Below are 53,207 nucleotides of genomic sequence, written 5' to 3'. Positions count from 1 at the left end.
TGTTTTTTTCAAAAATAGGTATAACATTTAATGAGCATCTTTCTTGTTGATCCTTAGATATGGTAAACCCAAGGTATGTTACTTTCTCCTTGACTGGAATATTGCATATAGAGGGTATTACACAGTCTTTAACAGCAAACAGTTCACACTTATTAAGGTATAGGCAAAGACCAGATGCTTTGGAAAATATATTTATCACATCGACTGCTCTAGGAATCTGGTCAGCATCTTTCAAAAAGAGGGTTGTGTCATATGCAAGTTTACTTATGATAATATCTCTGTCAGCAATAGAGATCCATTTTATATTGCTGGATTCAACAGAACTTGTAAGAAGTTGGATTGCAAGCAGGAAGAGGCAAAGCGAAATTGGGCAACCTTGCCTAATCCCTCTTTTCAAATCAAATCTAGGAGAAGTGCCATGATTTAATTTAATTGAACTGTCCCCATTCATATAAAGAGTTTTAATAGTACTACAAAATTATTTCCCAAAACCAAATTTCTCAAGGGAGAGAAATATAAACTCATGTTCCACTGTATCAAAGGCTTTATAAAAGTCTAAGAAGACAATAAAACAGTCTTTGAAGATTAAATCAGAATAGTCAATAAGGTCTAACTCCAGTCGGATATTATTAGATATAGAGTGGGGCAAAAAAGTATTTAGTCAGCCACCAATTGTGCAAGTTCTCCCACTTAAAAAGATGAGAGAGGCCTGTAATTTTCATCATAGGTACACATCAACTATGACAGACAAAATGAGGGAAAAAAATCCAGAAAATCACATTGTAGGATTTTTAATGAATTTATTTGCAAATTATGGTGGAAAATAAGTATTTGTTCACCTACAAACAAGCAAGATTTCTGGCTCTCACAGACCTGTAACTTCTTCTTTAAAAGGCTCATCTGTCCTCCACTCGTTACCTGTATTAATGGCACCTGTTTGAACTTGTTATTATATAAAAGACACCTGTCCACAACCTCAAACAGTCACACTCCAAACTCCACTATGGCCAAGACCAAAGAGCTGTCAAAGGACACCAGAAACAAAATTGTAGACCTGCACCAGGCTGGGAAGACTGAATCTGCAATAGGTAAGCAGCTTGGTTTGAAGAAATCAACTGTGGGAGCAATTATTAGCAAATGGAAGACATGCAAGACCACTGATAATCTCCCTCGATCTGGGGCTCCACGCAAGATCACCCCCCCCCCCCCCCCCCCCCCCCCCCCCCCCCCCCGTGGGGTCAAAATGATCACAAGAACAGTGAGCAAACATCCCAGAACCACACGGGGGGACCTAGTGAATGACCTGCAGAGAGCTGGGACCAAAGTAACAAAGCCTACCATCAGTAACACACTACGCCGCCAGGGACTCAAATCCTGCAGTGCCAGACGTGTCCCCCTGCTTAAGCCAGTACATGTCCAGACCCGTCTGAAGTTTGCCAGAGAGCATTTGGATGATCCAGAAGAAGATTGGGAGAATGTCACAGTATGTCTATTCCTCATGAAGCCAGATTGGGTCTCTCCTATAATTGAGTCCAATACTGCCTTCATTCTTTTTGCAAATATAGAGGCTAATATTTTGTAGTCATTATTGGGCAGACAGATTGGACGCCAATTTTCGAGTAGAAGCAAGTCTTTCTTGGGCTTAGGTATCAATGTAATCAGACCTTGAGTCAAACTGGGAGGGAGAGCATCATTTTTAATGCTTTCAGAAAACACCAACAGAAATGGGGCCAACTGTTGAGAAAAAGCTTAGTAAAACTCAGCAGATATACCATCAGTCCCAGGAGACTTATTATTTTTAACGTGCTCAATAGAATAAATGATCTCTTCAACTATAATAGGGTCATCACACTGTTCCCTCTCAGCCTCCCCAATTGATTTCACATCCCCCAGAGAGTCAAAAAAAGAGTTGAGGAAACCTCACAATACATAGAACTATATAAATTCCTGTAGAAGTTGCAACTAAAGTTAGACATTAATTTGGGATCATCTGTGATGAGACCATTAATATTTAATTGTTGAATTGTATTATTTTTAGAGTGGTATTTTTCTAACCTGAAAAAATCTGATGAATTTTGTTCACCCTCCTCTAGTCACTTCTTCCTAGATCTGACAAAGGCTCCCTCTGCTTTCAGATTATACATACTGTATCATCCAACTTCTTTTGCAGCTCAAACAGAGCAGACTTGTCCTCCTCTGAGAGACTTTGAACAGGCTTTTGAACAAGAGAGGTGATCTTTGTAATTACACCTTCTTCTTCAGCTCTCCTTGTCTTGACAAAAAAAATCCCATATTTTCTTAAATATTTTCCAACCTCATATTTAAAAAGCTCCCAGTTATTACTGTATGAGTTGTCACTTATAGCTTCGTTCCAAAAGTGTGTAATTAAATTGTTTATCTCCATCTTGACCAACTCGTGTTTTAATATAGAGCTATTCAGCTTCCAGTAGGATGTTCTGCCAAGGCTATTATCAGAGATAAAAAGTTGAATGTCTATATAAATAGCTCTATGATCAGTAAGGGGAGTGGCAAGGATGTTAACAGAAATACCCTGTTAATCAAAACATTTAGACACCAGTCTGGAGCTTGCCTTATTACTCCATGTGAAAGACTTGTCATTAGGAAACTTTACTCTCCAAATATCTATAATATCAAACCTTTCCATAAACTGCCTCAAACTTGTATTCATAGAAGTGGACTGTACAAGTTAGCTGGCCCTGCTGACATACGTGTTGACGTATCACCACGCAGGCTACGTTTTCTACTGCATCGCTTGCAAAACTGCTTTTGTGACTTTTGGCTAATTCATATTCAAGATAACTTACTGATTAATTACAAACATATTTGATTAATTTGGTTGTCATATCCAAATTAATCCTAGAGGGTCACCATTAAGGGTTGGATATAGAGAACCTCTTGAATTCCTTATATTAGCAGTTGATTGTGTCCCACTTGTTGTTGATTCTTCACAAAAAAATATAGTTTTATATCTTTATGTTTGAAGCCTGAAATGTGGCAAAAGGTCGCAAAGTTCAAGGGGGCCGAATACTTTCGCAAGGCACTGTAGGTAGAAATATTGTCCTGTAGCTAATTGACCTTGGAATCTGTGATTTATTACCAGAAATATCATAACATCATGATTTTCAAGCATGTTTGGTGCCTGCGTTTGTGCATATTATCTGCAAAAGCTGTGTCCCCCCCACTCTACAGTTATAATACAAGTGCCCCTAAGCAAGGCAGTTATGTCGATTATGGCAGGCCCCCGCATATCTCTGATTCAGGGGGGTTGGGTTAAATGCAGAAGACACATTTCAATTGAATGCATTCAGTTGTACAACTGACTAGGTATCCCCCTTTTCCTAAATGTGAGTTTTTGCAGTTCCAACATAATCCGAAGGATGGCATCCTAAAATCCCAATCCTTATCTGTTGCACGTAACTGGAAATGTTTTTCATTCAAAACATAAATTTGTGGTTTATGCTGCCACCATTTGTGCGCAGCATGACAAGCTCACATTAGTTAGCAGCAAGAGGCTTTAAAAAAATTGCCAATCAAACATTAGACATGGTTTATGAAAACATTGCAACAAAATGATAAATACTTTTACAAAGAAATGTTCTTCATGGAAAATTACAATATAGCTATGCACTTGTAATTGGTACTTGCTAATAGATTTAGAAATATACACTGCTCAAAAAAATTAAGGGAACACTTAAACAACACAATGTAACTCCAAGTCAATCACACTTCTGTGAAATCAAACTGTCCACTTAGGAAGCAACACTGATTGACAATAAATTACACATGCTGTGCAAATGGAATAGACAACAGGTGGAAATTATAGGCAATTAGCAAGACACCCCCAATAAAGGAGTGGTTCTGCAGGTGGTGACCACAGACCACTTCTCAGTTCCTATGCTTCCTGGCTGATGTTTTGGTCACTTTCGAATGCTGGCGGTGCTTTCACTATGTGGTAGCATGAGACGGAGTCTACAATCCACACAAGTGGCTCAGGTAGTGCAGCTCATCCAGGATGGGACATCAATGCGAGCTGTGGCAAGAAGGTTTGCTGTGTCTGTCAGCGTAGTGTCCAGAGCATGGAGGTGCTACCAGGAGACAGGCCAGTACATCAGGAGACGTGGAGGAGGCCGTAGGAGGGCAACAACCCAGCAGCAGGACCGCTACCTCCGCCTTTGTGCAAGGAGGAGCACTGCCAGAGCCCTGCAAAATGACCTCCAGCAGGCCACAAATGTGCATGTGTCTGCTCAAACGGTCAGAAACAGACTCCATGAGGGTGGTATGAGGGCCCGACATCCACAGGTGGGGGTTGTGCTTACAGCCCAACACCGTGCAGGACGTTTGGCACTTGTCAGAGAACACCAAGATTGGCAAATTTGCCACTGGCGCCCTGTGCTCTTCACAGATGAAAGCAGGTTCACACTGAGCACGTGACAGACGTTACAGAGTCTGGAGACGCCGTGGAAAACGTTCTGCTGCCTGCAACATCCTCCAGCATGACCGGTTTGGCGGTGGGTCAGTCATGGTGTGGGGTGGCATTTCTTTGGGGGCCCGCACAGCCCTCCATGTGCTTGCCAGAGGTAGCCTGACTGCCATTAGGTACCGAGATGAGATCCTCAGACCCCTTGTGAGACCATATGCTGGTGCGGTTGGCCCTGGGTTCCTCCTAATGCAAGACAATGCTAGACCTCATGTGGTTGGAGTGTGTCAGCAGTTCCTGCAAGAGGAAGGCATTGACGCTATGGACTGGCCCGCCCGTTCCCCAGACCTGAATCCAATTGAGCACATTTGGGACATCATGTCTCGCTCCATGCACCACAGACTGTTCAGGAGTTGGCGGATGCTTTAGTCCAGGTCTGGGAGGAGATCCTTCAGGAGACCATCCGCCACCTCATCAGGAGCATGCCCAGGCGTTGTAGGGAGGTCATACAGGCACGTGGAGGCCACACACACTGCCAAGCCTCATTTTGACTTGTTTTAAGGACATTACATCAAAGTTGTATCAGCCTGTAGTGTGGTTTTCCACTTTAATTTTGAGTGTGACTCCAAATCCAGACCTCCATGGGTTGATAAATTTGATTTCCATTGATAATTTTTGTGTGATTTTGTTGTCAGCACATTCAACCATGCAAAGAAAAAAGTATTTAATAAGAATATTTCATTCATTCAGATCTAGGATGTGTTATTTTAGTATTCCCTTTATTTTGAGCAGTGTATATTATTAACACCATATTCCATGGGTTTACTGACCACAATCCATTGAATTAATATTAAGTGTTAATTATTAGGCGTCAGGAGAGCACAGCGCATCAATCAATCAATCAAATTTACTTATAAAGCCCTTCTTACATCAGCTGATGTCACAAAGTGATGTACAGAAACCCAGCCTAAAATCCCAAACAGCAAGCAATGCAGGTGTAGAAGCACGGTGGCTAGGAAAAACTCTAGAAACCTAGAGAGGAACCAGGCTATGAGGGGTGGCCAATCCTCTTCTGTCTGTGCCGGGTGGAGATTATAACAGAACATGGCCAAGATGTTCAAATGTTCAAAAATGACCAGCAGGGTCAAATAATAATAATCACAGTGGTTGTAGAGGGTGCAACAGGTCAGCACCTCAGGAGTAAATGTCAGCTGGCTTTTCATAGCCGATCATACAGCGTATCTCTACCGCTCCTGCTGTCTCTAGAAAGTTGAAAACAGCAGGTCTGGGACAGGTAGCACGTCCGGTGAACAGGTCAGGGTTCCATAGCCGCAGGCAGAACAGTTGAAACTGGAGCAGCAGCACGGCCAGGTATACTGGGGACAGCAAGGAGTCATTAGGCCAGGTAGTCCTGAGTCATGGTCCTAGGGCTCAGGTCCTCCGAGAGAGAAAGAAAGAGATAGAAAGAAAGAATTAGAGAGAGCATACTAAATTCACAGAAGACACCGGATAAGACAGGAGAATTGAGATTTCCTCATAGTGCGGATATTAATGGTGCCATGTGCAACACCATTCCCGCCCCCACTACAGTAGTATGGTATGGTATAAATAATCCGCAAAGTAAAACAGTTCTTAAATATATAGCCTACATCTTTATCACATAAAATGTGAATTTGGAGTAAAATATAAATACAAATAGACAGTTCAGTGTACTAAACTCAGCAAAAAAAGAAACATCAACTGCGTGACATGTGCAACACCATTCCCGCCCCCATATTTCATTTAGATAATTAAATTTCTAAATTTCTAAAAACCAATTGATTTTAACACAATTGTTGTGTGTGGGATGACATTTTATGAAATAACAAAAAAAAGTGTAAACTTCAACCATTTATTTCCCTTCATAATTTATACGTCTTCATCCACATATCATCTCCATGCTCCATGCTAAAGTAGAGAAAAACGCCGCGGTATGATCAATTCTAGGTCTACTGAGTATGATGACTGGCTAAAGATCTCTGCTGATCGACTACTTTCTTATTTTCTTTACAATAATTACCAACGCTATGGACGTCACAACAGAGGATGACGTAAAAACTCGTTTTGGCGCTCCTGGCTGATGAAACGTCGGGTACCACGTTTGAAACCTAAATCAAATCCATAACATTCACAAATACACTCATCCAGTGTCAACTCCTGATAATGGCAACTCTGTGCAGTGCAGTGATCACCAATAAAACCATATTTTGTACTTACTCCAGAAAGCTCAGCACACATTTAGCTAACACAAAACGGATTGGACATTGCAAAATGTGGCAAAGAAAGAGTTTGTTGCATTTTTAATGGTTTATTGTGGTCAGACAGGCTGGAAGTAGCCCGGGTTGACTTTTCCAGATGTTTACACCTGTCAATGTCACCTGGAATTACATATGAAAACCTTCCCAAGTATGGTCAGCAGAGGGTGCTATAACCCTGATCCGTGGAGGCCTTGGCAACATCTTAATGTCACATTCATTTCACACTACAGTAGAATATATGGTATTAATAATCCGCAAAGTAAAAAATTTCTTAAATATATAGCCTACATCTTTATCACATAAAATGTGAATTTGGAGTCAAATATAAATACGAATAGACAGTTCAGTGTACTAAACTCAGCAAAAAAAGATACATATTTAACAAAGGGGGGTCAAAATCAAAAGTAACAGTTAGTATCTGGTGTGGCCACCAGCTGCATTAGGTACTGCAGTGCATCTCCTCCTCATGGACTACACCAGATTTGCCAGTTCTTGCTGTGAGATGTTACCGCACTCTTCCACCAAGGCACCTGCAAGTTCCCGGACATTTCTGGGGGGAATGGCCCTAGCCCTCACCCTCTGATCCAAAAGGTCCCAGACGTGCTCAATGGGATTGAGATCCGGGCTTTTCGCTGGCCATGGCAGAACACTGACATTCCTGTCTTGCAGGAAATTACGCACAGAACGAGCAGTATGGCTGGTGGCATTGTCATGCTGAAGGGTCATGTCAGGATGAGCCTGCAGGAAGGGTACCACATGAGGGAGGAGGATGTCTCCCTGTAACGCACAGCGTTGAGATTGCCTGCAATGACAAGCTCAGTCCGATGATGCCGTGACACACCACCCCAGACCATGACAGACCCTCTACCTCCAAATCGATCCCGCTCCAGAGTACAGGCCTCGCTCATTCCTTCGATGATAAACACGACTCCGACCATCACCCTGTGTGAGACAAAACCGCAACTCATCAGTGAAGAGGACTTTTTACCAGTCCTGTCTGGTCCAGCGACGGTGGGTTTGTGCCCATAGGCAATGTTGTTGCCGGTGATGTCTAGTGAGGACCTGCCTTACAACAGTTCTACAAGCCCTCAGTCCAGCCTCTTTCAGCCTATTGTGGACAGTCTGAGCACTGATGGAGGGATTGTGCGTTCCTGGTATAACTCGGGGGGTTGTTGTTGCCATCCTGTACCTGTCCCGCAGGTGTGATGTTCGGATGTACCGATCCTGTGCAGGTGTTGTTACACGTGGTCTGCCACTGCGAGGACGATCAGCTGTACACCCTGTCTCCCTGTAGTGCTGTCTTAGGCGTCTCACAGTACGGACATTGCAATTTATTGCCCTGGCCACATCTGCAGTCGTTATGCCTCCTTGCCTCATGGGCATCTTTCTTTTGGTATCAGTAGAAAGGCATCTTTAGTGTCCTAAGTTTTCATAACTGTGACCTTTAATTGCCTACCGTCTATAAGCTGTTAGTGTCTTAACGACCGTTCCACAGGTGCATGTTCATTAATTGTTTATGGTTCATTGAACAAGCATGGGATACAGTGTTGAAACCCTTTACAATGAAGATCTGTGAAGTTATTTGGAAGACAGGGTCCTGAAAAAGGGACGTTTCTTTTTTTTGCTGAGTTTATATTCTGTTTTAATTACAGGCCTCTAGAAACATCACTACAAAAACTTCAGCACATTTTCAAAATACTATTCTTTGCCCATGTAAGCAGCATAATGTACAGCATAGTGACAGACAAACATTCTTTACAAATCTAAGGAAAAATACAAAAGGAAAAATGAAATCAGAAATAGTTTTGGTTTATGCTTTGAAGATCAAAACTGTTCATTCCTTATTCAAATGCTGTACAGGCAAGCAAGACTATGTGGAAAGTTGGGACACTGACACAACCCCTGTCAGGATTCTGCTCTTGTCGATGACTTGTCCAGTTTCATGTATGGGGGTCTTATTGAACTGATTGATACTAGGGCTGCGACGTCATGGAATTTTTGATGACGGTTATTGGTCAGCCAAATTACCGCGGTCATCATTATGACCTTTCAAATAGCAACAACAAAAAAATACAGTTACGATGGTTATTTTATTTTCATGACGGTCTTCATCCATAACGGTTGGTTAAAGTGTTGTATGGTAATTGTGCCAGCCCTAGTTGTAACTATACAAAAGAAAAGACTGATTGAAATAGAGAGTGAATCAGTTTGTCTTCAGGCACTCTTCACAGTCCCATCATTGAGGGAAGACAGTTGTACCTGTGGGAGGGGACCACATTCAATCAGTGTGGATTGATTGATACTGTAAACGGCTAATAATAGTAAGTAAAGTTTAGTTAACCTCAATAATTACTAAACCCCACCAACATTACACTCTCTAATGCAATGCCAGTTTCATACTTTTTGGGCTACCTTAACCATCTCCTGTGTCACAGTCCGGGACTTTCCAGTCCATCTTGCGGCCTTTCTCGTAGAGTCCCTTCAGAACTTTGCGGACTTCGTTGTTTCCTCCTCCACGACTCAGTTCCAGGTACTTATTGTAGAGAGAAAGCGCGGTGCGTGCATCCTCGATACTGTCATGGGTCTCACCCTGGATGTTAAGGTCTGGAGAAGCAAGTAGCAGTTTTACCATTTCACACAATTTTGTGTTGCACGGAGAAATTTGGAAAATGGCAGACTAAGAAGTCATTTTTATATGAACAAAACAGTGGTTGAGGAATATAAACTCTTACCCAGGAAGTACCAGGCGAGAAAGCGCAGAGAGATCATCCTCTTACGAGGCATATGGAACAGGTAGACTGTGTCAACAACCTGATCCTTCAGCACCTGAGCCAGGAAACATAAAAACACAGATGAGCTCCCAAACTCCCTTCACTGAAATGACCCCCGTCTACTGTTTCTAGCTAACCAATAGGGCAGGATTACTGGACACAGATTAAGATTGGTTCTGGACTAAAAAGCCATTTTAAAGGACATTTTCCATTGAGCATTCTTTTTAGTCCGAGGCTTAATCTGTGTCTGGGAAACCGGCCCATAATCATTACTAAAACTGCAGCCAGGGGTATAGAAACAGATCAATTTGGTTCAATCTCACAATCCGATATATTAAGAATACAAATTTACCAGCAAATTTATAACCCGGAAGTCCTTTTGTAAACCATGGCCAACAAAGCGCACTCCGGTGTCAATGAGGAAGCGCAGCTTCAGGTAAGTTGACTTCAGAGTGGTCAAGTGCTTGGAGGAAATCTTAGCATCTAGGTCCCCTGGTTTGATGCCTGAGTACTGGGTCAGATAGTCCACCACCTGCACCAACAAAATAGTGAAGTAGATTCAACTTTAAGAACTAAGATGAGTTGAATTTAGGTATCTTTGTTTAAGAAGCTGTATTGTTTGTGGTTATATAACATCCGATTTTACTGCAAAGCAATAATTATATATATTATTGCCAGGTCGAGAGGTCGAGAGGGGCTGCATTACCTGCTCCTGAGTGGAGATGTAGTCATCGATGAATGGTACTCCATCGTTGGGACCCTGACCGCGCACACAGGTGATCCGTGCCACAGACATCTGACTGGGCTTAATGGTAGACTTGGTGCCGTCACTGCGTAGCTCTGCCTCCTCCTACATACCCAAATACATGGATTTGATCCATAGGGGGGAATTTAAAAAGTGGATCTCCAAGCAGAGATGTTGATTATTAGCATCATTTTTATGCTGCTAGGGTGAAGCTGCCCCTCCTATACACCTATTTAATGATTACGGTTAGGATCTGGGTAGGAAAAACTTATCCAAAACTGTACCTTAGAGGAACCTTCTAGATACATAGTTGATCTAGCACTCTGACATATACACCAAATCTAGCAATCAGACTTCTGCCAGACTGACCTGGTTGAGGGTGACAAACTCAGCGTCCAGCCCCACGAGGTCTCCGGCCTGGGGCATCTCACTGACCATGAGGGGGATGAACGTGGCGTGGCTCTTCCTCTGCTTCCTCGCCAGTGATGCCTCTGTCAGCAGCACACTGGCCTCGATGGGGTTTTTAACTGGGAAAGACAGACAGAAATCAAGTGTTGGAGTGGGGGTGTTATCAAACAGGTAATAAGTGCAGTCATACACAGTACCACAAACACAACCCATCTTCACAGAGGAGGTCAAGGTTATGTTGCGTACTGGTTTGGGCTGACACCAAGACAAATATCCTGTTCGTGTTATGTATACTGAACAAAATTATAAACGCAACTTGCAACAATTTCAAAGATTTTTACTGAGTTACAGTTCATAAGGAAATCAGTCAATTGAAATACATTCATTAGGCCCTAATCTATGGATTTCACATGACTGGGAATACAGATATGCATCTGTTGGTCACAGATACCTTGAAATAAGTGGGCCTCACAATGGGTCTCACTCACGATCTCGTCACGGTATTTATGTGCATTCAAATGGGTATCGATAGAATGCAATTGTGTTTATGCCTGCCCATACCATAACCCCACAGCCACCATGGGGCACTCTGTTCAAAATGTTGACATCGGCCAACTGCCCGCCCATACGACGCCATACATGTAGTCTGCGGTTGTGAGGCCGGTTGGACATACTGCCATTGAGTGGATTGCTTACTGCGTAGGTCGTATTTGGAGTGGTAGTTTCTCTTGGCGTAATACAAGATGGCAGGCACCTTCCAGTTCACATCAAACTGTGCTGCTTCCGCCTGAAACACACAAACAAAAACACTTATTTTAGACTCCTGTTATATTTGAGGAATTATTAAGATATTTGATATGTTGATTCAGTGAGTAATCAAAGATGACCTTGTCAATTGGCTCAATCAGGAAATCATTGAATAGATACCACTGCTGGTGTGTTACCCCCTTAAACCGCAACATGAACAAAATTAAATTAGTCAAATATGGTTTTCACATTATTATTATCAGCATATACAGTGCCTTGTGAAAGTATTCGGCCCCCTTGAACTTTGCGACCTTTTGCCACATTTCAGGCTTCAAACATAAAGATATAAAACTGTATTTTTTTGTGACGAATCAACAACAAGTGGGACACAATCATGAAGTGGAACGACATTTATTGGATATTTCAAACTTTTTTAACAAATCAAAAACTGAAAAATTGGACGTGCAAAATTATTCAGCCCCCTTAAGTTAATACTTTGTAGCGCCACCTTTTGCTGCGATTACAGCTGTAAGTCGCTTAGGGTATGTCTCTATCAGTTTTGCACATCGAGAGACTGACATTTTTCCCCATTCCTCCTTGCAAAACAGCTCGAGCTCAGTGAGGTTGGATGGAGAGCATTTGTGAACAGCAGTTTTCAGTTCTTTCCACAGATTCTCGATTGGATTCAGGTCTGGACTTTGACTTGGCCATTCTAACACCTGGATATGTTTATTTTTGAACCATTCCATTGTAGATTTTGCTTTATGTTTTGGATCATTGTCTTGTTGGAAGACAAATCTCCGTCCCAGTCTCAGGTCTTTTGCAGACTCCATCAGGTTTTCTTCCAGAATGGTCCTGTATTTGGCTCCATCCATCTTCTCATCAATTTTAACCATCTTCCCCGCCCCGCTGAAGAAAAGCAGGCCCAAACCATGATGCTGCCACCACCATATTTGACAGTGGGGATGGTGTGTTCAGGGTGATGGGCTGTGTTGCTTTTATGCCAAACATAACGTTTTGCATTGTTGCCAAAAAGTTCAATTTTGGTTTCATCTGACCAGAGCACCTTCTTCCACATGTTTGGTGTGTCTCCCAGGTGGCTTGTGGCAAACTTTAAATGACACTTTTTATGGATATCTTTAAGAAATGGCTTTCTTCTTGCCACTCTTCCATAAAGGCCAGATTTGTGCAATATACGACTGATTGTTGTCCTATGGACAGAGTCTCCCACCTCAGCTGTAGATCTCTGCATTTCATTCAGAGTGATCATGGGCCTCTTGGCTGCATCTCTGATCAGTCTTCTCCTTTTATGAGCTGAAAGTTTAGAGGGACGGCCAGGTCTTGGTAGATTTGCAGTGGTCTGATACTCCTTCCATTTCAATATTATCGCTTGCACAGTGCTCCTTGGGATGTTTAAAGCTTGGGAAATCTTTTTGTATCCAAATCCGGCTTTAAACTTCTTCACAACAGTATCTCGGACCTGCCTGGTGTGTTCCTTGTTCTTCATGATGCTCTCTGCGCCTTTAACGGACCTCTGAGACTATCACAGTGCAGGTGCATTTATACGGAGACTTGATTACACACAGGTGGATTGTATTTATCATCATTAGTCATTTAGGTCAACATTGGATCATTCAGAGATCCTCACTGAACTTCTGGAGAGAGTTTGCTGCACTGAAAGTAAAGGGGCTGAATAACGCCCAATTTTTCAGTTTTTGATTTGTTAAAAAGGTTTGAAATATCCAATAAATGTCGTTCCACTTCATGATTGTGTCCCACTTGTTGTTGATTCTTCACAAAAAAATACAGTTTTATATCTTCATGTTTGAAGCCTGAAATGTGGCAAAAGGTCGCAAAGTTCAAGGGGGCCGAATACTTTCGCAAGGCACTGTATACAATGAGTGTACAAAACATTAAGAATACCTTCCTAATATTGAGATAAACACCCCCCCCCCCCCCCCTTTGCCCTCAGAACAGACTAAATTTGTCAGGGCATGGAATCTACAAGGAGTCGATAGCGTTTCACAGGGATGCTGGCCCATGTTGACCCCAATGCTTCCCACAGTTGTGTCAATGTTGGCTGGTTGATGTCCTTTAAGTGGTGGATCATTCTTGATACACACAGGAAACTGTTGAGCATGGAAAACCCAGCAGCATTGCAGTTCTTGACACAAACCGGTGCGCCTGGCATCCTACTACCATACCCCTTTCAAAAGAAACTTAAATATTTTGTCTTGCCCATTCACCCTCTACATCTTTCTTTTTTATTTAACCTTTATTTAACTAGGCAAGTCAGTTAATATCAAATTCTTATTTACAATGACAGCCTACCCCGGCCAAACGTGGACAATGCTGGGCCAATTAAGCGCCGCCCTATGGGACTCCCAATCCCGGCCGGATGTGACGACACACACACACACACAATCAGTCTCAAAGCTTAAAAATCCTTCTTTAATGTCTCCTCCCCATCATCTACACTGATTGAAGTGGATTTAACAAGTGACATCAATAAGGGATTATAGCATTCACCTGGATTCACTTGGTCAATCTGTCATGGAAAGAGAAGGTCTTCTCAATGTTTTGTATACCAAGTGTAGCTTTCCATTCTGTTGATGTTCTTACTTTGGCTCTAACAGATCTATCCATCCACTTACCTCTTTTCTGACGTGATAAGTCTCTCCCACTTTGATGTGTGCTACCAGATTTCCCCCAGTTCGAGCGTCCAGTACATGAGGCACAGTAACCACCAAGTCATAGAGAGACGCTCCTTCAGCCTCCTCAGTAGAGCTCAGCTAAACGATTGGTTAAAGAAAAAGCATTTTCATACATACAGTACTAACACAGTTCATTCTATTAAACTGAAACCAGTACGGAAAAACAAAAACAAGCTAGAAGGAGCCAAATGGAAAAACCATCTTGGAAAATTATTTGGTGAGTGAACCTATGAATGTGAAGTAAAAGTAGTTGTTGGCTGTTCTGTGTCTCTCACCTAGGGTTGCACAATTCCATGAACTTTCAATCAATTCCCTGAATTTTGAAACCCTTCTCTCACCTCTTCTTCCTCTGGCCAACTGCTTATCTCCAGGCCCTGGCTTTTGCTGATGGACATCTTCAGAGTGAGAGGGATCCAGATGTGACGCAGGTCCTCCACTCTGGTGTCAAAGGTCAGGCCCTCCGTATTGACCAGCCCCTCCCTAAACAACATGGAGGTTATCAAAAGTGCATTGAGGAAAATTTAAATTTCAGTTTACTCCCTGAATTTCCCCGATGCCGGGTAACATTTCAAAAAACAATGATCATCTGACATTTTGTTTAACAAGCTTTCCCATCAATATTTCCATGAGAGTATGAACTCTCAGCCAAATATTTGGAAAGGTTCATCATTCGTACTCTAAGCACCACTCTGTTGGTTGTGGTGGTGGAGGTTCTTTGGGCTTATGGGGTTCCATTTCCTCTTTCTTCTTGGCCTTGATGAAAGCGTACTGTGGAGAGAGAGGAACAGCCTGATTCACTGTAATAACTTTGTGGCTAAATATTACCGACACTGGAAACACAAACAACACCATCGGGATAATAGAAGTACTAAATCTCTAATGTGCTCCTGTAAATATATGGCCATCATGTCATTGTAAATATCAATCGCAGTCTGTATTCAGCATTTGCCATTGTAGGAGGAAAAACTCAAGCGGTCGATCATGGTTTGGATTTAAGAGCTCACCTCTGCCTGAGCCTTCCAGAACTCAGCTTCTTTGACACTGTTCACCTCACAGTTAATGACCAGCACATCAGGAAGGCAGCGGATGTTCCGTGTCTGCACCTAGAGATAGATGGATACAGGAAAAACACATGAAACAATTGACTCAAACAACAAACAAACCCATTTTAAAACTAAAATATATATATATTTTTTAAGTGTCACATACTGTGGGCTGGTACTTTTCACAGTTCTCACACCATGCCTGTGTACTCTGCTCCAGACATATACTCTTCTTCAGGATCTCAGCAAAGTCGTACTCCTTTATCGTCTTATCTAACAGAATAGGGTTTACAGTAAAACATCAATATATGATCAAGAAATCCATTGTACTATCCAGATAACAGTGATACTAGTCAAATACTTGCAGAGTAAATATAATTAGGGGAAAACTTACCAAGTGAGTTCTGCTCAGGGTAGTGCATGGTGAAGAGCAAGGTGAGAGAGGAGCGTACTGTCTCCTTTCCACAGCGACACAGGCTGCTGTTCTCAACCTCACACCCAAACTGCCTTCCGATTACAGACTCGCCTGAGGAGCCCAGAGCACTGTCCCAACAAAGCATTAAAAAATGATCAAGCCAAAGTCATCCCTAAACACAAATAGAAGATGCTCTAGTATACACTAATTAAATGTTAAAAGCTGATTTACTTCCTAAGATTGAGAGTTTAAGAAATGCATATCATTTTAACTCGTATCTTTTTTTTTGGGGGGGGGGGGGGGGGGGGGGGCTGTTAAAAATGTAAAGCAAAAGGAAAAAGGTGTCACCTGCTGCTGGCTCCTCGGTAGGCCTGTGGCCCCTCCTGCTCCTGGGTCTCCTGGTGGAGCTGGGTTAGAATGAAGCGGTTCCAACTCTGGATGAGACGACCCAGCCTGGCCTTCCCCGTCTGCTCATCAGAGTCAGCCAGGATAAGGCCCAGGGCAGACGCCTCTGGGATTGTTCGGAAAGCTCGGAGGAAATTACTGGCCTTTGAGAGGGGTTAGAGGGGACAGTAGTTGCAATGAGTGAATGGCCATGGGAGTAGGCAGCAGGATGGTTCAATTATGGTCCGTCAGTTCAGTGCATACATAAACACATTACAGTGCTCTATTACAACTCCATCAAACACTTTATTACAACTCTATTACATCTACATAAGACCATTACTACAGGGGTCTATGATTTTTTATTGACAGATGGACCATATGACAGAGTGTGAGATGTGTCATAGCTGTCGGTGGCATAGAGCTAGAATGAATAGAATGGCTTGGAACCTCTGACCCTAAAGGTCGTCACTAGTTACCACAGCCAAAGTCAGAAGGCCCACCGACTCGACCAATCAAATGAGGGAGTGTGATAACGCGTATGACGGTTTACCGTTCATGGGAAACGACCAATCAGATGAGGGAGTGTGATGACACGTATGACGGTTTACCATTCATGGGAAACGACCAATCAGATGAGGGAGTGTGATGACACGTATGTCGACCGGCTTTGCCGGGGCAGATAAAAGAAATCCATGTCTCTTATCTTTTGATCCATCAATGATTTGGTTATTTATTAAAACCAACCGTTATAAATGAAGTGTTAATCAGATGTCTTATTCTTACTCATGGTCACTTGTCTTAACCCAAAATAGGTTTACTCCAATAGCTGCATTTTTTTTTAAATGGCATGTAGACAAATAGATTTACACATTACATTGACATATTAGTCTTTTAGCAGACGCTCTTATCCAGAGCGACTTACAGGAGCAATTACAGGGGCAAACGAATGGAGGGCAAAAGTCTGTGTGTGTGTGTGTGTGTGTGTGTGTGTGTGTGTGGGGGGAATCTTAATTTTTGATATACTCAGTGTATTCAACTCCACATAGCCTTGCGGTCCACCGTTTTTGTATTTTGTACCAGTTTCCGTCCCTGTACAAAGGCATGGTCTTCAAGCTAAAGAGGACACCCAAAGCTCTTTAGAGTGAGGGGAAACTCACCACTCCATTTGTATTTATTTGTACTGCTCCACCCACCCGCTTCTTCAGAGGACAAAAGTTACTTTTTTATTTTATTTTTAAATATATATATTTTTTTTTACAGATATTTTGTTACATACATTTTACTCATACACTTTACATCAGTGGCAGTCGGTGAAGTTCAAGATGAGGGAGGACAATCTTTTTTTTTAATGAACATGGCCTTATTTCTATTACAGCATATTGGATGACTGTCATTCATATTCTATTCACCCAGTTTAATGTAACATCGATAGGTCTAGGCTACTACATGATACTTAAGTTTACAAAGATGCACACAGGCCGAGAGAAAAATGAGAGTAAATCAAGGTGACAGACAGTAACACATTCAACATCGCTTTGCTCACTCTTGCCTGCATCTAGCTGATCTCGGGCACAGTCATTAGTCACAACAGTTGCAAACGAGAGTTTATATTGGACAAATTCAGGTATGTTTATCCCCGTTTTGTTCCATTTGCTTCCGTTTAAGAAATGTTTTTCAACAGAATTGGCGTAATGAATACATCCCTGATCACACTAGGGCTGACCCCATTTAGTTGACTGGTCGATTTTTTGTTTGATCAATAATTTTTTAGTCGAGCACACCAGTACCCACCCATTTAGCGTTAATTCACATAATTTCTAATCTACAATGTTTGTTTGGTTACCATATTTTCTGTTAATGCATTTAATATATTATTAGTATTTTACAGTTCTCATTGTCGGAGTGGACACGTTATTTACAATGTACAACCTAGGATACACTTGTGAGAAACATGTTTTGGTTCATTTCCTTCCATTTACGAATTGTGTTTTGATCACTCTTGTCAATGTTGAGTAAGGACGCGCACTGATTATGCATAGAAATAGGCCTAGGCTACCTGGCCAGCATGCAAATGTTGGCTTATAAAATGTGCCCATTTGGGGATCTGATGGTATTTCTGATCGTCTTGAAAATAAAAGAGAGCTGCACACTCTAGGAGCTCAAATTTAATTACCAACGTTTCGACAGCCAAGCTGTCTTCATCGGGGTACCCTGATGAAGACAGCTTGGCTGTCGCAATGTTGGTAATGACATTTTTGCATCTGAGCTCCTAGAGTGTGCACACTCTTGGCATTCTCTCAACCAGCTTCACCTGGAATGCTATTCCAACAGTCTTGAAGGAATTCCCACATATGCTGAGCACTTGTTGGCTACTTTTCCTTCACTCTGCGGTCCAACTCATCCCAAACAATCTCAATTGGGTTGAGGTCGGGTGATTGTGGAGACCAGGTCATATGATGCAGCACTCCATCACTCTCCTTCTTGGTCAAGTAGCCATTACACAGCCTGGAAGTGTAATGGGTAATTGTCCTGTTGAAAAATAAATTATAGTCCCACTAAGCGCAAACCAGATGGGATGACGTATCGCTGCAGAATGCTGTGGTAGCCATGCTGGTTAAATGTGCCTTGAATTATAAATAAATCACTGACAGTGTCACCAGAAAAGCACCCACACACCATCACACCTCCTCCTCCATGCTTCATGGTCAGAATACACATGTGAAGATTATCCGTTCACCTACTCTGCATCTCACAAAGACACGGCGGTTGGAACCAAAAACCTCAAATTTCAAATCAGACCCATGGACAGATTTCCACCGGTCTAATGTCCATTGCTCGTGTTTCTTGGCCCAATCAAGTCTCTAATTCTTATTGGGGTCCTTTAGTAGTGCTTCTTTTGCAGCAATTTGACCATGAAGGCCTGATTCTCGCTGTCTCCTCTAAACAGTTGATGTTGAGATGTGTCTGTTACTTGAACTCGGTGAAGCATTTATTTGGGCTGCAATTTCTGAGGCTGGTAACTCTAATGAACTTATCCTCTGCAGCAGAGGTAACTGATGGTCTTCTTTTCCTGTGGCGGTCCTCATGAGAGCCAGTTTCATCATAGCGCTTAATGGTTTTTGCGACTGCACTTGCAGAAACTTTCAAAATTCTTGACATTTTCCGGATTGACCTTCATGTCTTAAAGTAATGATGGACTGTCGTTTCTCTCGGCTTATTTGAACTGTTCTTGCCATAATACGGACCTGGTCTTTTACCAAATCTTCTGTATACCACCTCGACCATGTCACAACACAACTGATTGTCTCAAACGCATTAAGGAAAGAAATTCCACAAATTAACTTTTAACAAGGCACACCTGTTAATTGAAATGCATTCCAGGTGACTACCTCATGAAGCTGGTTGAGGGAATGCCAAGAGTGTGCAAAGCTGTCATCAAGGCAAAGGATTTCTACTTTGAAGAATATAAAATATATTTAGATTTGTTTAACCCTTTTTTGGTTACTACATGATTCCATGTGTGTTATTTCATCATTTTGATGCCTTCACTATTATTCTACAATGTCGAAAATAGTAAAAATAAAGAAAAACCCTTGAATGAGTAGGTGTCCAAACTTTTGACTGGTACTATACAACAGCATCGCACAGCTATTGAAGAGGAGCGGGACAACATTCCACAGACTACACTCAACAGCCTGATCAACACTATGCGAAGGAGATGTGTCATGCTGCATCAGGAAAATGGTGGTCACACCAGATACTGACTGGTTTGCTGATCCACGCCCCTGCCTTTTTTAAGGTATGTGATTTCCTTATATGAACTGTAACTCAGTAAAATCTTTGAAATTGTTACAAGTTGCGTTTATAATTTTGTTCAGTATACATAACACGAACAGGATATTTGTCTTGGTGTCAGTCCAAACCAGTACGCAACATAACCTTGACCTCCTCTGTGAAGATGGGTGGTGTTTGTGGTACTGTGTATGACTGCACTTATTACCTGTTTGATAACACCCCCACTCCAACACTTGATTTCTGTCTGTCTTTCCCAGTTAAAAACCCCATCGAGGCCAGTGTGCTGCTGACAGAGGAAGCAGAGGAAGAGCCAGGCCGGAGACCTTGTGGGGCTGGACGCTGAGTTTGTCACCCTCAACCAGGTCAGTCTGGCAGAAGTGTGATTGCTAGATTTGGTGTATATGTCGGAGTGCTAGATCAACTATGTATCTCGAAGGTTCCTCTAAGGGACAGTTTTGGATAAGTTTTTCCTACCCATATCCTTAACTGTAACTCAGTAAAATCTTTGAAATTGTTGTATGTTGCGTTTATATTTTTGTTCAGTCTTTGTGTGTACTTCACACTGTTGAGGTAAAAAATCTGAGTATAATGCTGTATGGATGTGAACCCCAATACATGTTCATGTCATCATCACCAGTCAACTGCATTACAGTTAAAAACGACTTTCACTAACACCACTGATTTCTGTATGCTAGCTATGCTACCAGTTTATACGAATGGGAGTAGCATTTAGCAGTCACTTCTAAAACTGAAAAGGGACAACTTCTAAATGCAGCAAAAATAGCTAAATGTGTGCACATCAGACTTTAGTAATGCACATCAATCATGGCGGATTTGATGAATAACCACTTCGTTAGATTCAATTTGTTGAATATGCCCCAATCCGGCATCCTTCTATCCCCCACAGTCTGCGTTCCATTCATGTATTTACCGCGTCTATGTCAGTTGAGTTGTCTTAACAAATCACAGCACAGATTGAAGGGAAAACTTCATGCTTTTACTTCCTGGCACGGGTACACTCAAAATGGCTGCCGGTCCACCCATTATGCCATCATTGACTTGAATGGAGAAGGCCTTTCTATTCATTCTATTGCTATGATCAGTGGCTACCTGACAGGGGTCTCCTCGTGACAGGTCCAGCATGTGGAAGAGGAAGCCCAGCTCACACGCCAGACAGAACTCCTTCTGACACAGGTGGTTCTGGACCAGGCAGCGGATTGGCTCCAGGAAATACAACACCTAACCAATCGGACACACAGGGAAAACACACACTGAAATAATCTTTCAACATTTTCACTTGCAAATGGGAACAAATAATCATGAGCTCGATAAATTAAACAAATATAAATCAACCTTGTTATACTTAGAGTACATAAATAAACGCCACTCAATTCCGATTCTCACCTGGATCATGCAGTTGCAGTAAGCATTGGGAATGTGAGGTTCAAGACCAGCAAACAGGGTCCTGTTGTAATGTTTGAAGTCAAAGTCCTCCAGGCCAAGTTTGGAGTATTTGATGGTGACCTGATGGGCACAAAACAATCCAAGATGTCAGGTCTTATTGTTAACACAACAAGCTAACCACATCACCCACAATGAACTGTGCTCATAACACATAATCACACTATTAAACCACACATTTCACAATTACAGGTAGATAACAATGTAATTAGTAAAGAGACACACCTTCCTGTATTTCTTGGGCACCATGTACAGGTGTGGTTCTTCATCTCGACCAATAAGAGACTCAGGAACACCCTGATTGTAGTTATCATAGTCCAGCTCAACCTCCTTGATCTTGTAAGGAACCTGAAACACAGCAAACAGGTCATTGGGTCACCAAGATAGGATTTCTATACAAGCCAAGCATAGTTCAGTATCCAACTCTTCCTGGATAACACTGCTTGGGCAAAAAAATTGATGAAAACCCATTGCTTCGGATGTAAAAAATAATAATAAATACACTGAATTTGTGGATAATTGATGTACCTGGTTCCGGGGACGTGTGCGAGGATTGGGGGCGTAACCAATGAACCCTACAGAGTTCATAGTGCGCAGGATCTCTGGGTCCACTGGGGGTGCTCGCCTGGAGGATAAAAAGGTGAGAAATATTTTTATACTTACTTTAACTTAGTCATTTACATTTTAGTCCTTTAGCAGACGCTCTTATCCAGAGTGACTTACAGTTCGTGCATTCATCTTAAGACAAGCTAGGTGGGACAACCACATACCACAGTCTTAAGAAAATTTTACCGCAAAGAAGTTATCAGCAATCTGAGGTAGCAAGAAAATACACTTTTGGGGGGAGGGGAGAAGACAATTGATCCTTCTGGCACAAGAGAATACATCTACGGGAACATTTGGGAAGAGATTGGCATTAACCCAGCTCAAGGTGCAGTGAATTCACCCAATAACCTACTTCAGCAGATCAAAGTCCCAAAAGGACACAACACTTGTCTTAAAACAATGTGTTACCTACCTAGGGCTGGGAGTGGCCTGTGTGGTGACCCAGTCTGACAGCAGCGGCTCTGAGCTGTTCAAAGGCATGGGGATGAGGGACAAGGGCAACAGGTCATGGCTCCAGTCTAGCTGAGGCAAGGAGTCTACCAGACAGGGCAGCGCAAACTCTGTCTCCCGTGAGTAGCTGTTGTAGGAGACTTCTGGGGCGTCTGACCAAAGGTGCACACCTCCCCCAGAGTCCCCAAAGGCCAAAGCCTGCTTGCTGGAGGACACATCAAAGCTCATGAGCAACTGGCCCACGGTGTTGACATGGAAGACGTCAGCCAGGTTAGCTAGTCCAGTGGGCTCACAGAACTGACACTCTCCTGGGGATGGAGGGAAAAGATGGTCAATTATTTTCTGCAGTCTGATAAATACAGCTAGCAGGCTGCATAACAAACACATTCCCCATTTGATCAATACCTGTCTGTGAGATGATGGCCAGGCGTGACGTGTATGTAGGGATGAAGCGCAAGAAGAGGGGGTCCACGTGCACCTGGAGTGGTGTCACAGTGCGCATCATGCGCAGGTCAAACACCATGAGGAAGCGGTCACACGCCAGTCTGTTCAGCCCTCGACTGGAGAACCCACACGCAGCCAGGAGGTTGCCATGGACATCGAAGTCTGACAGGCTACCGGAGAAGGCATCAAACTCATGTTCTAGCTTGAAGGTGCGCAGGTCACAAAGGGACACCTGGTTTTGTGGAAGGCAAGATGATGAGCTAAACGAATGGTTAAGTATGTAAAAAGCCCTAGTAGCATCTTCCAAACACTGAGAAACATGGGTGGCCTTGGGCCTCTCTTGTTGTCTTTACCTTCCCAGATGTGTTCCCACAGAATAAGAAACGATTGGACTGCCGCATGATAGCTACCCCTGGAGCCTCGACTGTGAACTAGGCATTGGAAAGAAATATCACAATATTTACAATTATTCATCTATTCAATCACTTATTTTCAAGAGCATATAGGCCACAAAATACAGGCAAAATTATTTATTGCAACTATAGTTATATTTTCACATGCTGATGTTATGCAATACCTTTTGGGTCTGCTGCACAGTATTAAGGTCAAATTCAAGCACATAATTCTGTAGTCCACCCATGAGCATTGCATTGTTTTCTGTCATAAGCAGACTATGCATGTCAGCTCCCTCCTCCATTCTGAAATGTACACATTCATTAATTAAGACAATTATACTATAATGTACAGTATTCAAGATTGACACCCAAACTGAAGCTGGAACTTTGCTTCAACTGAATGTTGATTCTACAGATACATTTTTGCAAGCATCATTTCAGCACCCACCTTTGAACCTAAGCAAACATGGCTGCATGGCTTGCATAATAACATGAATGGGTTGTGAGTGAGAACTAAATCAGTAAGACAACTACAATGTGAAAAAGCATTTGCATGCCACTCACGGGTAGTCGAACATTACGAGGCCTCCACGAGTTTGGCACTTGAGATTACTCTTAGAGAGAAACAGAACCCCTGTCTCCATGCTCTGAATCTGACGAATGTCATCAGTCGAGTGCGCCTGGAAAGATGAGTAGCGGCCCATGGTTGAACCAAAGAAGGACATTGCATGTCCCTATGGAAAAGAGAGTGGGGAAACAAGTTAATATCACTGGGAAAAAAGGTGCCGAATAGCCCATATTGCAAAATGACACAAAAAGTGCCAACTTTGTTCCACACATGTTCCAAGTACTAGTAATACCCTATTGGGTTGTTCCACCTCAAAAAGGTGGAACGGATAAAATAGTTATTCCTGCAACATTATATTGTTGAAATATTATTTGATCTATGATAAATTAAGCTAATTGATTGCATTCAAACTGGCCATTTTAAATTATAGGATTCATATAATATTCAGTAAATATAGTAACCAACATCCGATTTGGACCAAATGAGTTAGACATGAGGAATCCAAAGAAATTGTCAAAAGGCCACCCCACATCCCCTGGAAATCCCACCCCAACAAAGAGTATATAGTGTTAGGTCTCTATGTCTGACAAGTAGTACGGAGCTGCAGCTCTGAGTATTTTTCTTCATTCTGTGTAATGTACTCTAAATATATTTGATGATAGTTTTTTTTTCCCCTGTTCAGAGAAATATGTCATTGAAGTTCTTATGTTTATGTCCCATCCTACATACTGATATTACCAGGTTCAGACCACTAGACAATGCTTTTCCTGCTATTAGGTGATTTTTTTTAAGGATCCCCCCAATGTTAAAGGGATCGTTCACCCAAATTACAAAATTATTGTAGACAAGGTCTGACAGCAATCCATGCTTTGGTTTAGTTGTCATCCGTTTCAAATGCTAACTGTTTTGCATTTGTGGCACAAATCCAATTAATGGTACCTAATATCAGCATTTTCATACATTATGTGCAAATCATCCTCAAGTATAAAAAAAAAATGTACTGCGTAACACAATGACACAAGAATAGATTACTTGGATATGAAGCGTGAAAATGCTAATATAGGTACCATCTAAGATAGTGGGTGTCATGGCTTGCTGAAATTACATGGAATGACCGTATTTTCGCACGTAATAATTTGTCTCTTACCCTGTGGTTTCCCATCCAGAGTAGCTCCTCTTGCAGGTCAAAGTGAGTTGCTGTGACAGGAACGCCCACCTCTGCATGCACACTGTGGAGCTCAGAGAACATCCCCTCCATCATGTGCACAGACTCAGGTATGGCCACGGGAAGACCATCTGGATCAAGCTCCACACCTTGCAACAAACCCGGATTGAGTCGTGGATCCATTGAGGGCTCCCTACTCGGCTCTAGATTCCCATGGAGGGCGGGTGCGTATTCACCCATTCCTGGGTCCAGACCATCAAAGTTCATCATGAGGACATCTGTCCTGGAAATAAAATGGGTGCATGTTGTTCAAATAGGCTCGCAAATTGGATTACAGACTGCCTTGTAGTAGCCAGTTAGCTACAGATTATGAATTATATTTAGGTAGCATTCTCATTAGGCCATCATTGTAAATATAGAATTTGTTCTTAACTGACTAGCGGAGTTAAATAAAGGTTCAATAAAAATAAATAAAAGAACACTAGTGACCTCTTGGCGTAACAGAGGTGTATTCATTCAGCAGATTCTGTTGCAAAACGTTTATTAAACGGAAGCAAACATAATGAAATGTGGAAGGATTTACCGCTGAGGTATATGGGACTTACCTGAATTTGTCCAATAGAAACGTATTTTAGTTGCACGTTTTGCAACTGTTTGGACTAATGAAATCCCCCCCTGCTAATCTAGCCCTGTCAGCATGCTAAGCATAATAGGTAACCATCAGGGCTATAGTTGTTGGTTTGCTGTATTCGTAAACTAAGTAAGAATTACAATATTGCTATACTGGATTGCAATAGTACAGTGTTCATTATTTTTAAGAAATTAAAAGAGGACAAACTAGTTAGCTGTATTAGCCCAACATGTGCGGATTTCATGCAACTGTTTGCTAGCTAACTAACGTTAGCGACGTTAGTAAGCACGAGCTACAGTTTGGATAACACAACTCCTAATACGAATCCCATGTTTAAAATCAATCGAAACAAAGACATTAATAATTTACTAAATGTATAGCTGTACACTGTGCCCCAAATAATAGCTTCTCAGTTTCTAATTTTGTTATGTAGATTTCTTTGCGCCCATGATTGCTTCATTCAATAATAACAATAAAACCAACGAGCATCCAAGTACTTCCGGAGCAAGTAGTGTCGCTACGTTCACGAAACGACAAAGTTCAGAACCAACCCTCAATGTTCTTATTCTTCATCCAATATGTTGCATTACTGCCACCTACTAAACTGGAGTACAACTCCCTTATACTTTGCTTGAAAAATAAATAAACAAATACCCTACCATCTAACACTACACTATCAACAAAAATTCAAAAAATAAATAAAATATAAATATCACCCTTCTCCACAATTTAAATATATTTAGTCCTACCTCATGCCAACAACCTGAAAGGATGGGACATCATGGTCCCTTGAGAAAGCAAAAACAAGATATATGTCAGGAGAAGCATAGTATTATCATAAGGAGACATATACTTGGTATACGTAGGAGGAATGGAGGGAAAAGAGAGGCAGAGGAGGTCTAAGAGAGAGAGGGAGGAAGATGGTGAGCTTGAGTCAGTTACAAATGGCAGAAAAAGGGAGATGGTTTGTTAAAGAAGAATGGTAGAAAGTGTAAGCAGAGTGAGCTGAAGGCAGGAGGAGAAATGGAAAGGAATGAGGACAAAGTATCGGAGGTGGTAGGTGTGGTGAAGTTCTCGGAGCCTGAGCCTTGCACCAAGGGTTGGGATAAAGATGAGTCTGTGACAGTAGGAGTGAAGTTTTTGGAAAAAGTGGCCCCTTGCCTTTTGGCTGATCGATTTGTGGTTTCAGGGTGGGTGAAAACAGAGTTGGATACTATGGAATCGGTGAGGGTAGAAGGAGCTCTGCGTTATACGAATGGGAGCAAGAAATGTGAATTGTTTCACTCTCAAGAAAAATGTGCCATTGAAAGGAGTGATTACTGGGGTAGCAGTAAATGTTAAAGTTGACCAACTGAAGGGGAAGATTCCCGGTGTTTGTGATGCTCGTCATTTGGTGCGACGCAGATGTTGAGTCTTTGCCTGACATAGTGATGTTCGGATATATAAGTATGGTGTGAGTAGGAGATCTGTACCAGTACAGAAGAATAACACACCCTGTAACTCTTCTGATGTCAAGTCTCGCACACCCAAATACTTCTCTGCAGCTGTCACCACAACCTCTATTTTCTGCAACTTATACATTCCATCCCTGCAGTACAGTTGATAACCATTGCTATAAATGCAAAAAATGCAATTTTACTAAAACATATATCACTTGTTGGCCTATTCTTCTGTACTGGTACAGATCTCCTACTCACACCATACTTATATATCCTAACATCACTATGTCAGGCAAAGACTCAACATCTGCGTCGCACCAAATGACGAGCATCACAAACACCGGGAATCTTCCCCTTCAGTTGGTCAACTTTAACATTTACTGCTACCCCAGTAATCACTCCTTTCAATGGCACATTTTTCTTGAGAGTGAAACAATTCACATTTCTTGCTCCCATTCGTATAACGCAGAGCTCCTTCTACCCTCACCGATTCCATAGTATCCAACTCTGTTTTCACCCACCCTGAAACCACAAATCGATCAGCCAAAAGGCAAGGGGCCACTTTTTCCAAAAACTTCACTCCTACTGTCACAGACTCATCTTTATCCCAACCCTTGGTGCAAGGCTCAGGCTCCGAGAACTTCACCACACCTACCACCTCCGATACTTTGTCCTCATTCCTTTCCATTTCTCCTCCTGCCTTCAGCTCACTCTGCTTACACTTTCTACCATTCTTCTTTAACAAACCATCTCCCTTTTTCTGCCATTTGTAACTGACTCAAGCTCACCATCTTCCTCCCTCTCTCTCTTAGACCTCCTCTGCCTCTCTTTTCCCTCCATTCCTCCTACGTATACCAAGTATATGTCTCCTTATGATAATACTATGCTTCTCCTGACATATATCTTGTTTTTGCTTTCTCAAGGGACACCATTTAACCGGCTGTCACAATGTCCATTCAATCAGTACGAACCCCTTGGGATGTTGCACTCAACAGTGCATCCCACTTATAACGCAGCTGCTTCGTCTTGATGTTATTCCAAACCCTCAATGTCAAAAACGTTGCAGTCGATTGTAGGTAAAGTGTTGGTAGTCTAATGTTAATTTTACAGTGAAAAGTAAATCCTTGAACTCTCACCTCTTTGCCTGTGCAGTAGACCTACACAATTGAATGTTTTTTTTTTGTTTTGTCAAGAATATGCTTAGGCCTAATCTAGATCTGATTAAATGTATGTTTTGAACCTGGGTGGGAATCAGAACATAGACTATTCTAATACAGGCCTGATGGCAAGTGTGTTTTGGGAGTTGCCTGTTCTCAACTGAATACATTTTTGTGTTGATCATGCATATTCACGCATTGGCTCCACCAGACCAGTGAATTTGAATACATTTCTGTTCTACATTTCCTTCCCTTTATCTTTCCTTGTGAAATAAAAACATGTTCTCTAATTTAAACAAAGAACAATAGGTGTGTTCTCATACTTATACATAACAATGACATTATTCATTGCGGTATTTGCCTGTGTACTTTTCAGTGTAGGCCTAACCTCCAATTTAGTGGTCAACAAAATATTCTTCTCATGAAGAGAATTTGTCAGGGGCTCAAGAAGCAAGCGGAAAGTTTACACTACTCACAGCCCCACACATTAGAAGCCCGTAATGTACATTTCACAGTGGTTCTTTATGTAACAAATGTTGGCTAATTTCACTTGAAAGCTGTAGTTCTACAGATGCCAAACTGCAAAATACATTACAAAAGAGGAAATCCATCTGTAAATGATGATGACAGAGCCAGTCAACACGAGTCATTGAAGAAATGTCATCAATGAAATGTCCTCAATTGAAATTCTTCTTGTATAATTTTGAGTCAAAAAGTTTGAAAGCGTTTGAATCAATATGCAGAGTTGTTGGCTTAATGTATTTGATCAAATATAAAACATACTTTTATTAAAAAGTGGTTTTATTTTGGGGGAATATTCATCAGGCAAGATTACTTTAAACTTAAATATATAGGGCTAAGCCTATTAAATAACCAGTTTAATACCTTTTTAAATAAATAAGACAAACATTTGAATAAAACAGCAATTAGGATTCAAAACAATTGTATTCGCTATGAACCATTTGATGAATAGGTGTGCGTTTGGGTCGATTAGGCTAATTAAGACTTTTAGCTTACTTACTTATTTTTAGCTCTACAAATTTAATAGAGTATAAGTGCATTTATTGTCTGCACTCATACTGTCAGGTGAACACATACGCTACAATAATGTCAATGATAAATAGACAACATTTGTTCATTGGTCATTGGAAAATAGTCAAATGCTTTGCAAACACATTCTTTACAATATGGCGTGGACAGCATTAACGAAAACGAAACTACACATTTGATCTCTATTGGCTATAGGCTAAAACTCACCTGAAGGATGCCCCGGGAAAGTCCTCGCGTGACTCACCGGTCTGTCTAAGCATATAAATGGACAGGGACTCCGCTGCAATGTCACCGAACCTGCGATTTATAAACACATGCAATACGGACCTGCAGAACTGCAATCAATCGTAGAAGAAATCAGAGTCATGTACCTGCCGTTCATAACCGTTGTTGGCCTTCTTGCGGTATTTACAGTTGCATTAGGCGCTCCAATTAATCAAACAGTTGGAATCAGTTGGAATGAAGTCACAGAGGGCTCTTTAAAACTAAATGAACTTGCTAAAAGACTCATAACTGAGGTAAGTGGTTTATCATCAGTATTCAGTATTGCTAATGGTAGGGTGATGATAAAACTGAATTAAAGTACCCTGGTTATTGATGCTTTTGTGGGACATTTGGTACCTATTGGTTAAAAACTGGTTCAAATAACGTTTCCACTTTATTTCAACCCCAAAAATCAATGTGATGACGTTGAAACAACGTGGGAAATGTATTGGATTTGACAAAAGTAATACATTTAAGAGCATTTCGTCATTTTTCCGCATAACTTTTTTTTACCGAAATCCAATGACATTGTGTTTAAAAAAAAAGTTTAATTCACTTTAGTTGACAACTCAATCAAATGTAAATCAAAACTAGATGTTGAACTGACATCTGTGCCCAGTGGGTAGTCAGACCGTTAGAAGTGGACATTAATAGGTGCCTGCTACAGGTAGGCAACTTGTATTGAATCTGCCTCTGAAACATTTTATCATGTCCTGCAGGAGCTCAGTCATTTGAAAAATGTGGAAAGAGTTGTCAAAGGGCCAAGAGTGCTGGTGGAAGCCACAGACAAATGTGATCCAAAAAACCTAAGAGCAGATTCAATGGTAAGTCACAACTTCCATTCTGATAGTGAATTAACTTGGACCAACAACTTCAATAAAGCACATATGTGGTCAATGGTTATACACATGCAATTTTTTTCAAAATGTTTAAAGAACTAACTAATTCTATCATCTGTCAGACACAAATGAGAAACACCAAGTGTACAAAACTGAAATAATGTATCACCCTTTGTCTTTTTTTTTAACCATGATCCACCTAAGCCTTGTCTTAAGAAGATGGTTTTTGCTCTGAAGAACTACAGTACAGTATTTGGGATAATTAGTCAGTTCAAGAATAACTGTGCAAAAACTGGAAAGATGGTGAACACAGTAGTGAAAAAACTCCTTTTAGACTTGAAGGTAAGTCCAGTGTATTTGAAGTGTGAACCTACTGATCTCTCAATCTACAGAATCATATTTCAATAACTTATTAATTGAGGGGTTGCATATCCTTACTCTTAATTGTTTTGTAGGAGCCCCATCCTCATTCAGAAGAGAAGTGGCAGGAAGTGAAGAGCTGGGAAGAGCCAGGACTGTGCCGTGACAATATTGAGAAGCTGTTCTCCTTCTCCATCCTCATGGCTCGGGTCTTTGCCCCTGGTGATCCTGCAAAACACATAATGGATTCGCCTAAATATTGTATCTAAAGCTGCGAAGCAGGCCACAATTGATTCGTCATCTGTGATCTGTTTCAGTATTAGACAACATAGTAGTAGATGGACATCTACATTAATTGTATGATCAATTTGATCAAAATAGTCTGAAATGACAAGTAACTTTTGTGGTGTTGTATGTTATTACAATGTTTCATAAACATTTCATTAACACACTTATATATCTGCCTGTGTTCCACTTTGGAACAGTTGTTTATATTTAGGAATGTATTTATATATGTATCTATCCATATTAATATATTTATCAAATGTATGAAATTGTGAAGTAACTTAACATATTTTTAACATATTTAATTATTTAACTTATTTCATCTATGTTAACACCTATTTATCTGCCAATGTAATATTTTTTAAACAAAATGTATTTATTATTGGATATAATTTTCCACAGGTTAAATTGCTTAAAAAAATAAATAACTTTTTACTTTTAACTCTTGTTGTGATATCTTGTTGTGTCAATAACATGGCTATTTTTGCCCTTACATCTACTGTAGCGGTGGAGTGACCACCTTTCAATTCTGGAAAATGCCAGATGGGCTGGACCATTTTTTTTAGATGACTGGGCTAGTCAAAATTGACACAACACTCCCAATTTCTTGTTGCTGATAAAAATAAAACAATGAAAAATATTTTCTCTGTTGTTCTAATCTACACTAAACAAAAATATAAATGCAACATGTAAAGTGTTGGAACCATGTTTCTAGAGCTGAAAAAAATACAGACTTTTCCATAAGCACAAAAAGCTTATTTCTCTCAAATTTTGTGCACACATTTATTCATATCCCTGTTAGTGAGCATTTATCATTTGCCAAGATAATCCATCCACCTGACAGGTGTGGCATATCAATAATCTGATTAAACGGCATGATCATTACACAGGTGCACCTTGTGCTGGAGACAATAAGAGGCCACTTTAAAATGTGCAGTTTTGTCACACGTCATAATGCCACAGATGTCTCAAGTTTGAGGGAGCATGCAATTGACATGCTGACTGCAGGAATGTCCACCAGACATAAGCTGCCTCTAATGTCGTTTTGGAACATTTGGCAATACGTAAAACTGGCATCACAACCCCAGACCATGCGTAAATATGCCAGCCCAGGACCTCCACATCGGGCTTCTTCACCTGTGGGATCGTCTTTGAAATTGTTACATGTTTCATTCATATTTTTGTTCAGTATATAATGAGCCTTTAGCTGATCAATGGGCAAAGGCCGGCCCCCCTACCAAGATGGGCCGGGACTGTTTTCTGATAGGCTGAGCTGAGGTCACGCAAAACTCATTCAAAGTCAAATGCAGCATTAGCAAAGAGACCTGCTCAGACTCTGTCATCAGTTAGACAGCCAAGATCATGGATCGTAAAAAACGGAAAGTGTGCCTACAAACCTAGAAAGAGCACATTCTACATTGTCACCTCACTCAAAATGTCTTATTTTTGGGGACAGCTAAAACTATAAATTGGTCAAAAACTATTATCCTCATGGATTCATGTAATGAAAGTGTCTGCCCTGCCCCTGTGCCTGTGCCCTTGCTGGGGCCTGCTGCTGTGATGAGCCAGGCACTCTTCTCTCCTCCCATATGCTTGAGAGAAAATTTGTTCTGATCATATAACATTTAAAAATGCAATTGTGGGAAAACACAGCTTAGGAATCTTCGTACCCTTGGCCCTGTCGAAGAGTGGAGGGTTTAATCTTTCTGTAGGTATAATTTGTATTTATCACCTTTCAATATTCAGCTCAATAGCAATTATTTTACAACCAAGATATTTGATATGGCTTTGAGATATGGAGCGGCACGTACGCAAATTGTGAACCGGCCATTGTGAGGGAATGGGCCTCTTGGTCTCATGGGTAGTAGCCTACAACTGTGTTTTGTGTTTCCACCTCAGGTGTTGAACCCCAATTTAATTAGCCTATGATATTAGTTAGTGCACATACAGATGTATGTAATTAATCTCTATTGAACCCCCACTGGAAGTGCAATGACGTGGGCTGGTGGTGATAAATTGCCAGGGTCAAATTATTTTCCTAGTCTGCCCCTGATCTACTGTAATAATAAATATTATTCAACAGCTAATAATCTATGCTAGGGAGGTCATCAAGGAATCTCTAATGGCTGTTACATGATTTCTCAAACTGCAGTCAAGCACTACACTACATAAGAAGGAAGCTGTGCTTTCCTAAAACATTCCTGTTATTCTTCATGGAGGTGCACAGCTTCCTATTGTTGCCCCATACTTCAATATGTCTATTATTGTGGGTAGACGTATAATGCTGACTACAATTCCTTCCAATAATGATTACGTAATGTTGACAGTAATTTAAACTGTCAAAAAATAATGTTGTACTCACTTTCCCCAAAAAAGGAACTTGCACTCAGTGCGCATAAGCTAATGTATACAAGGAAGTTTGTTTTATGACTCATTCCTTCACTGACTGGGCAGAACTCTTTTGAAGACATTTAATTAAAAAGCACACTGACGTACTGGTAATACATAAGCAAAAACATTATTTTGTATTTTATTTCTCCCCCCCCAAAATTATGCATATTTGTTTTTTTCTGCCCGCTCATTAGTTGTGGAAAAAGTACTGAATTGTCATACTTGAGTAATAGTAAAGATACCTTAAGAGAAAAGGACTCAAGTTCAAGTAAAAGTCACCAAGTAAAATACTACTTGAGTAAAAGTCTAAAAGTATTTGGTTTTAAATAAACTTAAGTATTAAAAGTCAATGGAATTGCTCAAATGCACTCAAACGACAAAGTAAACCATTCAAATTCCGTATGTTAAGCAAACTAGACCGCACAATTTTCTAGTTTTTTCAATTGACGGATAGCCAGGGGCACATTCCAACAGTCAGACATAATTTACAAACGATAGGGATGACCAGGGGTGTTCTCTTGATAAGTATGTGTATTGGACCATTTTCCTGTCAAACTGTATCGAGTACTTTTGGGTGTCAGGGAAAGGGTATGGAGTAAAAATGTCATTATTTTCTTTGGGAATGTAGTAAAAGTAGGCAAACATATAAATAGTAAAGTAAAGTACAGATACCCCAAAAAAGGACTTAAGTATTATTTTTTATTATTTTTTATTGAGTACTTTACACCACTGCCGCTCACTCGTTTTAACTTTATTATTGGGAAGCTTGTTGTGCAGTAAAATCCGATTCTGACAATAACTGACATGGCACCATTACAGCCAATCCTAAACGAGCAATGGAATGAGCAAGTTTAGTGATTTCCTGGTTACAACAAAATGTGAGTTTCTAGCTAGATTGTAAGGAAAGTTTGATCCAAAGTGCTAAATGTCATGTGTTAGCACCTATTCACATAATCTAAATAGATTTAGCAGATTAATTTTAGTTTTCACGGCACAAACAGCTGTTGTTATTTAGCTACAGTAGCTAGCTAGCCAGCTTGCTGGTGGAGTTAGCTTGCTAGTTAGATAGACTTTTAGCTAGCTAGCTAGTTAAAGCAGCAATCGGCGGTGGAAACAATAACAAAGCGAACTCCCCACCACTGTTTCGGTATAAAGCGGGTGTATGGGGCTTGAGAATTGTTAACGCTCGCAAATTCAAAGACAGGACTGACCATCCATGATATCAAAAAAAGTTTGCAGTATAACTGAAGTACGTATGCACATGTTTTTTTTTACTGCAGTAATTTTGCAGTGAAACTGCAGTTACAGTGCAGTATAACTGCAGTACAGTATCTGCAATACCACAGTTGACTACATTTATCTCACTTTTACTGCACTTCTTTTGCAAGGGTAGTTTTAACCATGTTTATTATGCAATAGTGTTTGTTTACATTTACTTTGTTTACAAACATTGGAGTAAAACAAGCATATATTTTGGGTTCTGATGGGGTACGACAGTTGAACTAAGGCATTTGTAAGTAATATATTTTTTAAATCAATGGGTACATGTAAGTATGAAAATGGACGTAGGAACTGCTGATTGTCCATTTAACTTAAAGAGCTAGCTAACTAATAGCTGACTTCTAAATGACCGGCTGTAGTCACCAAATAAGGACTAAAGTGGCATGAGCTACTCAGTCAGATGAGTTTATGTTAGACCCACTTGCTATATCCACAACAAGATATTAGCTAGTTTTCGTAGTAGTTAGCCAGTCTGAGGGAGGGATCATGGCTGTGGGGATCAGTGGCAGAATTCTCAATTTCTCAAATATACTTGGATTGGAATATATATTTTTTTTATACAAGCCATGAAATATGTAGAGTATATTGATAGCTACCTACCCACGATAATAGGATCCAGTAACAGATGGTCACTTTACCTGACCTAGTGGTATACTGGAAGGAGAACTAGGCCGCTAGATTTTTACTTCCCACTTGACATCAATGTTCTATATCTGACATAGCCTACCTCATCTTCTCACGTTGATCTATGAAATGAGTAATTGAGGGAACTGTGAAATATGCAAATTATGTACTCATTCTCCTTTTGTTTAGTACAATTTTCACAGAATTGAATTCTAGATTTTTTTATTCATATACCAATCAAAAAATCTGCTCTTTCAAATGTTCCATTTAATATCATACTTCAATTCTAGAAATTAATAGGAATTTCCCAAGCCGTAGGCCTAGATCCAGTATATTCCTTACCTGCATGAAGCTTCAATGTTTCCTGTATCAAGCTTTAATGTCCAATGACCATCATTTGTAATCAGCCTCTGTTCCCTCAGGATGAATGTGGGTGTGGCTCACAGTGAGGTGAACCCCAACACGCAGGTAATGAACAGCAGAGGGATCTGGCTGGCATACCTACTGCTGGTCACCATGCTGCACGTTATCCTGTTGAGCATCCCTGTCCTCACAGTGCCCCTTGTCTGGACCCTCACAAATGTCATCCATAATCTGGTCAGAACAAGTATTTATAGTTTGTTTTTTGTTTTTCCAATCAGATGTAGATGACATTTAACTATATTTAAGCCACTCTTTGATAGATATAGCTATTTAAGTTATTGGATCCCCATAATTTTGAACAGTAGAGTAATGCAGACTTGTGTTATGACATTGTAATGACTAATAAGTGTGTCTGTTGTAGAGGTCGACCGATTATGATTTTTCAACGCCGATACCGATTAATCGGACGATTTTTCTATATATTTATAAAAATGACAATTACAACAATACTGAATGAACATTAACTCTTTTTATTTTAACTTAATATAATACATAAAATCTATTTAGTCTCAAATAAATAATGAAACATGTTCAATTTGATTTAAATTATGCAAAAACACAATGTTGGAGAAGAAAGTAAAAGTGCAATATGTACCATGTAAAAAAGCTAACGTTTATGTTCCTTGCTCAGAACATGAGAACATTTGAAAGCTGGTGGTTCAATATTCCCAGTTAAGAAGTTTTAGATTGTAGTTTTTATAGGAATTATGACGCGTCGACTATTTCTCTATAACATTTATATTTCATATACCTGTGACAATTGGATGTTCTTATAGGCACTTTAAGTATTGCCAGCCTAATCCCGGGAGTTGATGGCTTGAAGTCATAAACAGCGCTGTGCTTCAAGCATTGCTAAGAGCGGCTCGCAAACGCAGTAAACTGCTGTTTGAATGAATGCTTACGAGCCTGCTGCTGCCTACCACCGCTATATCAAATATCAAATTATAGACTTAATTATAATAACACAGAAATACACACAGAAATACCAGCCTTTGGTCATTGATATGGTCAAATCCGGAAAAAATAATTTTGAAAACAAAACGTTTATTCTTTCAGTGAAATACGTAACCATTCCGTATTTTGTCAAACGGGTGGCAACCCTAAGTCTAAATATTGCTGTTACATTGCACAACCTCCCATGTTATGTCATAACTATGTAAAATTCTGGAAAATTAATGACGGTCTTTGTTAGGAAGAAAAACAGCTCGCAACGAGCCAGACGGCCCAAACTGTTCCATATACGGTTGAAGTCGGAAGTTTACATACACTTAGGTTGGCGTCGTTAAAACTCATTTTTCAACCACTCCACAAATTTCTTGCTAACAAACTATAGTTTTGGCAGGCTGGTAAAGACATCTACTTTGTGCATGACATAAGTCATTTTTCCAACAATTGTTTACAGACAGATTATTTCACTTATAATTCACTGTATCACAATTCCAGTGGGTCAGAAGTTTACATACACTAAGTTGGCTGTGCCTTTAAACAGCTTGGAAAATTCCAGAAAATGATGTCATGGCTCTAGAAGCTTCTGATAGGCTAATTGACATCATTTGAGTCAATTGGAGGTGTACCTGTGGATGTATTTCAAGGCCTACCTTCAAACTCTGTGCCTCTTTGCTTGACATTATGATAAAATCAAAATAAATCAGCCAAGACCTCAGAAAATAAATTGTAGACCTTCACAAGTCTGGTTCATAACTCGTGAGCAATTTCTAAATGTCTGAAGGTACCACGTTCATCTGTACAAACAATAGTATGCAAGTATTAACACCATGGGACCACACAGCCGTCATACCGCTCAGGAAGGAGGCGCGTTCTGTCTCCTAGAGATGAACGTTCTTTGGTGCGAAAAGTTCAAATCAATCCCAGAACAACCGCAAAGGACCTTGTGAAGATGCTGGAGGAAACGGGTACAAAAGTATCTATATCCACAGTAAAACGAGTCCTATATCGACATAACCTGAAAGGTCACTCAGCAAGGAAGAATCCATTGCTCCAAAACCTCCATAAAAAAGCCAGACTACGGTTTGCAACTGCACATGGGGACAAAGATTGTACTTTTTGGAGAAACGAAGAACATCATCCCAACCGTGAAGCACAGGGGTGGCAGCATCATGTTGTGGGGGTGCTTTGCTGCAGGAGGGACTGGTGCACTTCACAAAATAGATGCCATCATGAGGGAGGAAAATGATGTGGATATATTGAAGCAACATTTCAAGACATCAGTCAGGAAGTTAAAGCTTGGTCGCAAATGGGTCTTACAAAAGGACAATGACCCCAAGCATACTTCCAAAGTTGTGGCAAAATGGCTTACAGACAACAAAGTCAAGGTGTTGGAGTGGCCATCACAAAGTCCTATAGAATATTTGTGGGCAGAACTGAAAAAGCGTGTGCGAGCAAGGAGGCCTACAAACCTGACTCAGTTACACCATCTCTATCAGGAGGAATGGGCCAAAATTCACCCAACTTATTGTGGGAAGCTTGTGGAAGGCTACCCGAAAAGTTTGACCCAAGTTAAAAAATTTAAGTCAATGCTCCCAAATACTAATTGAGTGTATGTAAACTTCTGACCCACTGAGAATGTGATGAAATAAATAAAAGCTGAAATAAATGCTTCTCTCTACTACTATTCTGACATTTCACATTCTAAAAATAATGTGGGGATCCTAACTGACCTAAAACAGGGAATTTTTACTGGGATTAAATGTCAGGAATTGTTATAAACTGAGTGTAAATGTATTTGGCTTAGGTGTATGTAAACTTCCGACTTAAACTGTACCCTGACTCTGCTTACACTGATTACAAGAGAAGTGACACAATTTCCCTAGTTAATATTGTCTGCTATCATGCATTTCTTTTAACTAAATATGCAGGTTTAATAAAATATACTTCTGTGTATTGATTTTAAGGAAGGCATTGATGTTTATGGTTAGGTACATTTGTAATGATTTTTTGTTTTTCACGAATGTGCTTTTGATAAATCATCACCTGTTTGGCAAGGTTGAAGTAGGCTGTGATTCGATGATAAATTAACAAGCACCGCATTGATTATATGCAACGCAGGACAAGCTAGTTAACCTAGTAATATCATCAAACACGTGTAGTTAACTAGTGATTATGTTTAGATTGATTGTTTTTTTATAGGATAAGTTTAACGCTAGCTAGCAACTTAACTTGGCTCCTTGCTGCCACAAGGTCATTTTGATGCTGCACTCGTGTAACAGGTGGTCAGCCTGCCAAGAAGTCTCCTCATGGATTGCAATATAATCGGCATCCAAAAAGGCTGATTACCGATTTATTATGAAAACTTGAAATCGGCCCTAATTAATCGGTCGACCTCTAGTCCACATCCTTTTGTATATATAGAGTATGTGTGATCTGTCCACCACAGGTGATGTACTTGTTTCTGCACACGGTGAAAGGAACTCCTTTTGAGACACCAGACCAGGGCAAAGCTTGTTTACTCACACACTGGGAACAGATGGACAACGGCATCCAGTTCACATCCTCACGCAAATTCCTCACCATCTCACCCATTGTACTGTAAGACAGAACATTTGTGCATACTAGTATTATCCATCTTTTGGAGAAAAACCTTTTATTTTGTTTTTTTACAGTTTAAGTTTTTCTTATGGCTTGCAATGATAGATTAACGTAGATGAGTAAGTATTAAATTATTGCATTCTTGTTTGTTATCAGCATTGAATAATAACCCTAAACCATCTGTTAATTATTCAGGTATATTCTAGCCAGTTTCTACACCAAGTACGATGCCACGCATTTCCTGGTCAATACAGGCACTCTCCTCAGTGTCCTCCTTCCAAAGCTGCCCCTGTTCCATGGAGTACGAATATTTGGGATCAATAAGTACTGACACAATTGGATAGTATCAGATTTATGTTTTATTTATGTGTAGTTCATTTCTAAGGTCCAGAGGTGGAAGTGAAGAAGACATGTTCAGTAACTTTGAGCTGTTTTGAAGGAAATTGTTGTTTTTATTGCACCTCTCTGACCTAAAAACAAAGGAAGCTAAATGTGCTGAACACCAAGCTATAATGATTAAGAGTTACTGAGTGGCCTCTGCTTTATTTCACTATATAAATGTCATATAATGAAAATGAATAATGTTTGTGTGCATGTATCCTCAAACCATTCCTCTCTTTGGTTGATGACATGTATTTGCCATTGTTTTCTAGAAAGAGCTTTAATGTGAACTTCATCACCTTGAAAACTAAGTCTTCATAATTACTTGTATTTGTCCACACATTAGAATGTGTGATTAGAGAGTTTAGGATAGTGGCAGCCATAAAAATGGAATTGTGGGCACCAGTATGTTTGTGGTGCCTTAAATTTTTCAGTTGGTTCCCACATTTTTTTCATTTAGTTCGTTGACCAATCCATGTGAAGACTCTTGGATATACATTGCCATGTGAGCATTCTCAATATGTGATAGTGCCTAAAAAGAAATGTTACAATATCAGGTTTGATTCTTCAGCCTACATCTAAATACTTCCTGTGTTTGTTTGGAAATTTGGGGTACATCCTTACCATTTTGTACTCACACAAGTGCACTGTTGCAGCAGATTAATAATTACACAAGAACAAGTTTAATTATTGCATTGATTGTTCTCATCTAATCCCACGGATGGTGTGGGTTTTGAATGACATAAGAGGGAAACCTAAGGGGAATGTTCAGCAGTGAGGAAAAGCAACACAGGAGTATAGTAACATTGTGCAGGAGTGAGGGGTCGTACCATCATGTAAATTCTCAGATTGCCTGTGTGGGGATTCTGGGGAACTCCACACACTTTACATGAGGCCTGTCACGTTTCCTGTGATGTGCTGATAAAACAGGGATTTCCGCCTGAGATATGACCATGTTTGCATTTCAGTTATGAGGTGTCTCCCTACTGAGGTGGTGTGTTTGCTCTCCTGGGGGAAGTAGTGGAAATGGTGTCCTGGGTAATAATTTGACTACACTGTAGAATATGCCTATCTGTTTTTCCTGGGAAGCACATGCAAATGATATAGTAGCTCCACCATCAGCTGTTAGACTGCAGAAACCCATATGGGGTTGCCTGACTCACACCCACTGTCTGGAATGCAAACAACATTTGTGCCACCTTTTCAGAGGTAGAAGTGAAAAGCAAAAGTGTTGCACCACCTGGCTTGAGAATGGCAGCTAACAGGATGATAATCTATTCTGAAACCTGGTAATATTGAAGGTTGTCACGGTGAACATTTTAGTTAGTCAAAGCATAGGGTGTTTGTCCCTAAATACCAGAAAATCCAGTGGCGCAGCGGTCTAAGACACTGCATCTCAGTGCAAGAAGCGTCACTACAGCCCCTGGTTCGAATCCAGGCTGTATCACATCCGGCCATGATTGGGAGTCCCATAGGGTGGCGCACAATTGGCCCAGGGTAGGCCGTTGTTGTAAATAAGAATTTGTTCTTAACTGACTTGCCTGGTTCAAATAAATATACAGCATAATAATACCATTTAGCCATACCCCCTGGATACATGTTGATACCCCCATTTCCAACCACATTACTTGATGATGAATATCCAAGTTCACCCTAAAAACAGGTCATCAGTGGTTCTGCTTCCACTTTATTTCACAATCACTGATTTTATGATGCATGCCTTTGAATTACAACATGCAAAAATTACAAAGCCAGTATTTATAACTATGCCGATCAACAGCATTCTGTTAAATACAGGGGGACTGTGTCATTTATTAACTGCATTTCAGAGTATAGGTTGTTATCTGAAGCATATCAGAAGTACCCTACAAGTTTCACATAAAGCTGCATATTCCTGGATGATTCTATCAGTTTTTAAAGAAACCACAACTCCTCATGAAACCAGATATTTTTCCAAAATTTGAACAAAAAAATAAATACGTTATTCAGTTTGGATATAATTTTCTGAACATTCTCATCAGGAAAACTGGGGATTCTAGGTAACTGTCCCCGAGTAGCTTGAGAACCTCATAAAAATGGGTGGGGAAAGATAAGTCTTCTCTGACTGCAGGTTATTGTGGGAGGAAACCCACCTCAACAGAGACTACTGTAACTGCAAAATTAGGTTACCCGTATGCTTACTGTTAAATACTCTATATCCACATAAAAGGTGTATTGCACCCCCTGTTGTTCATGTATAGCAGTTTCAGTACAACTCATACAGACAATACATCATTCAGTACCACTGTCTTTCTAGGGATTTATGCTCCTCTCAGTATTCCCCTTCTACAGCAACAGGCGAGTGGGCTTTCCACTGGTGGAAATTATGTCTCAATATGAAGTGGGATTTTACGATATCATTGATTTGACAACCACATGATTATTTACAATGAACAGTACACAACTACCTGGCCACCAAATCTATAAAGGCTTATGCATAGCCAATTCTACCACACAGAGGAGGCCAGAATACAAAAGTACAATATCTCACAGTATAAAAGTATTATCCATTTTTAAGGCAATGCTTGTGATATGCTGTCCGAGGGTAACTTTGGAAGGGCCAGTGACCCGGATCCCGTCTCCAGTATTTATGCCGGCAGGATAGGGCCAGTCTGTCCTATCTGGTGTAATTCTCGTCTTATCTGGTGTTGTGTGTGATCTTAAGTATGCTCTCTCTAATTATTCTCTCTCTTCCCTCCCAGAGGACCTGAGTCCTAGGACAATGCCTCAGGACTAACTGGCCTGATGAACCCTGGCAGTCCCCGCCCCCAATCCACCTGGTCGCGCTGCTCATCCAGGTTCTGCCATTCTGCCTGCAGTTATGGAACCTGGACCTGTTCACCGGACGTGCTACCTTGTTCAGGACTTGCTGTTTCGACTCTCTCTCTACCGCACCTGCTGTCTCGACCTCTGAATGCTCAGATTTGAAAAGCCAACTGACATATACAGATGGTGCAAAAGGTCAGCACCTCAGATGTAACATGGGTGTCACAATCATTCCATGGAGGGCGAAGTGTCTGCTGGTTTTAGTTTTTTCCTTTCAATTAAGACCTAGACAACCAGGTGAGGGGAGTTCCTTACTAATCAGTGACCTTAATTTATCAATCAATTACAAGGGAGCAGAAAAAACCTGCAGACACTCAGCCTTCCATGGAATGAATTTGACACATGCTCTATAAATCACTGTGATTATTTGACTCTGCTGGTGATCTACAAACTTTTGAACATCTTGAAGAACAATCCGGCTTTATGTACTTTTCATGTACTCTAAATAATTTCCATCTGGCACAGCCAGAAGAGGACTGGCCACGCCTCAGAGCCTGGTTCCTCTCTAGGTTTCTTCCTAGGTTCCAGCCTTTCTAGGGAGTTTTCCTAGCCATTGTGCTTCTACATCTGCATTGCTTGCTCTTTGGGGTTTTAGGCTGGGTTTCTGTAGAAGCACTTTGTGACAACTGCTGATGTAAAAAAGGATTTATAAATATATTAGATGGATATGAAACCTATAAATCTCAGTCCAAACAAAACATGAAACTAACTAAGAACATAACAATGTAGACGTGTCACACAACGTCAAAGAAAGGTTATAATACTTGCAATGGTACACTTACACATTACTGTTTTTATTCCCGTACATTTTTAAAATGATATAAATTCAGGCTCAATGGCTATAAACATCGTGCTTTAAATACCAAAATATGAATTTCTTCCCAAACAGATGTCAGTTTGCCTTTTTGTGTGTTTTTTTTACATGTCATCTATGAATTTCTTCCCGTTTACATCGACACGTGTTTGATGACACAAAAAATTGTTCCGTAAAAATCAACAATAATACCAAAGATAACAAATGTCAAAAAATGACCTTGCAGTTAAGACCAAGATAAAGTTGTGACATTCCTCCAAGAAAATAAAATACCCCATTCTTAGTGGTCATAAACCTTTACTTACTGACCAATAGGTTTCTCAGATTAATTCAAACACAGGACTCAATCCTAATTTGAGAAACACTACAGTCTCATTTCTCAAGTCAGAATCTGTCTCTGTGTCGATAACCAAAACAGGTGGTTGCCATAAGCAATCTACACTGAGTATACAAAACATCAGGAACAACTGCTCTTTCCATGACTGACTGACCAGGAGAAAGCTATGACCCCTTCTTGATCTCACTTGTTAAATCCACTTCAATCAGTGTAGATGAAGGGGAGAAAACAGGTAACTTTTTAAAAATGTTAAGCCTTGAGACAATTGAAACATGAATTGTGTGTGTATGTGTGCCATTCAGAGGGTGAATGGGCAAGACAAAAATGTAAGTTCCTTGGAATGGGGTATGGTAGTAGGTGCTAGGTGCTAGGCGCACCGATTTGAGTGTGTCAAGAACTGCCATGCTGCTGTTTTTTTTAAGCTGAACAGTTTTACGTGTGTATCAAGAATGGTCCACCACCCAAAGGACCACCCAGCCCACTTGACACAACTGTGGGAAGCATTGGAGTCAACATGGGCCAGCACCATTGTGGAACGCTTTCAACACCTTGTAGAGTCCATGCGCCGACAAACTGAGGCTGTTCTGTGGGCAAAAGGGGGAGCAACTCAATATTAAGAAGGTGTTACTAATGTTTTGTACACTCAGTGTACAATATAATGTATGCCGCAACCTGGATGCCAGACATTAGCTCACAGGCCTAGCAATGGCCAGATTCCACCATCTCCATGGCGATTCATGAGCACCTGTCTTATGGTTGGAGGAGAGCTGTAGGGGTTGAAAGCCAGTCAGCACTATGCTCCATTAACCTTGCTACAGGAAAATAACCACATCTATTCACCTTCACAAGTCTCTGTCTTTCCATCCAAGGTCTTCTTTTTTCAAAGCATTCATCATATTCTCCTCCTCATCATCATCATCTTCCTCATCCGTGTCAAAGAAATCATCCTCAAAGAACGATCCATATTCCTGCGCATGCACAGAAACCTCATTCGATATCAGGTGAGGTGATCCCTCCACAAAATCGGCAAACCTGTGGATCACAACATCAAGCTTTTGAACAACACTGATCATATGTTTAGTTCAAACCAGGAATGGGAAAGAGACAGTTAGGTGACTAGTAATAGACCTAAAAAGACAATAAGTCACCCTGGGACCGAAATCTAGCTTTTCTGGCTAGCAGTACATACATTTCAGTAGGTATTTCAATGCTACTGACTGTCACCTTTTCGGGGACGCAAGTCGAGAGACGGTTTTCCATTTGCTGAAGTCTGGACTGCTGCAGTACTTCCTCAGCTCCTCCAGGGCATGCTGCGTCTCCACCTCCCCCTGTTTCTGGAACTCCTCTTCATTCAGCAGCCGACGAGGCTCTGGCTTCCAGCGCAGAGTTGGCGTGACTTTGCTGCACAATGAGAATTAACATTATTAAAAATGCCAATAAACACGAATAAAGGAATCATTAAGAGTTATAAAAAACTACCGCCAAGCCAGAAGGATCAATGAAATGGAATACTCCAGGTTCTTAGAGCAGAAGGCAGCCACGATGATGGCCAACGCCACTTGCTGAACCTGGATCCCACTGTAGATCAGTAGCAGGCCAAACAACTGCAGTGTCCAGGACAGGATATTTATACTCCTTTCCTCCACAAGAGGGCCATGACGATAGCACACGGCAAAACTGATAAACCCAACCACTGCAGCATAGCCTAAAGTACACAGAAACAATTCATTCAACTGTTCCTACTACAAACCTGGAGCAATGGTTGTGCACTTATCATACCAGATACAAAAAGTTTGAGCGATAAACAAGGCACTTCCCAGAGTTGGTTGCGATTGTGTTTATTACAATCGATACTTACCAAAAGCCACGTGCCAGTGCTCTCTCAGAATCATCTGCAGGTTCCTGAACACAAGCTGGATGATGTAAATGGAAAAGGACCAGCCACCAACTATTACCATGTAAAATGGGCTTTTCTGAGAAAAGAAAATGAAGATTATGGGGCATGAAATCTAAACATATATTTTCATGACTCTCGTACATGATACAAATCAGAAAGGTCTCCCAAATATGAACTCAGGGTACACCCAGACTTTATTCTTTGTTCAAATCAAAATGTGTTAGTAGTGGGTGAGGCCTTGATATAGAAGACTTGACTTCTTACCTTGGGCAGAAAGCGTGCCATGATGAAGATGAGGATGATAAGGGAGGCAATCATACCTGTGCTCATGCCAGCAGAGTAATAGAATACCTGACTCCTGTTAGACAAAAAAAAACCACATCAATCATCCTAGCTGCAGGAAGTAGGGGTGCTGCAGCACCACCTGATAAATCAGAAATAAATAATAATCCACATTGTGAGAAAAAAATGGCGTTCACTGGGCCTTTATTACTCCTGTATGAGCGGACAAAAATTGTCCTCAGCAGCGCGGCAAGAATAAATTCTCTACAGCCCCACCCCTAAATATCTTCCCGCAGCCATTACAATCATAAAGGCGAGATTATCAGGATCATGTCATTAAAATAGAGGGAGAAATGTGAACACAATTAATTTAGTTACCTGCTGAGTGAGTCTGCAAAGATGAATAACAGCACTCCAGCCAGGAATGTCACAAACATGTAAATGTCAAATTCTGCAGGAGTAAAGCAGAGACAGCAAAGATTCCACATGAAATCAATATGTAATAGGCTCGTAACTAACAATGACACCCCACCTTTCCTTTAACTTACTTCGTATGGGCATTACAGTGTATTGTGCTCCAAGGTTGATGGGGTCGATCTTGAAGCAGGTCTTTGGGCTGAACAGGCTGATGCTGATGGTGGTTTCATTGGTCTGCTCAAGCATTAGATACTGCACAAGACCCCAGACACTGAAGTGTTCTAGTTCCTGCAGCTTCTCCTCATCCTCCACAACAGTCACCTTCAGCTGTTTCGAGCTCCATACTCGAATCTGTCGGTAATAAGACAAGTATTAGCTACACACAAATATAAAACATACGGTGCATTTTGGAAAGTATTCAGACCCCTTGACCTTTTCCACGTTACATTACAGCCTCATTCTAAAATGGATTAAATTAAAACAAATCCTCAGCAATCTACACACAACACCCCATAAATGACAAAGCAAAATAGTTAATACATTTTCATTTTTTTTATGAATTAAAACTTAAAACAGAAATACCTTATTTACATACAGTACCAGTAAAAAGGTTGGACACACCTACTCATGTTTGACTATTTTCGACATTGTGGAATAATAGTGAAGACATTAAAACTATGAAATAACACATACGGAATCATGTAGTAACCAAAAAAAAGTGTTAAACAAATCAAAATATTTTAGATTTCAGATTCTTTAAAGTAGCCAAACTTCGCCTTGATGACCAGTTTTGCACACTCTTGGCATTCTCTCAACGATTCTCTTCATGAGGTAAACATCTGGAATGCATTGCACTTAAAAGGTGTGCCTTGTTAAAAGTTGTGGAATTCCCTTTCATCTTAATGTGTTTGAGCAAATCAGTTGTCTTGTGACAAGATAGGGGTGGTATACAGAAGATAATATGACTTGGTCTTTTACCAAATAGGGCTATGGCAAGAACAGCTCAAATAAGCAGAGAAATGACAGTCCCATTACTTTAAGACATGAAGGCCAGTCAATCTGGACAATTTCAAGAACTTTGAAAGTTTCTTCAAGCGCAGTCGCAAAAGCCATCAAGCACTACAGAGTTCAAGTAATAGACACATCTCAACATTAGTTAAATAAAAGGTTTAAAAAATAGGAGACTGCATGAATCAGGCCTCCTTGGTCAAATTGCTGCAAAGAAACCACTACTAAAAGGACACCAATAAGAAGAAAATACTTCCTTGGGCCAAGAAACACAAGCAATGGAAATTAGACCGGTGGAAATCTGTCATTTGGTCTGATGAGTCCAAATTTTAGATTCCAACTGCCGTGTCTTTGTGAGACGCAGAGTAGGTAAACGGATGACCTCCGCATGTGTGGTTCCCACCGTGAAGCAAGGAGGAGGTGTGATGTTGTGGGGGTGCTTTGCTGGTGACACTGTCTGATATATTTAGACTTCAAGGCACACTTAACCAGCATGGCTACCACAGCGACACGCCATCCCAACTGGTTTGCTCATAGTGGGACTATCATTTGTTTTTATACAGGACAATGACCCAACACACCTCCAGGCTGTGTAAGGGCTATTTGACCAAGAAGGAGAGTGATGGAGTTCTGCATCAGAAGACCTGGCCTCCACAATCAGCAGACCTCAACCCAATTGAGATGGTTTGGGATGAGTTGGACCGCAGAGTGAAGGAAAAGCAGCCAACAAGTGCTCAGCATATGTGGGAACTCCTTCAAGACTGTTAGGAAAGCGTTCCAGGTGAAACTAGTTGAGAGAATGCCATGTCATCAAGGCAAAGGGTGGCTACTTTGAAGAATCTAAATCTGTGTTTAACCCTTTTTTGGTTACTAAATTATTCCATATGTCTTATTTCATAATTGTGATGTCTTCACTATTATTCTACAAAGTAGAAAATAGTAAAACCCTTGAATGAGTAGGTGTGTCCAAACTTCTGACTGGTACTGTAAGTATTCAGATACTTTGCTATGAAATTGAGCTCAGGTGCATCCTGTTTCCATTGATCATCCTTGAGATGTTTCTACAACTTGTTTGGAGTCCACCTGTGGTAAATTCAATTGATTGGATATGATTTGGAAAGGCACACACCTGACTATAAGGTCCCACAGTTGACAGTGCATGTCAGAGCAAAAACCAGGCCATGAGGTTGTAAGAATTGTCCGTAGAGTGCTGAAAACAGGATTATGTTGATGCACAGATCTGGGGAAGGGTACCAAAACATTTCTGCAGCATTGAAGGTCCCCAAGAACACAGTGGCCTCCATAATTATTAAATAGAAGAAGTTTGGAACCAGCAAGACTCTTCCTAGAGCTGGCCACCCGGCCAAACTGAGCAATCAAAGGAGATGAACAAGAACCCGATGGTCACTGACAGAGCTCTAGAGTTCTTCTGTGGAGATGGGAGAACCTTCCAGTAGGACATCAATCTCTGCAGCACTCAGGCCTTTTTTGGTAGAGTGGCCAGACGGAAGCCACTCCTCAGTAAAAAGGCACATGACAGCCCCCTTGGAGTTTGCCAAAAGGCACCTAAAGGACTCTCAGACCATGAGAAACAAGATTCTCTGGTCTGATGAAACCAAGATGAAACACTGAATGCCAAGTGTCATGTCTGGAGGAAACCTGGAACCATCCCTATGGTGAAGTATGGCGGTGGCAGAATCATGCTGTTGGGATGTTTTTCAGCGGCAAGGACTGGGAGACCAGTAAGGATCGAGTGAAGGAAGAACAGAGAAAAGTACAGAGAGATCCTTGATGAAAACCTGCTCCAGACCTCGGACTGTGGCCAAGGTTCACCTTCCAACAGGACAACTACCCTAAGCACACAGCCAAGACAACACAGGAGTGGCTTCGGTACAAGTCTCTGAATGTCCTTGAGTGGCCCTGCCAGATCCCGGACATAAACCTGATCAAACATCTCTGGAAACCTGAAAATAAACATCCTCTCACTGTCAACTACGTTTACTTTCAGCTAACTTAACATGTGTAAATATTTGTATGAACTTAACATGTTTCAACAACAGACAAACTGAACACGTTCCACAGACATGTGACTAACAGAAATTAACAAGGGGGGGGGGGGGGGTCAAAATCAAAAGCAACAGTCTAATCTCCTCATGGACTGCACCAGATTTGCCAGTTCTTGCTGTGAGATGTTACCCCATTTTTCCACCAAGGCACCTGCAAGTTCCCAGACATTTCTGGGGGGGAATGGCCCTAGCCCTCACCCTCCGATCCAACAGGTTCCAGTTATGCTCAATGGGAATTGCGATCCGGGCTCTTCGCTGGCCATGGCAGAAAACTGACTGTCTTGCAGAAAATCATGCACAGAACGAGCAATATGGCTGATGGCATTGTAATGCTGGAGGGATGTCAGGATGAGCCTGCAGGAAGGGTACCACATGAGGGAGGTGGATGTTTTCCCTGTAACGCACAGCGTTGAGATTGCTTGCAATGACAACAAGCTCAGTCTGATGATGCCGTGACACACTGCTCCAGACCATGACGGACTGTGAGGATGGAGGATCTGCCTTACAATAGGCCTACAAGCCCTCAGTCCAGCCTCTCTCAGCCTATTGTGGACAGTCTGAGCACTGATGGAGGGATTGTGCGTTCCTGGTGTAAGTCAGGCAGTTGTTGTCGCCATCCTGTACCTGTCCCGCAGGTGTGATGTTCGGATGTACCGATCCTGTGCAGTTGTGTTGATACACGTAGTCTGCCACTGCGAGGACAATCAGCTGTCCGTCCTGTCTCCCTGTAGCGCTGTCTCACAGTATGGACATTGCAATTTATTGCCCTGGCCACATCTGCGGTCCTCATGCCTCCTTGCAGCATGCCTAAGGCACATTCACACACATGAGCAGGGACCCTGGGCATCTTTCTTTTTCACTAAGTTGACTGTGCCTTTAAACAGCTTGGAAAATTCCAGAAAATTATGTCATGGCATTAGAAGCTTCTGATAGGCTATTTCACATAATTTGAGTCAATTGGAGGTGTACCTGTGGATGTATTTCAAGGCCTACCTTCAAACTCTGTGCCTCTTTGCTTGACATCATGGGAAAATCAAAAGAAATCAGCCAAGACCTCAGAAAACAAATTGTAGACCTCCACAAGTCTGGTTCATCCTTGGAAGGAAGTTACAAACGCCTGAAGGTACAACGTTCATCTGAACAAACAATAGTACGCAAGTATAAAAACCATGGGACTACGCAGCCGTCATACCGCTCAGGAAGGAAACGCGTTCTGTCTCCTAGAGATGGAATGTTCTTTGATGCGAAAAGTGCAAATCAATCCCAGAACAACAGCAAAGGACCTTGTGAAGATGCTGGAGGAAACAGGTACAAAAGTATCTATATCCACAGTAAAACTAGTCCTATATCGACATAACCTGAAAGACCGCTCAACAAGGAAGAAGCCACTGCTCCAAAACCGCAATACAAAAGCCAGACTACGGTTTGAAACTGCACATGGGGACAAAGATCATACTTTTTGGAGACATGTCCTCTGGTCTGATGAAACAAAAATAGAACTGTTTGGCCATAATGACCATTGTTATGTTTGGAGGAAAAAGGGGGAGGCTTGCGAGCCGAAGAACACCATCCCAACCGTGATGCACAGGGGTGGCAGCATCATGTTGTGGGGGTGCTTTGCTGCAAGAGGGACTGGTGCACTTCACAAAATAGATGGCATAATGAGGGTGGAAAATGATGTGGATATATTGAAGCAACATCTCAAGCAACATCAGCCAGGAAGTTAAAGCTTGGTCGCAAATGGGTTTTCCAAATGGACAATGACCACAAGCTTACTTCCAAAGTTGTGGCAAAACGGTTTAAGGACAACAAAGTCAAGGAATTGGAGTGGCCATCACAAAGCCCTGACCTCATCCTATAGAACATTTGTGGGCAGAACTATAAAAGCTTGTGCGAGCAAGGAGGCCTACAAACCTGACTCAGTTACACCAGCTCTGTGGAGGAGGAATGCGTCAAATTTCACACAACTTATTGTGGGAAGCTTGTGGAAGACTACCCGAAACGTTTGACCCAAGTTAAACAATTTAAAGGCAAAACTAGCAAATACTAATTGAGTGTATGTAAACTTCTGACCCACTGGGAATGTGATGAAAGAAATAAAAGCTGAAATAAATCACTCTTTACTATTATTCTGACATTTCACATTCTTAAAATAAAGTGGTGATCCTGACCTAAGACAGGACATTTTTACTAAGACTAAATGTCAGGAATTGTGAAAAACTGGGTTTAAATGTATTTGGCTAAGGTGTATGTAAACTTCTGACTTCAACTGTATATTCTCCAGAATTGCCCAGAGAAAATTGATATGTTGTCCATTTTTGATTCTACATAACATTTTCTTAGGAAACTTTTTTTTGGGTCTTTAGTATTTTACAGATAGAAAGATGAAAACAAGTATTTATCCACAATGTGCTCTGCACACATCCGGTCCTGGAATGCCTTAACGAAATTAAAATATCATCCAGTGTCCATAAAAATGTAATAGCGCGATATGCAAATATTCACATATTTAATGAGGTATCAACATATTTGCATATTTTAAAGGGATATTTTGGAATTTTGACAACGAGGCCCTTTATTTACTTCCCTAGGGTCAGATTAATTTGTAAATGTCATTATTATGTCTGTCTGCAGTACGAAGGAAGCTCGAGGTAGTTTCACAAGCCAATACTAACTAGTGTTAGCACAATGACTGGAAGTCTATGGGTATCTACTTCTTCATTGCGCTGACGCTAAGTTAGCAATTTCCTTCAAACCGCCACCAGAGACATAAATGGTATCCTCAAGTTCATCTGACTCTGGGGACGTAGATAAAGGGCCTCATTGCCAAAATCTTGAAGTATCCCTTTAATAAAATATTTCATAAAAGTTAAATATACAACAATGAAGTTGGCAAGAGCACAAACAGATTTGGGACTAGACTACTTTTCTCTTACCTGGATTCTTGTCCATGTTTCCTTCCAACCTGGAACAATTGGGTTGAGATAGCAGAAGTGACTCGACCCTGTTCTGTCAGACTCCTGGCCATCTTTGATATTGATTATGTTGATATTACTTCCTGTGAAAATTGGAAGTTGTGAGGGCACGGACTGTATTTACCAGCAAACTTCTGTATGCTTTGCACAATCTGCTAGCAAGCCAACTAAAGGCAAGCTGGACATTGGCTTTCATGACAGGGTTTAGCTAGTAGCTACATATCTACTAACTTATGTAACTTAAGTGAGACACCAGAAACAGACCACGATTTAAGTATTTGGCTAACGTTAGCTGACTTGGTTATAGCTAACGTTAGCTACGCAAGTAACGTTAAAGGTTGTGGAATGTGGACTCGGAAGGTTGCAGCAGCTGGCTAGCTAAAGTTAGTTTCTGGTATTAGTTTAACTTTCCATTTTAATCACTTAGCTAGCTAGAATATATATATATATAATCCAATGACTAAGAATGAAGGGTCTAATCTCACCTGGATACTGACAGAATAGCTAACGTTAGTTCGCTAGCTATAACGTTAGTTATATTTGCTCGATAGTTTGCCTCATCGCAAACAAAAAGTTAGCATCACTAATTTCAAATTGGCTATCAATTCCCCGCCTCAAATGACGTAGCTAGCTATATACTATACCTGAGGTTTGGTGTGAACCTAATATACACAAAAGCACAATTAACAAAACTATTTTTGAGAGGGGTCCATTTTTCCATTTCATGTATCCCGCCATGACAGAAGTCTTCACCGAAACCACGTGGTTCTTGTTACAGAAACAACTACCCAATCACATAAGAGGTAAACTGTTCCGATACATTCAAGATGTGAATGTTTATGAATTTGTAGAAATTATGCGAAAATAAGACATTATGGGCACAGATAGAACAAATCTTGATTATAAGTATATTTGTTATGGGGGTATATTTTTCTACTCGTGTCATGTTTATTTGAAAGACTGTTGATGACCAATAAATCACACCTTGGTCTGCGGAAGAAAAAAATCGAATACGTTACAATCTAC

At 40.9% G+C, this 53,207-nt stretch overlaps 4 protein-coding genes across 15 annotated transcripts; 2 read left to right on the top strand and 2 right to left on the bottom strand.

Moving 5' to 3' along the window:
• Positions 1 to 5,198: 5,198 nt before the first annotated feature.
• pan2 (poly(A) specific ribonuclease subunit PAN2) lies at positions 5,199 to 25,983 on the bottom strand. Of its 5 annotated transcripts, none has more exons than XM_020458980.2 (26): positions 25,455 to 25,983; positions 24,832 to 25,132; positions 23,681 to 23,850; positions 23,299 to 23,419; positions 23,075 to 23,152; positions 22,683 to 22,953; positions 22,240 to 22,585; positions 21,750 to 21,846; positions 21,447 to 21,569; positions 21,165 to 21,284; positions 20,871 to 20,999; positions 15,927 to 16,126; positions 15,558 to 15,706; positions 15,330 to 15,436; positions 15,125 to 15,223; positions 14,797 to 14,888; positions 14,459 to 14,600; positions 14,061 to 14,198; positions 11,547 to 11,606; positions 11,356 to 11,446; positions 10,621 to 10,778; positions 10,213 to 10,356; positions 9,859 to 10,038; positions 9,468 to 9,561; positions 9,148 to 9,339; positions 5,199 to 5,876 (listed from the first exon to the last, which is right to left on the bottom strand). In XM_020458980.2, the coding sequence occupies exons 2-25, from the start codon at positions 25,117 to 25,119 to the stop codon at positions 9,149 to 9,151; spliced, it is 3,588 nt and encodes a 1,195-aa protein (XP_020314569.1). In that variant the 5' UTR covers positions 25,120 to 25,132; positions 25,455 to 25,983; the 3' UTR covers positions 5,199 to 5,876; position 9,148. The 5 variants fall into 5 exon arrangements, with proteins under 5 accessions (XP_020314569.1, XP_020314567.1, XP_020314570.1 ...); XM_020458978.2 differs by lacking the exon at positions 5,199 to 5,876 and adding an exon at positions 6,763 to 8,994; XM_020458981.2 differs by lacking the exon at positions 5,199 to 5,876 and adding an exon at positions 8,351 to 8,994 and having other exon boundaries at positions 9,136 to 9,339.
• Positions 25,984 to 29,382: 3,399 nt separating this feature from the next.
• Positions 29,383 to 31,313, top strand: LOC109869159 (uncharacterized). Its single transcript, XM_020459085.2, has 4 exons — positions 29,383 to 29,644; positions 30,110 to 30,214; positions 30,434 to 30,571; positions 30,685 to 31,313. The coding sequence occupies exons 1-4, from the start codon at positions 29,441 to 29,443 to the stop codon at positions 30,856 to 30,858; spliced, it is 621 nt and encodes a 206-aa protein (XP_020314674.1). The 5' UTR covers positions 29,383 to 29,440; the 3' UTR covers positions 30,859 to 31,313.
• A 2,733-nt stretch (positions 31,314 to 34,046) lies between these two features.
• On the top strand, positions 34,047 to 43,275 carry LOC109869274 (ORM1-like protein 2). 6 transcript variants are annotated; one of them, XM_020459288.2, is made up of 5 exons: positions 34,047 to 34,143; positions 35,593 to 35,767; positions 38,988 to 39,139; positions 39,335 to 39,440; positions 42,262 to 43,275. In XM_020459288.2, coding segments are annotated over exons 1-5 (444 nt in total). In that variant the 5' UTR covers positions 34,047 to 34,141; the 3' UTR covers positions 42,271 to 43,275. The 6 variants fall into 6 exon arrangements, 5 of the variants coding, with proteins under 5 accessions (XP_020314877.1, XP_020314874.1, XP_020314878.1 ...); XM_020459285.2 differs by having other exon boundaries at positions 39,335 to 39,463; XM_020459286.2 differs by having other exon boundaries at positions 34,131 to 34,514; positions 39,335 to 39,463.
• nemp1 (nuclear envelope integral membrane protein 1) lies at positions 41,596 to 52,970 on the bottom strand. Of its 3 annotated transcripts, none has more exons than XM_020459129.2 (10): positions 52,826 to 52,970; positions 52,143 to 52,264; positions 46,264 to 46,483; positions 46,094 to 46,166; positions 45,698 to 45,791; positions 45,395 to 45,509; positions 45,016 to 45,241; positions 44,761 to 44,937; positions 44,377 to 44,568; positions 41,596 to 44,120 (listed from the first exon to the last, which is right to left on the bottom strand). In XM_020459129.2, exons 1-9 carry the CDS (start codon positions 52,917 to 52,919, stop codon positions 44,379 to 44,381), a joined length of 1,311 nt encoding a protein of 436 aa, XP_020314718.1. In that variant the 5' UTR covers positions 52,920 to 52,970; the 3' UTR covers positions 41,596 to 44,120; positions 44,377 to 44,378. The 3 variants fall into 3 exon arrangements, with proteins under 3 accessions (XP_020314718.1, XP_020314719.1, XP_031659824.1); XM_031803964.1 differs by having other exon boundaries at positions 44,097 to 44,115; positions 52,826 to 52,969; XM_020459130.2 differs by having other exon boundaries at positions 41,596 to 44,568; positions 52,826 to 52,968.
• Between the last annotated feature and the right edge of the window lie 237 nt (positions 52,971 to 53,207).

The sequence above is a fragment of the Oncorhynchus kisutch genome, linkage group LG24 (assembly GCF_002021735.2).
Source record: "Oncorhynchus kisutch isolate 150728-3 linkage group LG24, Okis_V2, whole genome shotgun sequence".
In the NCBI taxonomy this organism is placed as follows: domain Eukaryota; kingdom Metazoa; phylum Chordata; class Actinopteri; order Salmoniformes; family Salmonidae; genus Oncorhynchus; species Oncorhynchus kisutch.
The sequence above is the reverse complement of the archived record's forward strand: the minus strand, read 5'-3'. Positions and strand labels throughout refer to the sequence as shown.

Coding starts and splice junctions, on each gene's coding strand:
- pan2 (XM_020458980.2), bottom strand. CDS start 25,119: ATGATGAACTTTGATGGTCTGGACCCAGGAATGGGTGAATACGCACCC. Junction 23,420..23,680: donor CTCGTAATGTTCGACTACCC/GTGAGTGGCATG, acceptor TGTACATTTCAG/AATGGAGGAGGGAGCTGACA. Junction 21,285..21,446: donor TGCCCAAGAAATACAGGAAG/GTGTGTCTCTTT, acceptor TGTGCCCATCAG/GTCACCATCAAATACTCCAA.
- LOC109869159 (XM_020459085.2), top strand. CDS start 29,441: ATGCAATACGGACCTGCAGAACTGCAATCAATCGTAGAAGAAATCAGA. Junction 29,645..30,109: donor CTAAAAGACTCATAACTGAG/GTAAGTGGTTTA, acceptor CATGTCCTGCAG/GAGCTCAGTCATTTGAAAAA. Junction 30,572..30,684: donor AACTCCTTTTAGACTTGAAG/GTAAGTCCAGTG, acceptor ATTGTTTTGTAG/GAGCCCCATCCTCATTCAGA.
- LOC109869274 (XM_020459285.2), top strand. Junction 35,768..38,987: donor CAAATGTCATCCATAATCTG/GTCAGAACAAGT, acceptor TGTCCACCACAG/GTGATGTACTTGTTTCTGCA. Junction 39,140..39,334: donor ACCATCTCACCCATTGTACT/GTAAGACAGAAC, acceptor TTAATTATTCAG/GTATATTCTAGCCAGTTTCT.
- nemp1 (XM_020459129.2), bottom strand. CDS start 52,919: ATGGCGGGATACATGAAATGGAAAAATGGACCCCTCTCAAAAATAGTT. Junction 52,265..52,825: donor AGGTTCACACCAAACCTCAG/GTATAGTATATA, acceptor CAATTTTCACAG/GAAGTAATATCAACATAATC. Junction 44,569..44,760: donor CGACTTGCGTCCCCGAAAAG/GTGACAGTCAGT, acceptor TGTGATCCACAG/GTTTGCCGATTTTGTGGAGG.